The 65,774-nt window shown below is 41.2% G+C and overlaps 6 protein-coding genes across 7 annotated transcripts; 3 read left to right on the forward strand and 3 right to left on the reverse strand.

The window, feature by feature from the left end:
* The first annotated feature begins 628 nt into the window (after window positions 1–628).
* Window positions 629–10,628, forward strand: LOC115820516 (deleted in malignant brain tumors 1 protein-like). Its single transcript, XM_030784134.1, has 10 exons — window positions 629–740; window positions 1,108–1,416; window positions 6,251–6,563; window positions 6,685–6,989; window positions 7,131–7,433; window positions 7,551–7,859; window positions 7,962–8,264; window positions 8,348–8,656; window positions 8,907–8,936; window positions 10,597–10,628. Exons 1-10 carry the CDS (start codon window positions 683–685, stop codon window positions 10,605–10,607), a joined length of 2,250 nt encoding a protein of 749 aa, XP_030639994.1. The 5' UTR covers window positions 629–682; the 3' UTR covers window positions 10,608–10,628.
* A 7,824-nt stretch (window positions 10,629–18,452) lies between these two features.
* On the reverse strand, window positions 18,453–23,092 carry apex1 (APEX nuclease (multifunctional DNA repair enzyme) 1). The gene is made up of 5 exons (XM_030784565.1): window positions 23,024–23,092; window positions 22,132–22,263; window positions 21,265–21,431; window positions 20,750–20,942; window positions 18,453–19,646 (listed from the first exon to the last, which is right to left on the reverse strand). The coding sequence occupies exons 2-5, from the start codon at window positions 22,190–22,192 to the stop codon at window positions 19,132–19,134; spliced, it is 936 nt and encodes a 311-aa protein (XP_030640425.1). The 5' UTR covers window positions 22,193–22,263; window positions 23,024–23,092; the 3' UTR covers window positions 18,453–19,131.
* A 621-nt stretch (window positions 23,093–23,713) lies between these two features.
* Window positions 23,714–31,838, forward strand: osgep (O-sialoglycoprotein endopeptidase). Of its 2 annotated transcripts, XM_030784553.1 has the most exons (12): window positions 23,714–23,775; window positions 23,873–23,992; window positions 24,213–24,332; window positions 24,785–24,960; window positions 25,466–25,561; window positions 25,663–25,712; window positions 25,868–25,946; window positions 26,563–26,628; window positions 30,504–30,594; window positions 31,020–31,095; window positions 31,178–31,276; window positions 31,556–31,838. In XM_030784553.1, exons 2-12 carry the CDS (start codon window positions 23,878–23,880, stop codon window positions 31,593–31,595), a joined length of 1,008 nt encoding a protein of 335 aa, XP_030640413.1. In that variant the 5' UTR covers window positions 23,714–23,775; window positions 23,873–23,877; the 3' UTR covers window positions 31,596–31,838. The 2 variants fall into 2 exon arrangements, with proteins under 2 accessions (XP_030640413.1, XP_030640405.1); XM_030784545.1 differs by lacking the exon at window positions 23,714–23,775 and having other exon boundaries at window positions 23,829–23,992.
* Window positions 31,839–33,708: 1,870 nt separating this feature from the next.
* Window positions 33,709–36,651, reverse strand: LOC115820888 (uncharacterized). Its single transcript, XM_030784597.1, has 4 exons — window positions 36,565–36,651; window positions 34,569–35,360; window positions 34,392–34,424; window positions 33,709–34,041 (listed from the first exon to the last, which is right to left on the reverse strand). The coding sequence occupies exons 1-4, from the start codon at window positions 36,578–36,580 to the stop codon at window positions 33,992–33,994; spliced, it is 891 nt and encodes a 296-aa protein (XP_030640457.1). The 5' UTR covers window positions 36,581–36,651; the 3' UTR covers window positions 33,709–33,991.
* A 7,241-nt stretch (window positions 36,652–43,892) lies between these two features.
* Window positions 43,893–49,612, forward strand: LOC115830082 (GTPase IMAP family member 8). The gene is made up of 5 exons (XM_030794124.1): window positions 43,893–43,959; window positions 45,337–46,036; window positions 46,820–47,526; window positions 47,756–48,457; window positions 48,720–49,612. Exons 1-5 carry the CDS (start codon window positions 43,893–43,895, stop codon window positions 49,610–49,612), a joined length of 3,069 nt encoding a protein of 1,022 aa, XP_030649984.1.
* A 1,500-nt stretch (window positions 49,613–51,112) lies between these two features.
* Window positions 51,113–56,938, reverse strand: LOC115830092 (zinc finger protein 2 homolog). The gene is made up of 5 exons (XM_030794136.1): window positions 56,801–56,938; window positions 53,515–53,610; window positions 53,064–53,174; window positions 52,815–52,938; window positions 51,113–52,704 (listed from the first exon to the last, which is right to left on the reverse strand). Exons 1-5 carry the CDS (start codon window positions 56,936–56,938, stop codon window positions 51,224–51,226), a joined length of 1,950 nt encoding a protein of 649 aa, XP_030649996.1. The 3' UTR covers window positions 51,113–51,223.
* Between the last annotated feature and the right edge of the window lie 8,836 nt (window positions 56,939–65,774).

Here is a 65,774-nt window from a genome sequence, read left to right on the forward strand (position 1 = left end):
CAAACTCAAGCATACTTGTCTTGGACTTATATGAACGCAATAAACACACACTTTCATTGAATTCGTTTTCCCTTAATTTAAATGTATTTTCCCTTTGTGTTTACATCTCTCGTTTCTATTGTTAACAAAAACAAAAATATTTGTAATATTAAACAGTAACTCATTGTCTACTCAATTTCTTACACCATGTAAACTTGTTCTGTTTCTATCTGTACCATTAACTTACATACTGAGTCTTTGATGTTGACAGTAGCTGGGCAGTGCCTCTCTTTCCTCTGCAGGTGGCACAGTTGACATCTATCCAGTTGGTTACTTCCTCTCTGAAATTAACCTGCTTTTAGTTTTGTGACTGTCTCACTATTCTGATGTGTCTTGTCTCTCTTCAGAGAGACGTGTCTACAGACGGGGGGAAGAATCCTGTTCAACAGAGTTGGTGATATTTGGATATATCTGGATAAAAACCAACAGGGTTCTCTGATTTGTCGGTGTAATGGTTTGACGATTTCTGTTAATGTCTCTAACAGGGCAACAGTGAATGTGATTGGTGGGTTTTGGGGCCAGTCTCTCTCTCTAGGGGGGTTATATAGTTGCATAGTTACTTCAGTCAGTCTGAGAGAGCAGAGGAGAAGGTTGTGCTCTGTGTCAGGTTGTTCAAACAGAGTGTGGACTGAGACAGATAGAGATGGAGAGCTGCCTGTTGGTGATTTTTCTGTCCTCCATGGTTCAGGTCATCACAGCTGGTAAGTGCAAAAGGTTTTTTGTTTTTTTTCAAGGGTCAAAGTAAGAAAATTTGTTTAAATGACACTGGCGAAATGCATAATGTGAGAGAGTAGATTATATTATTGCATTGACAGTTCCCTTATAACAAAATTTTGTGCTTGTATTTGTTGATTTTTATTTATTTCTATTTATTTATTTTTGTTCTCAGAGAACAATGTGGATGATATGTCCAGAGGCATTCATCATTAATCATTATTAATGATAATGATTATTTGTAGAGATTTGGTTTCAACAGCTTAAGTAAAACCTCTCTCTCTCTCTCTCTCTCTCTCTCTCTCTCTCTCTCTCTCTCTCTCTCTCTCTCTCTCTCTCTGGCTCTCGGTACAGACAGTGTGAGGCTGGTGGATGGTGGTCGTCACTGTGCTGGGAGAGTGGAGGTTCTTCATGAAGGACAGTGGGGGACAGTGTGTAGTTATGGCTGGGGTATGACTGATGCTGCAGTGGTGTGTAGAGAACTGGGCTGTGGAGAGGCTGTAGAGGCACCAACACTGGCTCATTTTGGACCAGGATCAGGACCAATCTGGATGGAGGAAGTGAAGTGTCATGGGAGTGAGTCTACACTGAAGAACTGTAGATCAGAGAAAGGGAGTGGAGATTACTGTATCCATGACTTTGATGCTGGAGTCATCTGCTCAGGTACACTGGATTAAATCTCAGTTTGACATTACAGAAATGCTCATTCATTTACTAAGAACTATTTCACTTGTAAATTATTTGTTGTAACTGTGCTGTAAAACCTTTGTATGACAAGTTTTCAAAGTTGTATTTTCAAAGTTTAACTGATCAGTTTGTCAAGATATACCTCAGTAAATGTTTTCACAGGAACATTTTCTCATTTCATGATTACACTTTGCCGGTATTTCTGTAAGGAAATGCCAAAATTCGTTGTTCAGATGTGAGCTACCAGAAGACTAGGGTACAAGCTGACTCAGGAACGAGCTGACTTGAAGTCCCACAGACATGTGCAGCACCTCCACTGAAATTAAAAACCATTGAAGTTAGCAGGACAGAAGAAACAAAAGAAGCAGACGCAGAAGTGCTGACAGCTGTGAAATGGTTATTGCCATGCTGGCGGCATCTGTAATGGGGACTGCCAACTGAGGAGGAATGTCCTAGAAACACTGGAGAAGAAACACTTGGATGGTGCCCCATGAAACTATTCTTGATGTGTGTCAGGTCAGGGGGAGACAGGAGCAAACTTAGTAGCAAAAGATATCAGGAGTGGTATGGAGGGTGAGGTAAACTGCTGCGTCTCACGTTTTATCTCCTCTATAGCCTCATTTAGATACCTCAGATACCTCAGCTCTTGGTGATGCTCCTCAGTGAGACACTGCTGTTAAGCTAGGTCCATTTTGAGGCATGAAGCAACAGTGCTGTCTTAAGCTGTTAAGGCCGGATACAACGTTTGCCTGATCCCTTTAAGACCAGGTGCAGCATTTGCATCCTTCTCCCTTTAGAGCCGGATGTGATGTGAGCGCGTTCTAGATGATGTCATTGTTTCCAAGGCCTGTGACCAATGAAATGCTTTGTGATTTGCTGAAATACACATGGGGAAGGCAAAATGCTTTGTTTGAGTGAGGGCAGTGCATCAGTGTCGCTCCCCCTGCTCACGTCGTCAGCCATTGTCACTGTCTGAAGCACAACTTTCGAAATGTTTATGCAGTCCACATGAAGGTTCAGAGGTTAAGATGGGCAAAGAGCACTGAAAAAACAAACAAACAAAGCATTTAGCCTTCCCCACATGTATTTCAGTGATGCATTTCATTGGGCCTGGGTCTCGATAAAAACAACATCATCTAAAACGCACATCCTGCTCTAAAGGGAGAAGCACACAAACATCGCAACCGGTCTTAAAGGGATCATGCAAATGTTGCATCCGGCCTTAATGGGTTAAAGGAGATTGTCCACCTCATCCATGCTTAGGTAAAATCCACTCTTACAGATACTTGTAGAAGCAGGATAAATGAACTGAGCAAACTTCATTACATAAATGCCGCCAAAATCCAAATCAGAAAACAGGCCTGGTCTGGCACATGATAATCATGCTACTGAAGGCTGGGCAATGAAAAAATAACAATTAACAGGCCAAGGTCAATAAGAACGAACAGGACGTCCCACCCGGCAGGTGACCGACCTTCAGCGTTGAAATGTGGTTGAAATAATGTCAGATGTTGTTTCAGGGTTGAAAAAACATTGAAAGAACGTTCAATGCTAATGGTTGTAGAAATGTTAACAAAATACTTATAAATCAACGTTGAAATCTCAACGTTGAAAGATCTGTACATTGAATCGACATAGTCTTCAACAACAAGCAAAAGAAAATTGTAACAGCTGCTTTTCCTCTTATATATTCAGGAAAGTGCCATAATCTCTTTTTCCAGGGAGTCTCATTTGATCACATTCAAGCTTTATTATTGACATATTCAGATTTGTTTATTTTTGTGTTTATAGTACAGGGATAGTAATATTGCAAATTATGCATAGCAAGTTGCATTATATATAACAATTGCATTGAAAACATGGGGCATGTGCAGTAAATCCCTGATTCAGACAGTATTGTCATGTTGATCCAATTGCAAACTAGGTTATAAAGTTGCAGCGTCGCAGAGTGGTCGTTGGCCCCGCCCCATTTGCTCTGTTGGGCAAGTTTCAATGTTTGTTTGTTGTTAGACAACGTGTTTGAAGTAGATGTGCGTTAGGTAGGGTTGCCACCCGTCCCCTATAATACGGGATCGTCCTGTATTTGAAAATAAAATGTTGCGTTCTGGATTGAATCAATACGCGACGCGGTTTGTCCCGTATTTTCGTCCACGTCGTTAATAAAAATAAATAAATAAATAACCCTATCGGTCTATCCTGTTTAAGCCATAAACATGATACACTTTTAAAAAAAAAAAAAAACATTATTCTAACTCAAAGTATCCTTTTGTATTTAACAGCCTAATCCATACACCTTTTTAAACCAGTCACTGACTCAACAGGAAACAGCTGCAGAGTTGACACATGTATATCACACTGTCATGCTGTTAAGCAAATCTGAGCTAGGATTTGGGGGGGAGGGCGTCCCTCATTTCTCAACATAAAACATGGCAACCCTAGTGTTAGGGGATGTTTACTGAGGTTGTTTGGGATATCTGTTGCTATGTTTTAAGTTTTTATGTTACAGATAGTAATTTGGGAAGTCACCATTTAGGTGAAGTGTAGCCAGAGGTATCAGGATGGTTGTTCTGACATATAAACGTCAAAGTTCTCCCCCAATTAACAATACATGTAATTTGACTCAAAGAGTCAGTGCGCATGAGTAATTAACGTCCTGACACAATGTGAAATAACGAAATACATAACTGTGTTTATAGAGTTCAGGATTTAAAAGAATCTGATTCTTTAGTTAAATTAAAGCTTAAAGACGTAGGATAAACATCGCGGTGTCAGCGTTGATTCTACTCTCAATGTCACTACTCAATTCAGCGTTGATGCGAAACCTCATATTAACCAGTATTAACCAGTGTATTAAACAACGTCACGATATCAACATTGGTTCGATTTTCAAAATCGAAACAAGATTCAGCGGTGATTCAACGCCTCAACCATGAATAAACGTTGAAATGCCGGCTGGGGTGTAGCAGGAGCAGGGAACAAGGAATCAACACTCACACCATAAGTGAACTAAGCGGCTGCTTACGGTCCCCAAGAGAGCTTGATTTTTTTTGTGTGTGTGATATATTAAATCAATGGTAATCATACAAAAACGCAATATTATGTCATCGGGATGGCTAGCTAATATTACTGGTTTAATCAATTCCCGCTGCCTCTGTCAGAGCGTGTGTCACATTCATGTGCATGCGCACTGTAATGGACGTTAACTGGGTTTTGATGCAAGCACAGCTAGGAAAACTACCATTAGGTTACAGTCCTCTACTCTAAGTCGATGGAAAATGCAGCAAAAAGTAATGACGCATGACGGACATATCCTTCAGTGTATCTAAGTTATTTGATTTTGTAGTTGATTGTTGTTCTTATGACGGAGTATTAGGGCCACACTGAAGGAAAAACATTCTGAGATTTTGAGAATAAGGTTGCAATATTACGAGAATAACTCGTAATTTTACAAGAAAACGTCATAATATTACGAGAGTAAAATTGTAATTTTAGAAGAAAAAGCAATAATATTACGAGAATAACGTCGTAATCTTAGTCAACGTGTTATTTTAGAGGGGAAATATCAGAAGAGCAGCCTGCCGTCTGAGTTGGAATGAGGAAGGAAACTGAAAACCTGTGTTTGCTCAACAAGCAAAACCGCATTTATCAAACGTTTAATGATAAGACGTTAGGCTACCTGTTGACTGGTGTGTGGCACGGCACGACGCCTGAGACAAACAGAAGTTGCCAGGAGCAGGCTAAGGCTGCCATTGACGATGCTCCGAGAGGATCGCCCGTTTTGTTCATTGCTGGTAATATATTTTCCCCAAAATTATGTTTTTTCTAGAAATTTTACGATTTTATTCTGGTAATACTATGATTTTTCCTCGTAAAATTATGACTTTATTCTCGTAATGTTACGAATTTTATACCCTTAAAATATTATGACTTTATTCTCATTAAATTACGACTTTATTTGCGTAATATTGCGACCTTATTTTCGAAATCTCAGAATTTTTTTTCCAATGTGCTCCTAATACTCCGTCATATGTTCTGTGCTTTTGCGCGCTGTAGTTTTATTTCTAAACCAAAAGCAGTTAAAGTGGTTGACTTGTTTACAGTAAATGCATTGTCTACTGGTTTATTTTGTTACTTTTCAGTACACCTCGCTCAGTATGCCACTTTAGTACTGTATCATTTTGAATATTAAAGTGCAAATTAACACCAGACCACTTTTGTGAGTTTGCTACCTTTTAAGATATAAAACCATAGAAGGGTAAAAACATGCCAGGCTGACACTGGTATGATATAAGCACCACAGCTACAACTAATAAAACTGATAATGGGTATGTAATTTTACAGTAGGTGTGCAAATGATCAATGATCATAGTTAGTAGTATTGGTGGCGCCAAGGCGGTAGAGGGGGCTCCCCAAATCAAATTCTGCTCAGGGCACCATAAAGGCTTGGGCCGGCCCTTTCAACACAGCTCAGCGCACTCAAGTTAATGAGAGACTTCGCAAAGGACACATGGAATGCAACAATTATATAAAATGACAAAATATAAAATGATGGTTCTCACATGAGTTCTAGGAGAGTAGAGATGTTTCACAGTAACTATCTGGTCAAAAAAGAAACACTTAAAAACCTCCAGTTCGGGGTATTTTATATGAATACGTTTGTGACATAAAACTTCACTGTTTAAAATTTAGACTGTGACCGGACTTCCAGATGGTTAAAGGATATATAATAAAAAATAAAGAGATCAGAACAAATTCAGCACACCTCTGATTCATAATGAGTAATCAATCTTGATATGTTTCTAATCTGCAGGTTCTGTAAAATTAGTGGATGGTTCTAACATGTGCTCTGGGAGAGTAGAGATACTTCGTGGGAAGACCTGGGGCACGGTGTGTGATGCTGACTTTGACCTGCAGGATGCAGAGGTTGTGTGTCAAGAGCTGGGCTGTGGGGTTCCTGTAGAGGTGCTGGGATCAGCTGCTTTTGGCAAAGGGGAGGGTCAGGTGTGGTCAGAGGAGATTCAATGTAGAGGCAATGAATCTCAGATTGCCCTGTGTCCAACATCATCTTCACAGAGACAGAACTGTTCCCATGAAAACAATGTAGGACTGGTATGTACAGGTATGTTTGAAAAAAAAAGAATTTTTAATACATTTCACTGCTCCAGTTTGTTGTTGGTTTTATCAGAGACAAAATGAATAAGTTATTCTAACTTTCTTTTTTCTCTCTCTCTCATGAACAGACAGTGTGAGGCTGGTGAATGGTGGAAGTCGCTGTGCTGGGAGAGTGGAGGTTCTTCATGAAGGACAGTGGGGGACAGTGTGTGGTGATTCCTGGGGTCTGCCTGATGCTGAAGTGGTGTGTAGAGAACTGGGCTGTGGAAGGCTTATAAGCACCATGAGTGGAGCTCATTTTGGACCAGGATCAGGACCAATCTGGAAGGATGATGTGGTCTGTACTGGGTCAGAGTCTACACTGAAGAACTGTGAATCGAAAGGATGGGGTCAACATAACTGTGGTCATCACCAAGATGCAGGAGTCATCTGCTCTGGTAGACTGGACAAAACCCTAATGTGACATTAGTTGACCCCTCTAACAGTACATTAATTAGCCAATACATATTACAGTAGTTTGCTCTTTTTCTCTCATTTTTTGTTCTCTGCCATTGCATTATTTTTTGGTTGTATTTTAGGAGTGAGGTTGGCAGGTAATTCTCCCTGCTCTGGAAGAGTAGAGATACTTCGTGGGAAAACCTGGGGCACGGTGTGTGATGCTGACTTTGACCTGCAGGACGCAGAGGTTGTGTGTCAAGAGCTGGGCTGTGGGGTTCCTGTAGAGGTGTTGGGAACAGCTGCTTTTGGCAAAGGGGAGGGTCAGGTGTGGTCAGGGGAGATTCAGTGTAGAGGCAATGAATCTCAGATTGCCTTGTGTCCTATATCATCTTCACAAAGACAGAAGTGTTCCCATGACAACGATGTAGGACTGGTATGTACAGGTATGAGTGAAATAATCCTTTGAATATATTTAATATAGTCTACTTTGTTGTCACTCTTATTGGAGACAAAATGAATAAGTTATTCTAACTTTCTCTTTCTCTCTCTCTCATGAACAGACAGTGTGAGACTGGTGAACGGTAATAGTCGCTGTGCTGGGAGAGTGGAGGTTCTTCATGAAGGACAGTGGGGGACAGTGTGTAGTGATAAGTGGGATATGACTGATGCTGCAGTGGTGTGTAGAGAACTGGGCTGTGGAAGGCTCATAGAAGCTCAGAGTGGAGCTCATTTTGGACCGGGGTCAGGACCAATCTGGATGGACAATGTTGCCTGTACTGGGTCAGAGTCTACACTGAAGCACTGTAGATCTAGAGGATGGGGTGAACACAAATGTGGTCATCACAAAGATGCAGGAGTCATCTGCTCAGGTAAACTGGACAAGACCCTAAAGTGAATTTAATTGATGTCTCTTACTGAGTATTAACTATACAATCATACAAAATGTGCGGTGCTCTTTGGTTATATTTCAGGAGTCAAGCTAGTGGGTAATTCTCCCTGCTCTGGGAGAGTAGAGATACTTCGTGGGAAGACCTGGGGCACGGTGTGTGATACTGACTTTGACCTGCAGGATGCAGAGGTTGTGTGTCAAGAGCTGGGCTGTGGGGTTCCTGTAGAGGTGCTGGGATCAGCTGCTTTTGGCAAAGGGGAGGGTCAGGTGTGGTCAGAGGAGATTCAGTGTAGAGGCAATGAATCTCAGATTGCCCTGTGTCCAACATCACCTTCACAGAGACAGAACTGTTCCCATGACAACGATGTAGGAGTGGTGTGTAGAGGTAGGAATGATACTATGAGGAATCAGTATTACTGGAGGTAAAATTAATAGGTTGCATTCAATTTGTCTCTCTTTCATATATAGACAGTGTGAGACTGGTGAACGGTGGTCGTCGCTGTGCTGGGAGAGTGGAGGTTCTTCATGAAGGACAGTGGGGGACAGTGTGTCAAAGGGGATGGGACATGACTGATGCTGCAGTGGTGTGTAGAGAACTGGGCTGTGGAGAGGCTGTAGAGGCACCGTTGTGGGCTCATTTTGGACCAGGATCAGGACCTATTTGGTTAAACCTTGTGGACTGCACTGGATTGGAGACCACATTGAAGACCTGTATGTCAAGAAGATGGGGTCAGCATAACTGTGAACATATTTTGGATGCTGGAGTCATCTGCTCAGGTAAGCTGGACCGAATCTCAGTATGACATTACTGAAATGCTCATTTATTTACCAAGAGCCATTTTATTAATAAGTGATTTGTTTTAATTGAACTGTAAAATATTATTGACAAGTTTTCTAGGTTGTGTTCAAAGTAGTTTAACTCGTTAAGATATGACAGAGTGTTTCTCATATCGTAAAACTCTTTTTTTTCTCCCTCATTCTCTCTGTGTTTGTGATCAAAATATGATTCTCTCTGACATTTTCACAGATCCATCTGCTCAGCCACAGATCTCCACAGGTACACCGTCCTTTTTCATCTTCAGAATCTGTTTAGTATCGGTTCGGCAGCAAAACTTACTTTCAGAGTGTTAATTATTAGTACCATCATAACACTGTGAATACACACAGTCCCTTACTGTTTATTTGTGTTTTGTGTATCTAGTGAAAACTACCACTCTTTTACAGTCTTTGTCAACAGCTGATCGCTGATCTACCCACTCCCTCTGCACTGCTCATGGGTCTTCGCCAACATTATTAGCCCTAGTATGACATAGTTAATAAATATAGTAAATTTCTGGGAACAGCCAAGCTGCAACACTAAAGCTGTGTGTGTGTGGGAGGGGGATGGGGCATCACACAGCTGAGGGCAAAGAGTTCTCAAGAGTTCTCATTGATGCATTAAACAGTTTATTAATTGAATTTAGTGAATTGTGGTGCCTTGAAACTATAATATAGTGACAAAAAAACACGAAAAAGGCTCTAGGAGTGTGGTATTTTGTTATATGTTACATGTTAATGCAGTCAGTGCAAACTTAGTTTGGTGTAAAAATTTGTTTACTTGTGTGCTGTTCGTATGTTGATGATAAGAATCTGTCTGGACTCCTGGGCTCCAAAACCCACCAGGGTCACAGGAGCAATGGTCCCGCACATGCACTGTCGAGTAGAGACAAGTGATATCCGCTTCTGCGGACAAACATGAAGAGCAAACAGTAAAAAAAGAACACAAACACAGCCAGATTCCATAATGTCACAGGACAGACACATGCAGTGATCTTAAACATATCAGTACTGAATGACTAACTTAAAACTTTGTGTTTTTGACGTTTTGCTGGGAGTGATATTTAGGCGATTCGTAAGGAAACATGCGCCTTCCTAAAACAGGCCGTGTCAGGCTGTTCAGTAAAATACAAGAGTAAACTTTCACTGGCTAATATTTCTCTCCAAATTTGTCACATGTAGTAATGAATAGTGCTTTTTGCTCTTATGCTAAAGTGTAGGCTATGTGTAAATGCATTTGTATGAGTAGCATTCGTTTCTGTTGCAGGTGTGAATGAGGAAGTGCCGTTAGTTCATTCTCACACTGCAAATCTGTCACATTAATCTGAAGTTATATGAGTATAGGAACTAAAAGCAAAATATTGTTACTACCTTGAGTCAGAGGCTGGGCCTGATCATAGTTCAATTAAGACTTTGAAGGAAAATTTTAATATTTTTGAACGTTGTTTAAAGTAGACTGAACTAAAGCAGACTCCCTGATACCTTTGAGTGTGTGTGTGTGTGTGTGTGTGTGTGTGTGTGCGCGCGTGTGTGTGCAGGTGTGTGTAATTGTGTTCTAGACAGAGAAGTAATGAAACTGGTATTAATGTAATTGTCTAATACTTTCTGTCGCTGTACACAGTATGTTGATTTGGGTGATTATTTCAGTACAGGTATGAATCCAGTGCGGTCTATTATAACATTACGAAGTTTTATGCTGTAAGACCCTCTGCTTGTACTTAAAGTGCACAAGAAGTTTACAGACTTTAAGATCTTCAATTCTCATATAATTCTAGACAATATGTAAAGTGATGTAAAAAAAATGAAAGAGTTTGACAGGATTGGATTGTAAACTCCATCTTTTCTATCTGTCTCCATGGTGGTAAACGTGTCATTTCACTCAACATTTTTTACCTCAACAGGACAGAGGTGACTGAGTGCCAGAAAGCAGTGTGACTGACATCATCAGTAAAATATGAATAAAGATGATAGAGTGGAGTATGACATGAGGATGGGCAGATGGACGACAAATTCCCACATATGAAATATAAAAGTTCAGTGTTAATACATGGCTTAAACATTCCAACCTTTTCTATTCTACTGTTCAGTAAACTACATAGATTTATTTCATTCAGAAAGTCCATAGTATAAACTTTTCTGGCAGATATATAGATTTTGATACATTTCTCTGTGCTTTAAATGTTTTTACCAAAGTTTTCACTTTTAATTGCTTTAATACCTTTTAATGTTTTTAGTTATGAAAAAACAATAACTCATGTTCATATAAGCACACTTTTTATTAACTGCTGGTACATTTAATTCAGATATTTCACCTCCAGCCATATATTTCCTTGTCTAGAAAAAGTTTATCATATTATTAATGTCACCTTTAAATTTCTGTGCTGTGGATTCACAACACAGATTTAAATATAAATGTGTAATGCTTTGAATGTACAGTATTCAATAAACATATTCATATGAGTTCAATTGCCTTTCCTTAGTATTCCCATATGACATCATACATAGTCTTCTTTCAGAGTGATTTATTCTGTTCAGTTCTGTTCACATACAGACGTGTAAGATCTGGGGTACGCACATACGCACACACACACCTGCACACACACAGACAGACTTTGGTCTTTTCTGTCCAGAATGTTGGCTGGTGGATTTGATGAGTTGAGGATCCTCTGGAGTCATTTATTGTCATTATGTTTTAATTATTTGTTCTTTACTGTCGTACGTTTTGTTCATTGTTTTTAATTTAAAAATTTATGCCACATCATATATTAATCTTTGACTAAAAACATTAATCTATTATTGGTTTTAACTGCAGTATATCTACATGAACTAACTGTTAATTATGACCATTAGAGTGAAAATAAAATTACTCAGAATAATAATGGAGAAGTTTTGCTGATATTCAATGATGTTTTGGCTGCATGATCATGTCACCAGTGGGTGAAATGTGTGGTGATCTGCTTTCATACTTAAATTAAACACACTTGATAGAACATTTCCTCTGGCAGTGCGATTAATGCTAGTTAATTCATTTTATTTTATTGTGATTAAATCTGGTTCAAAAATCGTTGAAGCCCAACATATAAGAGGTCAAACAGCATGTTATCTTGTTGCACAGACACTCAGTAAAATAATTCTGTCTCTGTGTCTCCCCCTAGTGGAAGAACAAATGTTAAACTGATCAAACAAGGCCTCTCCAACAAGGGGATACTTTGGTCTTGTGTGTTACCATTTGACCTTTGGAGCCATTATAACCCTTTCTTCAGCATTTCTCGCTATCTCAGATTTTCAACAGTAAAGTTGGACTTTCAGCATGTTATAATTTCTGCTCTTGCTCTCAGGTCTAAACGTTCACTTAAAAACACATGAATATCCACATACACACTCATGGCCCTTTAAGTTCATTCACTCACAGAGGCCAACACATTCACACACACACACACACACACACACACCTACTCATATATACTGGCCTGCATGTTTACTATACACACACACGTTCACTCCATGACACACATATCAGTCTACACACACATTCACTTACACACACATCGACTCACTCAGAAACCCACATATTCACTCATACACACACAAGTTCTCAGCTGTGTTACAGTCTAGCAGACCTTAATAAGTGTGTCAGCCCAGTTACATTCTGATGGCCTTTATAAATACGTCAGCCCTGTTACAGTCTATGTTTGCCTCTGGCAGAAGTCCCATGGAGCAGATGGGAGTCCAGGGTTGTGTTTGTGCCTGTGAACCAAAAAAGAACAATGAAAAAATGGTCCTTTGGATCTTACTTAAAATTAATTTACAAATCTTCCCAGGGAAACTGTGTAACTGTGGAACAAATGCCCACTCAACATTTTACTTATCCTAAAAAAAATATGTTGTTACTAGTTATAAACAAACAAATAAACAAACTAACAAATAGAGACATTTAATATTAGTGCTTGGAAAACTGTTACAGGAGTGACATATTTAAATATCTTTGTAAGTAGAAATGTAGGTACTGCAACTTTACCGTGGTACAAGGGTTTTTGTTTTTTTTTATGGACGAACTGTACATGTCCCGATGATAAGAATCTCTCCATCTTGTTGGACCACACTGTGAGATTGGTGGAGCCAAATGACAGTCCCGATGCTGAGCTTTCTACTCTGAACCAAAAACCACGAAGAGTTACAGGTGCAGCAGCCGTCTTCATGTGCACCCACGAGTGAGTGTGTGTGAGTGTGTGTGTGTGTGTGTGTATGTGAGAGAGAGAGAGAGAGAGAGAGAGGTGTAGGGGCAGATGGGTATGCATCCCATCAACGCTGATAGCTTTAATATGAAGAATGTACTTTAAACTTCATGCAGTTCATTTCATATTTGGCTGTGATATTTGTTTTTCTCTGGAAAATCTCACATTTTTGTGGTAAGATTTTCCCTATTATAAGAAGGCTGTGTGTGCGCGTGTGTGTGTGCGTGTGTCTGTGTGAGTGTCCTTTTAGTTTTGTGACTCTCTCACTGCTCTGATATGCCTTGTCTCTCCTCAAAGAGACATGTCTACAGATAGGAGGAGGAGTCCTGTTCAGCAGTGTTGGTGATATTTTGATATATTTGGATAAAAATCAACAGTGTTCTCTGATTTGTCAGTGTATCTGTTTGATGGTTTCCTTTAATGTCTCTAATAAGGCAATAGTGATTCTGACTGGCGGGTGTGGGGCGGGCTCTCTCTCTCACTAGGGGGGCTGAGGGAACATAGTTACTTCAGTCAGTCAGAGAGAGCAGAGGAGAAGGTTATGCTCTGTGTCAAGTTGTTCAAACAGAGTGTGGTTCAAGAAGAACTCCCCTCACCTCTCCCTCTCTCTCTCTCTGTACAGACTGGTGAATGGTGGCAGTAACTGTGCTGGGAGAGTGGAGGTTCTTCATGAAGAACAGTGGGGGACAGTGTGTAGTGATGACTGGGATATGACTGATGCTGTAGTGGTGTGTAGAGAACTGGGCTGCGGGGATGCTGTAGAGGTACTGAATGAGAGAGCTCATTTTGGACCAGGATCAGGACCAGTGTGGATGAATAGAGTGAGCAGTACTGGGTCAGAGTCTACACTGAAGAACTGTGGGTCAAGAGGATGGGGTAAACATGTGATCATGAATGGGATGTTGGAGCCCTCTGCTCAGGTAGGTTGAACCAAATCTCAGTATCAACTTATATAGACACACCGTAGTGGTCAACCTGTGACCAATCATTTTTTATTAGAAACATTTCTTGGATTTGGTAAAGATTTCATTTTATATTTAAATATGATGTTTTGAAATGATTTAGATACTGTGACATTTTCCCACCTCATCCGTGTTGCTTTTCCTATGTCTTAGTTATGATTTGTCAATGATGATTTATGATTTTTAAAAAGGTAACCCCCCCCCTCCCCCAAACTATATGAGATGTAATACAACGGTTCTCGTATTATAAAACTCATTTTTATCTCCCTCTTTGGTTTTATAAGAATATGGTCAGTTTTTGTGTAACAGGTTCTCACTGTCAGTTTTCTTGAGATAAAATTTATGATTAAATGAAATGCGTTATTGCTGAGAAGCATTCATTTATAAACATCCCTGACATTTACATTCTCTTCTCTACAATACATTCTTGTTTTCTTTTCAACAATGAAAAAATAAAACCCACTACTGACAGGACAACATGATGTGAGAAGATAAAACAAAAAATACAAAACAAAATCCTCTCCAATCTGTTATATTCACAAGTCATAAAAATGTCTTGTCAACAAAGAAACACTGTCTTTCCATTTTGATGCAATTTCATTTGTATATGTTTGTGAAATAACCTCAGTGTTTAAATTCACAGACTATGTGACTGGAACATCTGACAAAAAAATTAATTTTTTTGACCCTTAAAATTCAGAGATCACGTCAAATTCAGCCACACATCTCTGAGTTATGTTGGATAATCAATTCTGCTTGTTTTTGTTTTTAATCCACAGGTTCTGTCAAATTAGTTAATGGTTCTAAGGTGTGGTCAGAGGAGATTCAGTGTAGAGGTGATGAATCTCAGATTTTCTTCTGTCCTCACAGAGACTAAACTGGAGTCAAGCTGCATATTCTCATAGGCAGGATGCTGGAGTAATCTGCTCTGGTTAGTTTATATGAATCCTGTTCACTTTAATACTTCAACTCTGATAGCCAAAAGACATACAAAAATGGAAACATTTGTTAACAAAATAATACTCATACAGAGGACTGTTTTAGTAAAGATCAGCTCTTCTCTTCAGGTTCCTCTATCTCTGTTCATTATGGACAAGTGTGCTGACTGGAGAGAGGGAGTGTGAGGGAGAGGTGCAAGTTTACCTCCACAAGGTTTGGAGGAGAGTTCTTCTGGACTCCTGGAGTGTCACTGAAGCCTCTGTGGTCTGCAGACAGCTGGGCTGTGGCTCTGTGGTAAAGTTCTACGGTTCCTCTCCGTCCAGCCCAGGGGCCAGTGATGAGTGTCTGACTGGTTTCCAGTGCTCTGGGACTGAAGCTCATCTGGGGAACTGCAGCTTTCCACAAACTACAACCTGCAGCTCAAGTCAACAGCTGTCAATCATCTGCTCTGGTGAGTATTATATGAATGGAACTCTGACCTACCAGACGTTTCAATATTACAACCAGGAGATTAATGCTCATGATTATTCAAAAGAATTTATCTCAAATCTAGGATTTTTCAATATGTCCCACTTTCCCGAAATCTGAACCCAGGTCACAGGTCCCTCAGACTGGTCGGTTCTTGGAGTGACTGCGCAGGGCGTCCGGAGGTTTTCCACGAAGGCTCATGGGGAGCAGTGTGTGATGACTCCTGGGATATTAAGGACGCCCAGGTTGTGTGCAGACAGCTCCAGTGTGGAGAGGCTCTGAGTGGCCGTGTTCCAGCCTGGTTTGGTCCTAGAACTGGACCCATATGGCTAGATGAGGTGGATTGCATGGGGAACGAGACATCCCTGTGGAGCTGTCTGTCAGAGGGATGGGGACCACGTGACTGTGGACACAAGCAGGACATGGGAGTGCTGTGTTCAGGTATTCAGGAAACAGTCACTGATATAGATTTATGGTAATTTTTTAAGGAAACTCCAACCTGTCTTATGAACAATGGGCCACATTCACTGATATCTTCCTAAGTTTTTTCTTTAATTTGTGCTTGAGAAAGGTCCTAAAAAAGAGAGAGGGGGGGGGGAGGGAGGGAGAGAAGGAGGGAGAGAGAAAAGAGAGAGAGAGAGAGGGAGGGAGGGAGAGAAGGAAGGAGAGAGAAAGAGAGAGAGAGAGGGAGGGAGAGAGAGAGGTGCTGCAGGAAGAAGTACAAAAGATGCAGTGAGTCAAAGTGTGAGTGTACTTTCACCATGTAATCTTGTATGAAAATTTCTGAATTTAAAAGTTCAAATAGAGTCACAGGTGCAACAGCCATGGACATGCAGGACGCACATGAGAGTGAGTGTGTGAGTGAGAGAGGGGACCCTGTGTGTGAGTGAGCCCAAGTGATTTGATTGGTAAGTTTTGACTTGTCTGACTCTTGCTTCAGTCTGCCACTCTGACACCATACTGATCACGTGACCACACCCACAACATTAGTTTCTCATGGAAATTAAAAAGAAAAAGTTTACAGTCATGAGCATATTCATTGTATAATATTTTTTATCCAATCAGTTTTGTATTTACTATATGACATGTTTATTTTATATTATAAATTGCATGTATTTATATTTTATGAAATAAATTAAGTTTTATACAATTTGATAATATCAATATAAAGTCAGCGGAGTAAAGTTACATTCTAACTCCACCATGTTATTCTTGTATTTAATGTAAATGTGATTATTAGTTAGGATGGTGTGGATTATTGTTTCAGAGACAGTTATAGAAGAACCACCAGAGGATTATGATGATGTCATCACTAGTCAAGGTCAGTTTGAGAAAAATGTTTGTGTAATCTCTTCTAATGTTTTACACATCTAGAGACACTGGTGCAAGAAACTGAGTGTTAGAATATCATTAATGTTTGAGATGTGTTTCAGTGGATGGAGTGGATGAACATGATGGAGCGGAGATTATGGATGGAAACCAAGACTGCCAGTTAGGTTAGTGAGCAAAAAGTAATCTTTTTTTTTCTTATAGTTTATAAATTGAGAGAAACATGCGCTTTCACATTCTTATATCACACCAAACAGACAATGAGTAACAAATTAAAAACCTTTCATTTCTCCCTGCTCCATTTGAGGTGGAAGAGGACAATGTGGTGAGAGAGACTCTCAAAAAATCAAGAGATTCTTGACTTCACTGGAAACATCTGCCTCTTCCTCTAGCTGTTTTCAGGTCCTGTTGTAGTTATTAAACATTCTGTGATGGAGTTCTCTGCTTATCTGTTTGTGTGTGCATTTAACAAACAGCGACATTCCGCAGTTTTACCACTAACAATACATTTTATTGACATTAATGATCTTCAGTAATATATCAAATAATGTCTTAAATATCCATGGTTAAATCATTTGCACAACATATCTTCTTTGCTTTGTGGCTCTTTGGTAGTACAATATTATTGTACTTACTTATACTTACCCATGAAGAGTCAATAGCAGACTAAATGTATTTTCTGCCACTTTCCCAAGTCTATGGGTCAGGTCGAAACAGGGCTACTGGGCTAACAGACAACATCAGCAAATGAAATTAAATGAATGAGGAAAAAAAGGAAGATGAAATACAGTGGGATATGAAATTTACATTTGGAACGTGAAAAGGTTTATTGGCCAAAAATAAACTCAGGTAATGCGTAGGTGTTTGGGATACAGCTTGTGTATAAAAGAATAATTTTGCCAGACCTTATTCAAGCCTGTTTTTTTATTATTATTATTATTATTATTATTATTATTATTATTATTTTGTCATACCTGTCATATGGTGCTTGAAAAAAATCTGAGTTCAGTCAGAGAAGTAAGCCATCAGTTCATAATGCACCTTTTGGTTAAAATAAATATGAATAAAAAAAGTTTGTGATTGTACATTCTATTATTTTTCCCATCAACCCAAACAGATTTTGTTGATATATAGTTAATGATTTTAAAGAATTTCATAAAGAACTACATACAAGATAAGGTTTGAAAATTAGTTTTGTTCTTTTTTTATATCTATACACTCATGGAACTAAATGAACCTGCTTTTAGTTTTGTGACTCTCTCACTGCTCTGATGTGTCTTGTCTCTCTTCAGAGAGACGTGTCTACAGAGAGCAGGAGTCGTCCTGTTCACCACTTTTGGTGGTGTTTGGATATATTTGGAGAAAAACCAGAGCGTTTTCTGATTTGTCCCTGGGGCTATTTCTTTTTTACTGTGTAATACTACAATAGCAATGCTTAAAACACCATGATACTGTAGACTGCAGTGTGATCCCAGACCTCCATTTGTTTCTGTTTTGGGAATGTACGAGATTGGTTATGAATATGAACAACTAGAATATCTCTATTCTCGCTCCTAAAGCTAGTAAATGGGTGAACATGTCTGTTCATGCGTAATTCATTCTCAATCATGTGGAAAAACAATGGTTCAGAGAGACCAGCATCAGACCTGGTTTATCATCCTTCCACAACAACCCTGGATTCAAAGACAGACATCTGCTCTAGATCAGATCATTCTGGTTTGCTCCATCCCACAAGTACAAGCTAATGAAACCTGACTCATTAAAACAAAAACAACAACAAAAAAACATTTTTTATACAAAATGAACTTTATTCCACAACTGGGTTACAGATTTAGGTGACATTGAATTCAGCCTTTGACACTATGTGTGAAATAAAAAGAAAAGAGAAAGAGAAAAGAGAAAATGAACTTTTAATAACATGGTGGGGAAAAGCTTTCTGGTTTGGTCTTCATTTATAACATGGCCACAGGAGGAGACCACAAACAGAGAACCTCAATGACATATGTGTCTAGTGTGGAAGCATACGTAAGAAAGAAACGCCAAAAAGGAAAAAACACGTTTGTCACACTCATGATGCTTCACGCCTAAGCTTTGGGTATTGATTACGACCTCTGAGCAACAGTTAAGCTTTAAACTAGATGGAAAAATACAATCTTAGTTTGCTTTAGAAGGACTATCTTCCCAGTTTTTTTTCTTTTTCTCCAAAAGGTTAAACAACGAGGGAAATGTTTATAAAGGGGCAGCAAGGAAGGAAAATTCTGTCATTCCAATACTTCCGCATATTGCCCTTACACTGTTATGCACAGGTCTTAGTATCGTATTTTTCACATCTACACAAAACTACTGATTTCCATCCAGTGGTCTACACGTCGAATTGCTCACTCTCTAAAACTGCTGATATACATATGTGTCTATATTTATATGTATATAAAAAAAACAAACAAGTAGCATCTCACGCCCATCGTCGCTAGTCTGAACACCTCTAGCCGTGCTGAGAAAACACTTAAACAGCCAGGTGCAGAGTTATGGGACAGTGGTCACTGCCCATGGCCGTGTTGCGGATCTTAGTGTCGCATAAACCGGGCAGCAGGGCAGAAGACAGAAGGAAATAGTCCAGACGCCAGCCGACGTTCTTGGCACGTGCATTCATCATGTAGGTCCAGAAGGTGTAGGCGTTGGCTTGTTCAGGATACAGCTCACGGAAGCTGTCAACGAAACCCGCGGTGAGGAGCTGGGTGAAGCCGTCTCGCTCCTCGAGTGTGAAGCCAGCATTCTTACGATTGCCTTTTGGATTCTTCAGGTCGATCTCCTGGTGGGCCACGTTGAGATCTCCACACAACACGAGGGGTTTCTGTTTGTCCAGACTGCTCAGGTAGGCCCTGAAGTCCACGTCCCAGGTTTTACGGTAATCCAGACGTACCAGGCCACGCCCAGCATTTGGCACATAGGCTGTGACCAGGAAAAAGTTGGGGAATTCGGCAGTGATCACACGGCCCTCCTTGTCATGCTCCTCCTTACCTATGAGAGGTCAGATCAAGAGGAACTGGTTTTAACAGTGGTGGGAGGGGGGCAGCAGATTTGAGTTGGGGAGGAAATAATTAAATAAATAAAAGTTTTACAATAATATATGCATGCCAGTAATAGCCAGGGATAACACCACATGTTGAGTGAAGTCTAAACTCACTGTTACTCACAGAACAGCAGCAAAACTACTCCTATGGGTTTTTTTGGGGGGGGGGGGGGGTGTTCTGTTTTTTTGGAAACAAATGGATGCCTCCATACACACACACCCTTGGTTTTGTCCTCTTTAATGTCAAAATAACGACAACCACACTTTGTTCAAAACTGAAGCAAATGAGTAAAGCAGCACATTGGACTGTCTCTTTGAAGACTACAGGGATGAGCAGTGAAAGTAATCACTGACATGGTGTTAATCTGTCTGTCAGTTTGTTACTGCATCCAAGGGCCTACTGAGCATGCATCTTATATGCAAACGTAATACTTAGTGAATTTTTAGGGTAGGAAACCATGGGGAGCATGGTTCAGCCTTGCATGCTATGCCATAACCCACAAATAAAAAAGGACAGATTTTGAACTCTACTTAATACTTCTCATGTGAATCTTACGTAATTTTGTGTATTCACATCTCTGGGGAACAAAGGTCTGCTTGAACTTAATTTAGTCTGGAATGTTAGCAGCTTGCCAGCATGCTTACCAGTTAATCAGTGTAAAGTGTAAACTAGTAAAGCTAGCTAAAACAGGCCCAAGAAAAACATCAAAGAGAAGAAGTACCAATATATACCCTTCAAGCGGCCCTTTTAATGTCTCTCGATGAAGTTGCAAATTTGTCTCATTGGAGTTATAGACAGTAACAGAATGCTGAAAAAAATCTGCATGTGTGAGAGAGAGGAATGTACAGTCCATGTACACTGGCTTCAATTCCTCCAATGTGCCAATAGATGGCGGTGTTTTCACAACAAAGCTCAATGCCTGTATTAACCCAAGTGGCCAAACATGTCTTTCTACTGATTTAATAATTTCTACTAACTTTAAACATCTATTCAGCTGTACTCGACACAACTTCCATTTGGCAAGAAATGAAGAGACGGTGAGAACCTCACCTATGCCAAAGGTGACCTTGAGGGGCTCTGTCTTGCAGAGCATGGCCACGCCACTGTAGCCCTCCTTGCCTTCAGAGCCGGCCCAGTACTTGTGAGGGTACTCGGGCATGGAGGTGATATCCGACGGCAGGTCCTTCTCCGCACACTTGGTCTCCTGAAGGCACAGCACGTCTGGAGCCTCCTCACGTACCCACTGTTGCGGAGGGAGTGAGGGAGTCCGAGGAAAAAGAAAGACGGACACTTACAGACGCTCGACATAACCAGACACTGAGAGACACAACTGGTGGTGCGAAAACAACACCTCAAACAAAAGCTGTGACCAAGGATTATGTAAGAGATGAGAGAAAGGTTGTTACATACAGTGACAAAATGACAAAGGAAATACAAATCAAGCTTGGACTCTCCAATGTTTCCTGTACCAGTAAATTACACATATATATACTAGAAAAGTACACTACTGGACCAAAGGCCATCTCTCAGCAGTGTTTCTTTTACAAAGAAAGTGAATGACTCACGTCCAAACCTTTCTTTTTGACCCAAGCTCGGAGTCCGTCAACATTCCATGAGGTGATCTTCAGGTTGGCCTGGCGACCATCCTTACTCATCATCTTGTCGGGGGGATCCTCGTACATGACCGGGGCCTCTGGCTCTTTCCCCTTCTTTGCTTTCTTAGCTGCAGATCCTAAAGCAGAGTGAGGGAGAGAGAGGGAAATGCTTTGGTGAGAACAGCACACAGAGGGCAAACACTTGAGTGAAAAGTTTTGCGTGGCTGTTAAGAGCCATTTTGAGAGCCTGATGGTGTTCAGTATAGGTTGCTCTTTCTTTGAATCTGTTCAACCTTAATATAAATGTTTGGCATGATATTTACTTGTATTTCTGTTGTAGTTAACGTACCCCCTCCCCCCATCAGTAGTTTTGTTGCATAGAATACCCCCCTGTCTGATACTGTAATGAAACAATCCATTTACTGTTCTTGGATGCGAGTATTGAATTAACAGAAATAAGATGGTCAGGTTAGGAGTAACAGCTTTCTGACCGAAATTCTGATGAACCAACTGTAACTTGTAAATATCAATACTGAATTAGTAAAGGTTTTCCTTCTCTGAGAGGTTTTTTTGTGTCACGTTTGTTACAAGCAACCTGCTCTGGAAAGCGGTTAAGGGAAATTAAAGAAGAGCCGCTACACACGGTTTTATTTCCTAACACTCTAGCTGCTCAGATCTCAGATTTTCATATCCTGTCATAACTATAATCTTTTAAATTATATTTCAGAGTACTGTGTGACATATACTTCAAATTTAAAATATTCTCAGAAAATTCACTATTAAGTCCTCTCTCTCTCTTTCTCTCTCTCTCCAAAGACTGTTAAAATGAAAATGTACCTGTTCCGTTGTCAGTGGCGCCATCTGCAGTCTCTTCAGTTTTCTTTCCTCTCTTAGACATGTTTTCCGTCCGTCTGAGATCACACACACGTCTCAAACACACAGCACGCACACACAAGTACAAACGCGTCGCTACAGAGGGAGAAGGAGAGGGAGAGAGGGGGAGGAAGGGGATAGATAAGAAAGAGGTGGATGGAGAGTGAGAGACAATTCACAATACTGGTGTTAAGTATATAGAATGTCTTAACAACTTCAATCAAACTATAATGCATACCACGTCATGCGAAAGAACACCTCTGATGGAATACCAAACAGTATCGAGTTTTTAATTTTTTTCAGAAGCAAAACTATTTTGAGTAATAAAGCAGTAGTTATCTCGTTGTAGTAAAGTAAATCGAATCAGCCGAGCAGTGTTTTCTCCGAAACAGATGGACAAGCCGGGAAAGCCCCTTCCGTCGAGAAGAAAAACCGTGTGCACCGATAAACTGCCAACTGCTGAGTTACACAATGGCGTAATATCTGAAAATTTGCAGCTAATGCGTTCTAGCATCAAGTTGTTTACTAGATCGCTAACAACAAACAGGATGAACTCCCTCCATGAGACCGTGAGATATGCAAAACAGCGCCCAATGAGAATGCAGTCAATGCATACCAAATGCAAATGTTACACAAACTTGTATATATTCCTACAAGTCGACGATGCAACATTAGCCAACTAGCTTACGGCGTCTCAACTGGCCTAAATGAATGAAGAACGGGCAATATATGGCTACTGTGTAAAGGACAAAAGCTTGTAAATTTTATCGCTGTAAGCGCGAGAAGTTACAAAAATTTAAGGTGGGATATCTCATTTTGGCTGAAAAAGAACGACAGTTATTCCTACGTTTCTTACCCTGCACCTTTACGGGTATCTTGCTGTAGTCGTACAGTTACACTTCGTTTAAAGCCACACAGACTTGCAACAAAGCCACAACGGAGTGAAGAAGCACAGTGCACATGTTCCTCGGTGCCTAGCTGGCCAATTATATGCCTGATTATTTAAAAAAAATTCAATATATTCAAAAGGAATCGGATCATGTTTATGTAGGTCGGTGGTACATTTCCCGGTATCGTAAAAAATTGTTCCGATTTTTAACAGTTTAGTGCTTTTTATGAACTTAAGTTTCATATTGTTCTCGATTTATTTGGGAAATATTACAGACACTCCAAATAATTGTTATGGTCCTGAAGGCGGCGTATCAATTGGCGGTGGTGGTAAAGCGAATTTGTAGTCGTTCTGTAAGACTAAATAGTTGTGCTAGCATAAAATAGACAAAGTTATCGCATGCAAAAGCAACAAGAATGCCTATATGAGGAAGTTTTTTGAGCGGTTATGCGACTAGTTAATAGTTATCGTTGTCTTGAAAACTTTCAGGTGTCTTGGCAGACGGTAATTCCCTGCTCTGTATGGTCTTCTCATATCACAATCGTTGTTGTCGTTTTGTTATGGCTAGATAAAGTCTAACTGCTTGCCATGTAACTGTCTCAGGTACGCTTATTGCAGAGGAACAAATTCGTTATTTTATGTCCTGAACCAACTGTCAGCGTCCCATTGAAGCTGTCACTTTTTACAAATCCGCGCATATTCAGTGGTTCTAAATTGATGTGAGTTTCATAAATGATGTAGTGTTGTGTTCTGCTCACAGACTCCAGGTGTCCTGACTCGAAAGTGATTTTCATCTCTGTTGCATTGTCCGCACAGCGAACATGACGATTGTCATTGGGTTTGAGGGCAGTGCTAATAAGATCGGAGTGGGAATTGTCAGAGATGGGGAGGTCCTCTCGAACCCCAGGCGCACCTACATCACTCCACCCGGGCAAGGTAAAGCCACCCAGCCATGAAACCCTAGTAGTGAAGTCACTCCCCAGCTGCAAAATTTTACCCAATAGCACATATCCTCTGGCCTTGTGTATATCCATGATTTCTGTGAAAGCAAGAGTGACTGACAGCTGGTGTCCTCGCCACCATTAGTGATTGACAGCTGGTGTATCCACTCATCATTCATCACAGTCATAATTGACAGTAAAATTGTCCTACCTAGGGTTCTTGCCCAGTGAAACAGCGAAGCACCACCGTGGGGTTATTCTTACAGTCCTTCGGGAGGCTCTAGAGGAGGCAGAACTAACACCTGCTGATATCGACTGTGTGGCCTACACTAAAGGTATGGATCTGTAACAGTGTGTCAGTAAGGCTTGATCTGGGGTTTGATGAGACATAAGCCAAACTTAGCCTTTTCCATACCACAGATATTGTTTTGGAGTGAAAAGTGACAGTCAAAGAAACAGGCATCCATATAAATGGAGAATAAAATAGGACAGTATAACAATCTCATAACAGAAGCTTTGGAAGTTTACTTGGGAGCCAAAAGTACATCTGCATGGAGATTAACAGAGGCCCTCTCCTTTTAGTTGTCACTCCCTAAGCTTGTATGGCCTGTCATTGGTCCATTGACAAATGCTTTATTTAATGATTGACTGTTGAAGTGCTGTTGTACACTCTAAAGGATGTTGTTGTAGTAGGTGTTCTGATAAACATAGAGAAATCAATGCCTGTTACCATGTTTTGTTCTAAGAGGGTTTTCTCTCTCTCTCTCTCTCCCTCCCTGCTGCCCAGGGCCTGGGATGGGGGCCCCTCTGGTGACCGTGGCTCTGGTGGCTCGGACGGTGGCCCAGCTGTGGGGAAAGCCTCTGCTGGGTGTTAACCATTGCATTGGCCACATTGAGATGGGTCGACTCATTACCAAGGCCAATAACCCAACGGTTCTGTACGTCAGTGGGGGAAACACACAGGTGAGTGTCTTAAAAAGACCTTCCTACCAGCCCAGAGATCTTACAGCAGATCCTCTCACTGCTGTGGTCCTTTTTATGATCAGTCAGATTCATCAGAGATAATCAGATAATCTATTCAGATATTTAGAGATTGTGATGATGATGATGATAATTATTATTATTATTATTATTTTTATTATCATTATTTTATGTCCTGTCCCGGTTTTATGACCCTCTGTGGCTCACAAATTGAAGTTTTGGATGCTTTATTCTATTAACACAGTTCCAGAGGGATCATACTCTGCATTTTATTGGTTTTCGTTGATTGCAGTGACACCTGAATCTCTATGGAAATGTGTTTTTTTGTTTGTTTGTCTTTGTGTTTGTTTTTTGAGGAGTATGTGTTTGAATTTGATCCTCAGACTGATGGTTTGAGCTCTTTCTCTCTCTCTCTCCCTCTCTCTCTCTCTCTCTCTCTCTCTCTCTCTCTCTCTCTCTCTCTCTCTCTCTCTCTCTCTCTCTCCAGGTGATAGCGTATTCTGAGCGGCGTTATCGGATATTCGGCGAAACCATTGACATCGCAGTGGGAAACTGCCTGGACCGATTCGCTAGAGTTATCAAAGTTAGTAGGGTTTTTTTATTGGTTAAAAAACATAGCCAGATTGTATTCTTTGTTTGTTTTAACTCGTACAGTTTGTCACCCTTCTCTGTCTCCTCTCTTAGATATCTAATGACCCTAGTCCAGGTTACAACATTGAGCAAATGGCTAAGAAGTATGTATGTCAAACATATTTTTATTTTGCATGACATTATTTTGTGCATTACATTAGTTTTCGTGTGTTGTGTGCTGTGATAGGCCTGTGTGTGCTCTGGTAAAGGAGATTGTTGAATGCGTGTATGATTGTAAGGTCTCATCTGTTGTTTAAAGGGGCACCCAGTACATCGAACTACCATACACTGTGAAAGGAATGGATGTGTCCTTCTCTGGAATACTGTCCTACATTGAGGTAATATGAAAACCAACCAGGAACACAGAGTCCAAGTTACATAAAGTATTGTTAGTGTACTGTTATGACTTGTCTGCTAATAAATAGAGCTTTAATTAGTTAAATGAGGAGTGTTAGCCCAGGGTTACAGTGTCCAGTGTGGCTTTATAGCTGGATTTACAAAACAGTGGTTCAGAGGGGAGAGGACAGAACACATCTCTCTGGTGAGGTCACTCGACTGAGGAGCTTAGTGTATTTGTAACGGAGACACAATTTTCTATTCTATGTGCTTGTGGTTTCCTGGGTAATATTCTAAAGAATTCTCAGCTTCCTGAGAAAAATTAATAAAGAATCACAGCCCTACAGTATAAATATGACATTAGTCAACAGTATAATCTCTTGGACTGCTTCAGTCCTTATGAGAGACGCAGAGGGAGAGAGAGAAGAGAGACGCAGAGAGAGAGAGAAAGAAAGAAAGAGACAAAGAAAAACTGTGCACACAAGTATTAACATGTTGAAAGCGATAGGAGAACATAATTGTTGAAGTCAGTGTAAGACACAGTCTCTGCTCTGATTGGTGGAGAAAATATATTTGATTAACTTTAGATGAAATGATTGGTTGTGTCTGTGTTTGTAGGAGGCGGCTCAGAAGATGCTGAGTTCTGATCAGTGCACAGCAGAGGACCTGTGTTTTTCTCTACAGGTTAGTGATTAAAATCACCAAAAACAATCAAATAGAACATTTTCCTGTGGGGAAATAGAAATGACTGCTGTTATTATTATTATTGTTATTATTATTATTATTATTATTATTATTATTATTATTATTATCACCCCTGTTGCTTTTTTTGTGTCCAGTAAGTCTGATATCCTAAATCTGGTAAGTTACAGACTTTGCTGATTGTCTGGCCAAATTGATCTATATTTTCTGTTCATTCCTTTTTGTGCTGTTCATTTTTGAACTTGCACATATAAAATGAGGAGAGGGCTTGTTTCTGAATTCTGGAAACTTTCATGATCAATTGCAAAAAAATTAATCTGTTTTACATACATCTGAGAAAAAGAGAGAGAGAGAGAGAGGGGGACTGATGCAGGAGTTACGTGAATAGGGACAGCCGTGGATTAACTGTGGGTTATAACATTTCCTAATGGGAACTGAGCATTTTGTTTACAGTTCACATAGATGTAGCCAAATTTAGCATGAGCTAATGCTGTAAGATCTGAATTCAGACATTCCTAACTTTACTACATTCAAACATTACTACATTTAAAACTTACTAACACTTGTCTCCACCTACTCTCAAGTGATAATGTTCATTTATAAACAGTAGATGACTTGAGGGGCTTGATGACCTTGAATTGAGCTCTCACATTAAAAATATCAGATCAAAAAGAGGACTCAAACTTCTTTCGTGTGAGTTAGCGACATGCTGATCTGGCATCAGATTTCAGCTTGAGGATGAAGCATGTTTAAAGTACTGTAGAAGCGCTCTCATGGTTATGTCTCAGAGTGACTGGTCCAGCTTAGAACATTTATTCTCTGACTGAATGGGCAGTAGCCTACGTTCTGACAGAGCTTTGTTAGTATCTACCACAGCCTCTGTGCTGCCAGACCCAAGTTTTCAAAAGCCTCTCACGTTTAATATGATTTTATTCATTCACTCATTAATAATGTACAGATTACAATTATAAAACATGAAACTGTGTAAGGCACACGGTCCATTAGAGTTCCCATATTCTGAATGTCACTGGAACTTCCAGAATACAAACAACTTAAAAGCTAATAATAATGTTTGCCTGCTGCCCAAAATAAATAAATAATAACTAGGCTGATAAAGTACTCATTAGTTCAAAATAAATAAAAAAAGTTGTAGCTTCTTAAGCCTAGAACCAAAACTGGTGCCAATCCAGCCTAAACGTGTAACATTAATACATTAATGGCCTGCTTAGACTTCTTCTTTGCACTGTGCAAAAATAAAATAGCATCCACTGTGCTAGGATTCAGGCGATTCTGCTTGGCCTCTATAATGCGCCCAGCTGCGCTGAATGTGCGTTCGCTCGCAGCACATGTTGCAGGAATGCACAAGATTCTCCTTGCAAGGTGCTGCAGCCGTGGGAATGAGTGGTCTTGTTTCTCCCAGAACGAAAGCAGATTTTCCTCTGATGACTCCTCAAACTGAAAGTTTGTGGAGCGGTACTCCTCCACTTCATCCATCAATTTGGGTGTTTGATCTTCCCATTCTGTGAAGTCCTTCTGCCTTTTTTACTCGTCTGCTGTCATGTCCACCTACAACAAGAGATTAGGCTCATTAACGCACACCTAGTATACACAGTAGTACTAAATTATTAGTGGTATAACTGCTCAATGCAGGATAAAAAATAAAACTAATTGTTAGGCTAAATGTACCTTGTCCTGCTGCTGCTGATGTACGGAGGTGCCTTCTCCTGCATTCTGGCTGATGTTGGGCTCTTCATTTATATGTGCCCGCACTTGCCTCATCACGTCCTGTCTGTCCTCTGAAGTCAACATTTTCAGTGATTTAAATCTGGGACAGATTCATGTGGCGACCTTGTGAGTAAGGAGCATCTTCTCCTAAGGCAGGCTGGATGCACAAGCACGGAGGAGGACTATGTATGATGGATCTCCAAACTTGGGCTTGCAGTGTTTCTTAAGTTTGGAAAACCACAGCAACACTGTGTGAATTGTTAGGTAGGCTATCTCTCTTCTTCCAGCTCATTAATGGCTAATTTGAAGAGAGTGAAGAATTTCATCAAGTTCATCAGCTGGTCTTGAAAGATACCCTCCATCCAATGCAGCTGATCTCTGTTTTCCAGGAGCTGTCTGATGTTGCTGTACTGTTTTAGTATAGATTCCAGCATTTGGACTTTGCTGTTCCAGCAAACCTCACATTCTTGAATCACAGTGTGCCCTAAACTCGCAACAGCCCCAGTTCTCTTCAGAAATATTACGAGGCTTTTGTGGTTATCCAGCATTTCTTCCACATCTTTGATGCATTCTGGTGCATTCTTCTCACTGAATGTGTCTCTGAACATGGTGTTCAGTATATGTGCAGAGCGCAGGACCCAGTGGTAGGTCCGGAAAGCAGCCTTTATGTTAGGGCCCTGATCCCCGATGAAAACTACTTTGTCCGCTGGTATTCCATAATTCATCAATACATTCGTTATTTGGTCATGGATATTTTTGCTGGTCTTTTTGAGATGACTGTCAAATTCCACTGTTGCCAGAATGCGACTCTCCAAGTGCCACCTCTCACTGATGTAGTGACATGCAAGGACTGTATATGCCATCTTGTTGAATTCAGCTGTCCACATATCCATGGTAACAGCAATTCCACCGTCTTCCATCATTTTCTGAATGATTTCAGATAGTTTCTCCTTATCTGCAGCAGCCTGTTCCGTTGCCCTGTCACACACAGTTTGCCAATGGGGTATGATGGCATCAGCATCAACAGCACCGTATTTAGTTCCAATGTTAATTAGTGTCTGGGCCACCTGGACGAATTCTTTACCGGTGACAATATCGAATGGATGCATATGCAGGCAACACAGGCCAACGCAGTCATCCACAAACTTGGATTTAACTTCCCGTGGTACTCTTTTGCCGTCTCAGCAGATGTAGGGGGTTAAAGTGTTTGTCTGACGTGGCTGGCTTCTGGCTTTAGCACACACATGATGTACCATGTTTGAAGTACCAGTTTTGTGGCTATCATATCCATACAACGCTACGCAGCTTTTGCATATGACATACCCAGCTCTTGATCCTTCAAGCTTAAATATTTCGCTAAATCGCTCCCAGGCGGAACTTTTCTGCCCTTCCTTTTTTTTGTTTTTAATTCTCCCTTTTTAATTTTCTCTAGGGTCTTTTTTGCCTCCGTTGCTGCTTAAGGCAAATGGATGCTGCAGTTGGTACATTGAGAGTCTAGTCTTCTAATTCATGCCTGACAAAAAAGTGAAGCTTAAAATATGTTCACATTTTAGAGAATCTAATGAATATTTCCCTCATTAATGATATATTATTTCACCCATCCACTATTAATCAGAATGTTAATTGTTATGAGTCGGCCTGCCCAATCCGCGGATTAACCACGGTGCCTGCTGATATAACTGTGATCCGCAGATTGATAAATTGTCCGCTTTACAGTTGGCAAAATGCGCAAAGCTCTTTTTGTGTTTTCCACGCCCAGAAATGAGAAAAAGAGACAAACACAGACAGTTTGTTTTGCTGCCAAACCATGGGGACAGGCAGTGTGTAAGCAAGGATACAAAACTGTTTCCAAAGTGACACTGCGAGGATGAAAATGAATTGGTGCACGCTCATGGAACATGGAACAGTTGTGTTGTAACTGCTCTGTAACTGAACCAACAAAATCAGTACACACCTCTGTGGACCTCACATTCAGCCTGTAGCAGTACTCCAAATCTCTCTCCCTGTCAGCACCCAGCTAATTTAACTAATGAGTCAGTTATGCAAATATGTGTAACTACTTCAACCAGATGTGGTATTAAAGGTTTTATAAAGTTCTCCTCTAATCCCTCATTCCTCTCTCCTCATCCAAGGAAACGCTCTTCTCCATGCTGGTGGAGATCACGGAAAGAGCCATGGCTCACTGCGGATCGCAGGAAGTGCTGATTGTCGGAGGTGTTGGATGTGAGTGGTTTTGACTGTTGTGTGCTGTTGTTTTACAAAAGCAACACTATTACATCAACTAATAGACAGACCCAATCAATTGTTATCAAAAAGTTTTGAGTGTAATTCTTCTGGAGTCACTCAGATACTAATCAATGAGAAACACCTCTTCACCTTTTCCTTCATTTACTGAGGCGTAGCATTTTTCTCAAACAACATTCAGTAATGTTACTCGTCTGTGGTTTGTAATGAAATGCTAGGGATTTGAGGTACTACTAATACTACTAAAAGGTAATATTCCATGCCTCACATAATTTAAATTGGTTGTGGGTCTTATTTTTGTCAAACAGACTTTGCTGAATCATAGTTGATGTTATGAGTTCCCATCCATGTTCCAAGATCATCTAACACATTACCTTGTGTTGTGAACTGTTACTCCTCTGCAGGTAACCTGCGTCTCCAGGAGATGATGGGAGTCATGTGTAAGGAGAGAGGAGCTCGCCTCTTTGCCACTGATGAGAGGTGGGACAGGAGTCATTTTCATTTTTGATTATATGTTTATTTGTTTGTTTGTTTTTTGACGTGTTCACGGTTAATGTTGCAGGTTTTGTATTGACAATGGGGCGATGATCGCCCAGGCGGGCTGGGAAATGTTCCGTTCAGGTCACGTGACAGAACTGACAGACTCTTGGATCACCCAGAGGTATTAGCTGGATTGGTTGTCTTACAAACACACAGGCTACTGATTTGCAGATAACAAGACTAAAACCCATGAACTTGTTTGTCTGATCCAGTCTAGTTGCCTCTCTCCTTCTTCCTCTTCCATTTCCTTTAACGTGTAGCATGTGACCAAAACAGATTTTTTTTCCTATATACCTGGCTAAATTTGATCTAGCTGGTCATGAAGAGTATGTCCCTCTCACAGATTTTCCCGGAGATCCTTTGTGTTATGCTGGTAACAATGTAAGCTTGTCTTTGGCAGATACAGGACAGATGAAGTTGAAGTCACCTGGCGAGGCTGACGTGCCATTGCGGTAATCCTTGAAATATGATGGACAGTGGAAATTAACTAGGCAGCAGTGATAAATTGTATGCTACTGTAACACATTTCTACTGTAACACATTTCAGAAGATTTTTTCCACTTTTTAGCATGTTCTCAAAGACATCACATTTTCTGTTTGTGTTCATGGCCAAATGTTTCTGGATTACATTTGAGCTCAAGTCATAATTCAATACAAGAAAGAGCAAAGATTGTTTGTAATGTTTAAAAGTGAAAACACCATATTAAATTGTTTTCTGATTAATTTGTTGGTGAATTTTTGAAAATGAGCAGTTATTAGATTTGGCAGTCCGTTTCTAAGTTCTCACTGAAAAAGGCTTGACAGACAAAGGCAGCAAATATTCTTTTAGATACTAGTAGGCTCTTACTTTTTCTGTTTTACCAGCTGTGAGGAGACAAAACGTTGAAGGGCTACATTTCTTGAAAATGCACTATACAAAAATCACGCAACACTGGATGTCTGAGGAAGAACACAGTTTATGACTTTGAAGTAGCGCCAGACCGTTTAATCGGCGTGCCGATATTAACAGCCGATACGAGCTAATTGCAAATAAATCTGTATCGGTGTTTATAACGGCCAATAAATGACAATTAAAAAAGAGACGGAAGATGGATCCTTCAATCATGTTATGACATTCATGTAAGCCATGCCTGGTTTTGCTGCAGTAACGAAAGCCGGTACTGTCAGTCAAACATCAAAATTACCTTTAACGTTACGGTAGTTGAGTGGTGTAGGCTAAGCTGTTGTCAAAGTTGATTGTAGGTTTATTTATGAAACAGTGTGGCAGTTCTAGCGAGTAAACAAACAACGGTCCTGTCATTTCTCCCTCGTCACTTCTAAAAATTCTCTTGACATCTCTTACAGCAACTTATATAGGTTACCCACAAAGCCAGCTAATGCCATGTTTATCAGAAGACCGCTAACGTTAATCAGCAGTTAAACTATAGCGTTTAACTTGTTCTGCCTAAATGAAGCAATGGTAAACATATCTGCGACTCGCATGTCTGTAGTTACAGTCGGTGCATTGGAAATAATTAAACCAGAGAGGACATGTAAACGAACGTGAGCTGAACAAGCATCTAGCATGCCTTGGTAGCCGAACAAAGTTATGTCTTCTCTTTCAAACGTGTAGTGTGAAATCGGAAATTCCTCGTTGCAGACAATCATGTAGTATAAGATGCATTCAACAGCAGCGTTTATTCTAGGTCACTCTGTCAGTTTACTGCATTATTTATCAAAACTTTAATATATTTTGTTATACTTTTGTTCAAAGTATTATTTATGACAATAAAACAAGTTTATTTTTAAACTGCATTATGTCATGTTATCATGGTGAGGACTCTTAAATAACTGCTCATAAGTTAGGGGGAAAATCATGTGCAGACATGTGCAGTTTACACTGCTATACAAAAACACAGCATCTGAAAGACTTATTCACCTTTATTTTTAACAATACTGTTCATTTAAACTTCTAAACCTCTTCCAGTGTAGTTCATTTTCCTCCTTTTCAAAAAAAACCTAAACATCATTTAGAGCAACAGGCCAAATATTAAAAAAAAAAAGAAAGAAAAATAGCATTAAGAACAAACATTAGAGCAGGCTTTGTCCTGTGACAGTGATGTCTCTGTAAACACTATAGAAAACCATGCTCGGGACCCGTGGGGGGTGAGGGCAGGAGAGGGAGAGGAGTACAGGGTAAAGGAGGTTATACAGACATTCAGTTTGTGTTCTATAAAACATAGTTAGATCACTGCAAAGCCCCCTCTGTTGAGACAAGGGTGGCTACGTCTGATCTCTGTGGAGATGAGGGTGGCTGCATCTGATCTGAGTTAGAAAGTGCCTTGATTGTTCCCACTGACATGTTAGTGGTCAACCAAAAAAAAAAAAAAAGACTTGAGTAAAACTGTAGTTCTGTACAATAAAATAACAACCTTTTTACTGAAGATCACTTCCATCTCTCTCTCTCTCTCTCTCTATATATATATATATATAAAAAAAAAAAGCACAAATATACTACCATAAGCCCCAGACAATATTTTAATACGGAGGGGAGGTGTGGGGGGTGATGGTGGTGGTGGAGACAGTATCACAGGGAGCAGAGAAAGTTCCAGATTGGGTCGGCTGAGGCAGGATTTGTTGTAAGGCAACCAAGAGGTCCAAGACATCATACTCGTCCAGGGATAAAGTCCAAATCATTTCAGTGTGAGCTGTGTCAACATAACCTGAGCGCTGTCTGTGTGCGCACGCATGTGTGTGTGTGTGTGTGTGTAGGCATTGGTGAGTGTGTTTTAAATGTGTGTGTTAGTATCTGTGAGTGTTCGAGCATTGGAGGGGGTGCAGTGTGGGTTAAGCTGTGCTAGGCCGGCTGGTCCGTGGAGCTGCTGTACCACACAACCTTTACCGGATCTGAAAACATATGAGACAATGGTCATGAGTGACATCACTTATCTAAACAACCAGGTTTCTCTGTGAAGCATTCACACATTTAAAGCACACATTTCAATAGTTTGCACTACATAATATCTGACCATCTCCATGAAAATGACCTGGGTACCTCGATGTTGCAGAAATGCTGTATAACATAAAAATTAAAATTAATTTCACAACTGTAAAAAGTATTTGTGATTTAATACCATCTCCAGCCTCTTGGACACAAACATATATTCTTCAGTAGTTAATCTTTGAATGATATGCCAGTTTGAATGGCATGTTTGCATTTTTTATGAATAATCTGTAAAGACTGTCACATTTCTCACCTTCTTTATGCCGGTGGTATGTCACATCCCATTCTGTAAACAAACAGAGAGCATAAGAGAAGAACATCATGCCAAAATCAACAGTAATATACCTGTACTTTTTTAAAACTTTATTTTATTAGTAGGAAAAAAAAACCTATTTATCAGTCAAGCACTAGCACTCTGGTCTGATCTTACCTTGCATGTGATACTGCACAGCCTCCACCAGGTGGCGACAGCTGAGCAGCAGGTCCCCTGAGCTCCCTGCATCCTTACGCCAGTGATCAGACTGAAGTAGAGATGTGACCGAGGTGGACGTTTCGCCGGCCAGGTCTCCTGTGATGGGGTGAGGGAGAGAGCCCGGTTGGTTGGGAAGCACCGTGAAGGCTTCGGCAGGCCCGTCGCTGATGAAACTCAGCCCCCATTGGTTCTGCAGCAGCACGCCGATACCAGGGGGCTCCTCGGCAGCGCCTCCGACAACCCCGCCCGCCTTCACTTTGGAGGCGTAACTGACGGCGGGCTGTAACTTAGCAGGGCTGTCTTTGACCGGGAAGGCAGGAGGAGGTTTGAGCAAAGTCAGGCTGTCTTCCACCCACCTCTCCTTCTGATTCTGGGTCTGATTCTGAGGCTGGCTCTGGTTCTGGTTCTGTCTGTGGGACCTGTCTGTGGCGCGTGTTCGCAGCCTGGAGCTGTCTCGGCGGGGCCCCCTGCCTTTGTTCTGGACCCGCCGCTCCCGGTCTCTGGTGGAGGTGTATGCTTGCAACGTGTGGCTCGTCCCATTCAACGTACCCTCTGGGATTGGAGGCGAAGCCTGACGGAGAGGTTTATCTGGTACCCCGGTTACACAGCCCCCTCCGCCTCCTCCACAGCTGCCTGAGCCGGGAGACAGGCGGCGATTACGGATGTGTGGTTCTGGTTTGGGGGGTGAAACTAGGACAGCCGGGTCACACAGGTCCGACTCACACACTGCATTACTGCTTTCCCAAGTACCTGTTTTTATAATACCAACAAAAGACAAAAACTGTGTTCAATCAGATCACAGAATACACCAGTTATGTCACAAGAACACATTCTAATTCATTGTATTTGTGTACACTAACCCCTTACAAGCAAATGAATGTGCAGTTCAGTTATTTTAAATGACAATTTGCTGACTTAAAAGACAAAAGCATGAACATGACTTGGTCTGTCGGTGTTATTCAACAGGCTCGCAAGGCACAACGAAACCGGAGCCACCTCGGTCTTTAGGACCCGAGCTTTAAGATTGCCAAGTGCGAATTTCCAACTGAAGATGGTCGCCATCTTTGAACACAAACTTATCTAAATAATAAAAATAGTTTGTGGCAGTAATGGCTGTAAGATTATTTTGCAAACTCGAGTCGTGGTCATTATCATGGGTTCCGACGCTCATTAATTTGCGAACTACATTTTCAAGATACCACACCAGCGATACAAGCCGAATTTCCGACAGTGGCCTGTATTTGGCTTTAACAACAACTTTAATAGCTACCACAACGTTATTCTAGTTTGACGGTTTCATAGTTGCAATACGAGAATACCCACTAACGGGATCTTGGCATAATAACTTCCAGAAACGTCTAGAAATTGCCACGGCTTACCACATCAGCTAAACCTGGGCGACGCTGTTCAGCGAGCCACGCTTGCTAGTTAGCCGTCTCTCCAAACAAGTTAGCATGCTAAGGCGGGTTATGTGAAACGAAGTTACCATACATTCTGAATCTTTAAGACAACTGGCGAAGTACTTTGAACGATTGCAGTTAAGTGCATACGGCACTTAACTATGCATAAACTGTACACAGTTCACTGCGCAAACGAAATTCAGTAATGCCAGCCACTATTGGCTAGCTGACTTGCTAGCTACCGATTTTGAGTATGAAATACGCTACAGGACTGCAAGTTAAGGTACTACACAGGACAGATACTGCACAGACCACACGATGAACAGAACGAAATGACTGAATCGTGCAAAATGACATGGTTGTGTTGTTATGCTAGCAACATTAAACTGAGGAAACGGCAAAAGGAACCACACGCTTTCGTAAGAAAGTTTCATAAGACTTGGCTCGTTTCGGGCGTGTTTTTATATTGCGTTTGAACGATCACAACAACCATTTAAAACATCAAACAGCACGAAGAATAACATCATATACAACACCGGCGTTAAAATCCTCACCTGTTTTAATATGCATATCTTTGCGTGAAATTCACCGGTTGTATGAGATGTTTTCAGTAGCGGGACGGCGTGTTGATGAGTTCGCTCACACGGAAGCTACAGAATAACCGGGTGGAAGTGAATGTTTTTACAACATCCGGATAGTTTAAGCGCCAAGAGGGGAGGGAACGTTCAGTTTACTTTAAGATGTAAGGAACCACCAAAATGCGGGAAACTGGGGTGTAGATTAAACGTCTTAATTGGGCGCTGTGGCGTCAGAGTAGCCTCCGTGCGCACGGGCATACATTCTACAGATGTCTGGAAGTTAAAAAGATGCGTCACCATTCTCTCACGAAAATTCTATCAATTTGTGGTTATTGGAGAGTGGTAGACGGAACCTCAGAGACCGCTCCAGAATCTCCAGTTAGTGTTCCGCTAACGGAGTCGGTCGTGGCTTTTATAGTATTCATGCTCGTCAAATCCATGTAGTATGTGTTGTCACACAAGATTTACTGACTTTTCTTTCTTTCTTTTTTTTATTAACTTAAGGTGCTTGCGTGGACCAAAACCATTCCAGGATAATTCAACTCAAACAGAACAGCCAAAACCGTTCACTAAGCACTCCGATTTGTAGGTTTCTCTTTATACGCACTTTCCATGCCCTCCACTAACTGTTTATAGGAGAATGACTCATGTGAACTCAGAGCTTTGTTCTGTTTAGTGCTCAAACGAATATTTTGTAATAACAGGTTTATGCATTGCAGCCTGACTACACAGATTGTCACTCCTTGCTGGGAGAAAGACATTCTCTCCTCCTCGATTTTAAGTTGCTTCTCTGTTATGCTTTACATCTCAAAGTCATCTGTGGTCTAAGAATACAACCGCAGTTGACGCTCGTTCATAATGTCTTTCTCCCCCAGACTTCCATGCCAAAATAGCAAAAGTGTAACAGTCCTTACTACTGAAGGTCTTGACAAACAAGATCCAAACAATTTCCCCTCTTTCATAAAAACAAAGATCTTTTCTTCTACCAATGGTAGCCATGGCAGTTGGGCCTTCCCAGTGTTTTCACATATGACCCTGGGCATGATGGGGTGTTAACTGATTTATTAATTCCGAAAACATGGCACTGCAGAATTAACTGCTATAAACATAGTTTGTTTCCATCATTTACTGAAGTGTTTTCTTTATTTTGACAATTGCTGCTTTTAATCGGAGTTCAGCTCTTCTTTGGGGTTAAAATAATAAATAAAATAGTTCGGTTGTCAAATGTCAACCTACATTATGTAATGGGACATCGAGTTTGTAAGTATCTTCAAAAGTCAACATCATGAATGCTAATGAGGAATTGCAGCACTTTATAGGTTAGGTAGTTATATACATTTTTTTTAAAATGGCAACCTGAATGAGTTAGACTACAGTTCTGAAGGAACTTCTTCCAAAGTAGCAGTTAAAATGTAAGGGCCTGGAAATCGGAGAATAATAACTGGTTATGATAATCTCATATCTGTTTGGGTGATTTTGTGTCAATTCACAGCTAGCCATACAAGTCCACATCATTAGACACAATTTACTGGAAGGAACAGAGATGTTATTTGCGACCATAGGCATTACATTTTGAAAAGACATCAAGACAAAGACTTATAGTTAGAGCACCTGCATCTCACCTGCATCCTCACTATTGTCATGCTCATAATATTTATCAGGCTGGCATTCCACTTGGCACCTCCAGTCACTTCTCTTCTCATTTGTATATGGGCTTTGCCAATCCCTCGCGAACTCCTCATTATCCCGCAGGTTGTTTCTCTGCCTTTCTCTACTACTTTTCTTCTTGCCTTCCACTCCTCCTTCCATCTCCACATCCAGTTCCATCCCCCAGACTTTCCTCACAGTGCCCATGTTTCTCCTCTTCTGTTTTCTTTTCCTTCTGTAGCCTCTACAAAGTATTTCCTCAGGACTGGCTCTGTTTGCCATGCTTTGGATCCTACACCCTGTAGTTGGTTCCTCCCTCTGCAGGTTCTTCTCCATATGGAGGTTATTGTCTGTGTGGAGGTTCTTGTCCTTATAGAAGTTTTTGTTTGTATGGGGGTTCTTGTCCTGTCCCTCCAGTCTGCTGTCAGGTGACATGTGCTGTTGTTTTCCCTTCCTTGTGAACACCTCCACATCATTTTGGATGGTTTGTGATATCTCGTTTCTCTCAGTTTCCTCTTGTGATATCCTCGGTTGCTCCTTTATGGCCTGAGATTGATGATTTTTGGCTTGTTTCAAGAATTCTTTCTCCACAGAAGGTTTTCTTTTTTCACACAGCTTTACCTCCTCTTTCCCCAAGAATCTCTGTTTCTCTCTTCCTTTCCTTGTTTGCTCTTCTTTGCTGAGTCTAGTCTCTGAAGCTTAAAAGAAAACTACAATTTACTAGTGCTGGCAAACAGTTACTTTATGATGATAACAAGATTTTATTTATTCAACTAATACTAATCTCTATCAAAAGCTTTTTATCACTGCGTGTCCCTACCTGAATGCTCCAAAGATTCCTGACCTCCTCCACCTAATTCATCTATGGCTTTCTCTGTCTTCTCCTCATTACCGCTTTTAGTTTTTTTCCTGTTTTCTCGCTCATCTCCTACATTTCTTTTTTTCTTTGTCTTCATCTTTAGGTTGACTATCCCTAATTCTTTTTCTCTGTGCTCCTGAGCCATCACTGTTTTAAAGCTTTTTAAAGAGCTTTTGGTCTCAGCTCCATCCTGGCTTTCACTTTGGGTCCCTGCACTTAACTTGTCAGATTCTCCCTCTTGTTGAGCCTGCTGTGCATGATTTCTTTTCCTCTCAGACTCTTCTCTCCTCTTCTGCTTGTTTTTGTGACCTGATCGGACGTTGGTCTTTCTTTGCCTAGTCTTGTTGCCCTCCTCAAGATCAGACTGACACATACTCACCAGTTTTTCGGCTTCTCCTCCTCCTTGTTCATTGGTTACGCTGCTCTGGTTACACGGCATTGGCACAAATTTTTCCTCCTGGTCAGCCCCTTCCATGATCCCCTCCATTCTTCTTTGTTTGCTTTCCCTACATCTGCGTCGGAAGACATTCCTGGTCCTCTCCAGGTACCTCTCCCTGTGCTCTAGGGTGCTCTGACTGGTGCGTATGAAACCTCTCCAGGGGCTGAGGACCAGCTTTGCTGGATGTGTGTGATGCTGCCTTTGCACATTAGGATGTGAGTCGTCAGTGGTCAGCGGGGGGCTTAGACTCAACAGCAGCTGGTGTATCCTTTCATTAAGTCTCTGGTACTTCTTTTCTGTCTTCCTTAGCTTCTTTTGCAACTTCAGTACATTTTGGCTTGGAGGGATCACAAGACGTCTTCTCCTCTCTGTGTTATCCAACTGACTCTGCTCCTTTACTACTTCCAGCTTTCCTAACTCCATCTGGTGCTTAAGTTGTCTCTCTTCCTCATCCAAAACTTCTGAGAAGACAATTGAGATTTAGCAGCCTTGATCCTAATTCTCTCAGTGTACCACATCCTTCATCCACACTATTGTTTTGTTATAACACACTAATTCTCTTATCCTCTCTTACAGTTATCTCTGTTCTGACATACACTGTGTCCTCTTCATTACATTCTAATATATGTTAATATTGTTGTAAAGCACACAGTGATATTTGGTGGGAGTCACATGTACAGAATTACAGAGGCGTATAACAGGCTAATTTCATAAGATAAGGATGAGAGAGGATTTAGATCCTCAGATCCTCTCAGAGAACTCATTTTAAAAAGTGTAGATCTTTCTTTTTGAGCATTTGATTCTGATTCTTTTGCTTTTTGACATATACTGTGTACTTAAAACAACTGTAATTAAAAGATATTTTACAACAACAACAAAAAAATTCTCTTGGCAGAAACAAGCCTATGATGATGTATGCTGATTTTTCTATGCATAAATAAATAGCAGGCTTACCTTCTAGATGTTCCAAATGAATGCACATCCTGATCACATCTACCTCCTCAGGTTCAGCTGCATTACAGCAGGCTGAAGCGTGTGGTGGCATTACATAGGATTCTGGGAATTTGTGTGTCCGGTTCCTCATACGTACCAACGCTTTGCTCAAGAAATAGTGGCAGCATAGGCACTCTTCAGGTTCCAACAGCGCTCTCCAGAAGAGATCTTGGCTTGGAACCTCAGCCTCTGCTAATGATGACATTGATTGATCAATACAGGAGTGGACAGGCTTCTTTAGATCTATACAGTCAGGATACATATGGCCATCGTTGCAGTCTAACAGAGCATCAAAGGAAGTCTGAAAGCTAGCTTCACCCTCTGTTTTCTCTCCACCAGCTAAAGGACATCTACAGAGCTCTGATCTGACTGAGCGAAAAACGTCTCCAATCAGACTTTCAAAGCCCTCTATCTCTGTTGGGTGTTTGATAAACTCATCATGAAATGCATTATAAGTGGTTGTCTGAACACTCCAGTCACAGAGAGTTTCAGGGTTCAGTGAACAGCCAGTAGGTTCTAGTGCAGACTGATCTGGATTTTTTTCCAAAATGAAGGAAGCTTCATCATTTTTCAGAACCGTGTGATTGTCTTCCTTGTCAGCTGCCTTAGTATGGACTGATGGTTTTTCAGTGACAGACTGACATCTGTTCTCAGACGTTGCTGTAGATTTGGACTGGTTTTCTGACACAGGTTCCCCACTGGGCTCTGAAACAAGCAGGTAGATTATCTGCTCAAATGCTGTCAGGTTGTCAGGGTGAAAATGCTCTGAGCAGAATGCATAACCTGACGGGTTGGACTGTTCATCACTGTTAAGAGACATTTTTATGAACTCACATCCGCCGTTCTCCAAAACAGTTTCTCCACAATTCATCTCAGAGTCCTGGGATCGTGTTGAGGGTTCGACAGGGGATAGACTGGTGTTCTCTGATGTCAAGCTTTGGACAGAGGCATTTCCTACAGTATTATCTGACCTTACATACATCTGAATGGAGTGATGGTCATCAGAGGCTGAAAGGGACCGATAAGAATGTGTAGGGCCCAATCTATTTGCGGAGGGCTCAACCAAAGTGGGGTCCTGACATGCAGCAGTGTCCTGATGGATCACATTGTCTGCAGTGCTTACAGAACAAACTGATGTCCCTGCTGTATTAAGGGAACCACTGTTAAGATGACTGCTTGCTGATACTCTCATGATGTCTGGCATAGACTGGTCGGCATAACCTTCATTGCACATGTTCTCTCCACTCATCACACCTGGTTGTCCACAACAACCCTCACAGACTGTAACTAGGTTTGGATCTTTGACCAGGGCTGTAGCACATATTAGTGTATCATCTTCAGAATCTCCTTTGTCTTTTTCTATCATATTTTGCCCCTTTGTGAACTTTGAGCCACCCCCTCTCTTTTCCTGGAGGGCAACTTGCACCTCTCCTCCTGCCACTTCATTTGACTTCTCTGCTGCACCTTCTAAGCTGCCCAACCCAGCTCCTTCTTGCTCTTGTCCGTCTTTTCTACAAAATTTATGTAACTCTGCTGCCAAGGAACTGCTGAGATCATCTGGTTGATCAACGTTCTGAGAAATCTATCATAGGACAATGAGATTTCATGACAAATGTAACCTGTACACTCAAACATTTGCTAAATATCCCATTCTTAAGTGTAAAATGATATACAAAAAGAATTAGGTGGTAAAAACTACACCGTTCATATTTGCAAAGAAGATTTGGAGCATTTAAATTTGTATCGACAATGTTCCTGTTTGTTCTTCCCTGTTCAACACTTACAGTGGTTTGAAAATACCGCATACTTTCCTTTCATACTGAACAGTGTTTACCAGTATTCAGATTTCAAGATTTTCCGCAGTGTTTTTGTACATTCTTCTGGACACCATTTTAGATGTTAAGCAATAAATTTAAAGTGATCTGTTAGACAGTGCAACTAAGAATGTATTGAAGATATGATAGGAATATAATGGTCCTAAACCATGTGACTGCCTACATCAAATAAGACTGCATGATTATATAACAATTAGGGAAAACATAAAAAAGGTATAATATGTGTTATCAGTATGTCAGCATATCCTATTACCCGTTGTATCTAAAACCATTTACCAGAATTTTATGCGTAACCAAGTGCAGGTGCGCCTCCCAGAGGCAACGAAAGTTCATGTCTTGTCCCGCCCGCACTTCTCCTATGGTGTAAGTTAACTATGTGGTAGGTGAACGTTTTATTGAGATGATCATCTATTTATTTGAAAGCTATCTAGCCTCTTAATTTGCTGGCTAAGTGAATACCAAACATACATTTTTGTGAACTTTTTTGGTTAATTTTTTGCTTACTATTGTGAAAAGTAATAGATTATGCGCTAATAAGGTTAGGCTACTGATGCGTCGTATCTGTGATTAAAAAAAACCTTACCTCCTGTACAAAGCAGCATTTTTCCATTGTAAATGAACTGTACAATTTAAACAAAAGTGTATTCGCTGTCTTCGTAAATTAGACGTTTTCCCAAGTAGATTGTAGTGGTTGAATATGACTATGTCGCAACTGTTTGTCAGGGCGACAAACTTTCTGACACAGAACTGACTAATAGAAACAGTAATGTAATGAATCGTTTATATATCTTTTAGATGGATCAGGGCTATCATAACGTGTACTTTTTGTCGGTAAATCAATGTTTGCATGTAAAATCTGTAAACGATTTAGAATCCTCACGTGACAATACCATCTGTCCAAATATAAACAATAGCGATATGCCGTATCCAGGGACGCGCCCGTCAATAATCGCACTGGAATTTCATGTAACGTAATAAAATATCAATATTAATAACAGCAATCATAATAAAATATCAGTATTAACAAAAAGTTTAGAGTGAAGCACTGATATAGGGATGTTTCAGTGGTACCTCAAAGTATTTATTTTGCATAATTCCTCTTCATATGCTTCGCTGGGCGTTTCAGGCAAATTTAAATCTCTCCATCAATCAGTGCCTTTCCACAAATTTGTCCCACGATTCTCTCTAAAATCTCCTGGCTTTCCGCATAGTCTTGCTTCAAATTCAAACAAACCCTCTTTCTTGCTGATGGTCAATGTTCTAAAATAATTAAGATCAGCATGTTCTTTCTGAGCATGTACTTTCCTTACAAATGAATTTCAAGTGCAAAATATAATTTCCATTAGAAATGATTCTGGTTACAAGTCCAGTGCTGCCAAACACTGCCTGCAGAACTGACTGAATAAAATAATCTTATCCAGATATTAACTGATCATGTCTGTGGGTAAAGCTTTGTTGTATATATTCACAATAAATGATACTGTTTACAACTGTATTTCACATGGCCCGAGAAAGCAACATCAATAGACAAATGTACAAATACCAGATGAAGGAAGTGTTGAATGAGAAATGCACTAAGAAGGTACTGGAATATGATAGTATGTTTCTTCTGGGTGTTCCCCATTGCCACGAAAGACTCATAATCTTGTGTAAAACCTTTGGACTCATAAAAGTGGAAAATCTTTAAAAACACACCCTCAATCCACCCTCAGGGCCATTTGGCTGGGTCACACGGACTCAAGGAGAATGTCTGAACAGAAATTAGACAGTTGCTGAATTCAAAATGGGACAAACTTTGGACTGAATTCGTTGAAACTTTTTTTGGAAAAGGGGGGTTTTGGATTTGGAATGGATTCAAAGGCTGTTTCACGTGCCAGTGAGTGTCTGTTCCAACTGGTCAACATAAAACAAAGTTATTGTTGTCATGCACTGCATTGTTTACTGTGATAAAATTATGAATGTGAGTAGGTTGTGTTTGAATAAAGGCCAGACAGATTGTCTTGCAGTATTAGTGCATAGTTGTGTCTGGTAAGGGAAAATGCTTCACATTTATATTTATTATATTATAACTGGTTTACATTATTGTTTCTTTCTTTCTTGCTGAGAATTTTGAGTGTTTACACTCATGTATGCATGCTATTTGTTCAGTCTCCTTGTTTGTGACACACACCACACATACACACAAGCGCACACAGACACATACAGACGCACACTATCAGGAAGTTTTGAGTTTCCCTCTGTGAAATATTTAAAGTGCTTATCATTCAGTATTAGGTTGTTGTTCCTATATGTGTTAAATGAATTTGAACCAATAACAGCATACAAACCGGCATGTACAATATCAACCTTATTAAAATATGAAACTCTTAGGTCCTACTGACATTACTTTCTGTATGCAGGATACTTATTACATAATAAGGTGTGCTTACTACCTGCTTATCAGTTATAAGCACCTCTAGCTTCACATGTGACTACTGGGGGTTACTATATAACGTGGCTATGTGAATCATTTTTCTTGTTTCTTTGTATGTGACCCATCTTCATGTGGTATTCATGGTAAGTGACAATAACAGATGAAAAGGGATTAAGTGGAAAATGACTGTTGATTACACAGAATTAATTTAATCTAATGTTTTCCTTCTCCATGTTAAGTTCTTCGTGATGTTGAAAAACATAGTGACATATTTTTAAAAAAAGGGATCAAACGATTGTTTTACCAATTGCTTACCGCTGATTTTATTTCAAACATTAACCTCATAGAAATTCAGTTTTAGAAAATGGTGGAGCAAATAAAATTGGAGCTTTTTCAAACACAAAAGTTTGAAAATGAAACAGTAACAGAATCAACTTCTCTTATCATTTTTTTTAGCAAAACATTAAACCAAATACCTTTTGCTGAAATGTTCCTTTTGTGTGGACTACACCAAATATGTAGTGAAATAAATTTTTTTTTTTTTATTAATTTATTTTTGAAGGTGAGGGACAATACTTGTCAGACCTGAGGATAGTTTTGCTTGGAGGCAGGAACGCTGGCAAAAGCTCGGTAGGAAATATCATCTTAGACAGCGAGGAGTTTGTCTCCAAGGAGCGCACCACGAGCCTGAGGAGAATCTCCGAGGCTCATGGAAGAAGACTCGTGGTAGTGGACACCCCTGGCTGGTGGTGTGACTTCCAGGAGCGGGACAGCGCCGAGTTGGTCAAAAGGGAGGTAATCTATTCTGTGTCCTTGAGTCTCCCAGGCCCACACACCTTCCTCCTTGTCATAAAGGCGGGATCGCCATTCACGGAAAAGAGGAGGAGGGCTGCTGCAGAACATCTGGAACTTCTTGGAGAGCATGTTTGGAGTCACACTATGGTGTTGTTCACCAAAGGAGAACACTTGGGGCGTAGAACCATAGAACAGCACATTGAGGAGGGAGGAAAAGCACTTCGTTGGCTTTTGGACAAGTGTGGAAACAGAAGTCACGTCCTCAACCTTCAGAATGGGCGGGATGTCAGCCAGATTACAGAACTTTTAGAGAAAATTGACAAATTGGTCAGAGGAAAGAGTGACTGCTATTTTGAAATGAAAGAAGAGATTTTATGGGAGGTGAGAGAGAGGAGAAGAGTCGTGATAGAGGGTGCTGAGTGGCGTCTGCTGAGACAGCAGAAGCAAAGAGCAGTCTTAAAGGGTGAGTTTATCAATATCTTCAACATGTGGCCGATAATGTGCTAAGGACAGACACAGGCAACTGCAGAAAAAAAGACTTGAGTAAAAAGAAGGATACAAAGTGTATTGAAAACAGTTACGTCCCAACAGGGGCTCTTCATGAAAATATCCATTTGGAGTAGGCAGTTTAATTAGGAACAAGCTGACAAAGGAATTCACAGAGAAGATTACTGGGGCTGGACTCGAGTCCACAAACCCATAAAAATTCATGTTTAAGAGCTTGGGTAATGTAGTGGTGAATTATGCTGCACTCCATCGCTGAGTTTGAATCTCAGCATTTCCACTGGTGGGCTTGTATGTCGCTAAGAGCGCAATTAACTGTTTTGAGATGATCAACCCATGAGTGTCATTGCACTTAAGCAACTCATAGTGTCAGCTGCAGACATATTCAGGGATGCAGTTTGTTCCCATGGAGACACTTGTAAACTGGCAGGAGAAAAGAAGTGGTAGCTGGTTTTCCAAGTATCAGAGGACACATGTGTAAGTTCCCACTTCTCGGATTGTTGCAGCGGTTGTGTAATTGAGGGACTTACTGTAGTAAATTGAATTGGACATCCAAAATTGAGAGGAAAAAAATGGTTAAAAATCTTAGAAAATATGTATAAAAAATTGTGTTTGTAAGTAAAAAGGCGCAAACATCCTGGTGTACTGCACAATAGGAAAAGAATTGTCAAGTAAGTCATCCTTCTAAACAAGGAAACGAGTGGTAAGTATTATGACATCTTTTTTTTCTCTCTAGAGGTATCAAGATTTCTCCCAGACATACGTATTGTGCTGCTTGGAGCAAGGAGTTCTGGAAAAAGCTCAAGTGGGAGTACCATTCTGGCCATAGGAGGGGAAAAAGAGTTCAGAGCTTGGGGACGGACCGCTCGGTGTGTGGTGGGGGCATGCAAGGTCAGTGGGAGACAGGTCACCGTGGTGGATACGCCTGGTTGGTGGATGAACTATTTTACACATGACACATCGGCATATGACAAGAGGGAAATTCTCCGTGGCATGTTCCTGTGTCCGCCTGGTCCTCATGTTTTCCTCCTGGTTGTCCGCATGGACAGAATGTTCACAGAGACTTACAGGAGAGCTGTACAGGAGCATGTAGAGCTTCTTGGTGAGAGTATCTGGACTCACACTATAGTGCTGTTTACTTTTGGTGACTGGCTTGGAGACACAACCATCGAACATTACATTGAAGGTGAAGGGAAACCTCTCCACTGGCTGGTGGAACAGTGTGGGAGAAGGTACCACGTTCTCAATAACAAGAACCAAGTCAATGGGTCTCAGGTCACTGAACTTTTGGATAAGATTGAGGAGATGGTGGCAGGAAACAGCAGCCAGCTTTACAACACAGATATAAAGATTTTTGCAGAAATTGAAGAGAAACTGAAGGCAGAGGAGGAAAGAGCAAATGAGATGCATCTTAGGGCCCAAAAACAAAGAGAAAGTCTTAAAACATTTATGGGTACGTTTCTATATGCTGAGATGGCCAATTATGAAATTTCAATACGACTTTCATTATTTAATTAATCATTTAATTGTTCTTTTTCATAACTCTTCCCAATGAACACAGTACAGTGTAGTGTGTAAGTGTAAAAGTGTTTCTTATTTTAGACAATAAATTGAGTTATTGAGGGCCTATAATAATGAGCATTTGGGTTCCTTTTAATTTGATGATACTATGTTCTTTGCAGGGCAAATACCAATCCCAACTGAACTGGGAATGATCCTGTTGGGTCGTAGGCACTCAGGTAAGAGCTCCACCGCAGACACCATTGTGGGAGGTGAGGAATGCGAGACTGGGGGCCAAGTCACGTGTCCAGTGGTCCGGAAGGTAAAAATTAATGGAAAGATGGTGACCGTAGTGGATATGCCTGGCTGGGAATCTGCACACCCCATGTCTTCAAAGTCCAAAAGGCAGTCTCTCACTGACTGTGCATCTTTCTGTGCCAGTGGAAATGGGGTACTTCTGTTGGTTGTGAACATCAGTTCGGCATTCTCCGATGTGGACTTGGAAGCTGCCACGGCTCACATGAGGAACTTCTCAGATGAGGTGTGGCAAAGCACCATGGTCCTGTTCACCAATGGAGACTGGCTTGGAGACACCACAATCGAGCAACGCATTGAAAGTGAAGGACATGCACTCCAGACGCTTGTGGAGAAGTGCAGGAACAGATACCATGTTCTTGACAATAAGAATAGAGACAATGGCGCTCAGGTCAGGGAGCTGCTGGAGAAGGTAGAGTGGATAATGATGGAGGAGTGGCTGCAGAACAAAATAAAAGGAGAGAGGATAGAAAGGATTTCCACAAAACACAATCTCGAGCCAGGTGGAGCATCACAGATGAAGGGAGCTAGAAGAATAGGTCAGAACGATGGCCAAACATCTCCTAATGGTAAGTTTGTCTAGGTTTTGAGCCTTTTCACTATTTCAGTATACCATGTCATCTTTTCAAATCACTGCCTCACGACAAAATGAGTGCATTAAAACAGACTTACATGGAGATTTCTTTCCTTGCATTTCTTCTGCACCCGTATTGCTGACAGCTTTACATCTTCAAGCAAGAGTCATTTGGCATGTAATGGATTTAAAAACAAAGCTTGTGCACATTCAGTGTCAGTTTCTGATGTTTCAATAATCTTTGTGTTGTGTTGCAGTGTGTGAATTTGACAGGTCAGGGGAGTGTCACACACTACAACTCAAAGGGACTCCAGAAGATCCTGACCAAATAGTTTTTCCTTTAGAGAGTACAGAGAATATGGGGTTATTTGTCAGAAAAACTTTCTTGGAAGGAGAGTCAGCGGGAGCAGGCCCCAGGACCTCAGTAATAATGCAGCTAAGAAATGGGGAAATATGGAGAAGGCCAAATGGTGGAAGACCAGTAGTGATCATCAACACATCTGAATGGAATCAACACATCTGCCCTGGAATCCCTGAGAACTTCATGGGTCTAAATGAAATGGATGGGCCTTTCTTGGGGCCACATGCTTTGTTCATAGTGATACCAGCAGAGGAGTCTGTGAGTAAGTCACGGATGTTAGCTGAATCACAGGGGGACACATTACAAGACCAGTCCCTCAACCAGCTCCCAAGCATTCCATCCCCAACAAACAAAATCAGAGAAAAGGTCTTAAAAGAGTTTGTCCAATCAGGCAACCTCCAGGACCTTATAGACCAATGGGGAAGCAGTAACATTGAGGAGCTGGAGGCGTTTATAGATTCGTACTTTGAGATGGTCTGGCAGGACACCATGGAATCAGCAAGGGCAGAACAAAATAGCATGGTCCCCACAGGTACCATCCAGGACAACAGGATGGTCGACATAGACCCTGATGTCCTGACATCTATTGACCAGAAGCTCTCAAAACTGGAAGTTCTGGATGAAATGAAGAGAGACCTGCATGAACTGAGAAAGAGTGTGGAGTACAGCAGCCAGATCACACAGCAACTTAAGGCCAGTTACAGAGAAGACAATTGTCCTAAAATGCCCTCTGAATCCCTGGTGGCTGGTGAACAACAAAAGGACAGCACATGTAATGTCTCAAAATAGAATCTGTTCATTTACATTCTAAATCCTGACATGAACCAATAGTATGATTAATTTGTGTTTACATTACCTTTTTGCTGTTGATTTTCTTAAATACTGTTTGGCAGTTGTAATCCTATTTTTCAAATTTAATCTAAACACAATTAATTGCACTGGTAGTTCCATGTTACTAAAAGAGGAATCTGTCTGTCTCAGAAAGTTTAGAAATTTCAGACACACTGGGAGAGTTACAGATAGTACATTTTTTAGACATTGATAAGCCTTAATTAGCTGGTCATATTAATTCCTGTGGATTTCTGTACCCTCAAAGAATGATTCACACTCCCGATAGTTAAGTGACTATTTTTAAACCATTTAAACACTGATGTGTCTGATAGATAAAACGAGCGTGCCTTGCCCCCAGGCAGAGTGAAGCTGGCAGTTTGTGGTTAGAGTTGTACGCGGCTGCTCAGAAGCACAGAACAAAGAACCTGAAGGATTCTGAAGGACTCATCCTCTCCATGTGGGCCTGTGGGTCATTCCATACCAACTCACCCAGGCTCTACAGTTCATGTCATGGATTTTCTTGAAAAATAATCATGTGAAAACTTCTATTGAATTCATGGGACTTTGCAAAATCCCATAGTCCTACTCCAAATACTTTTTTAGTTATGAATTTTTGAAGTTTGGCTACCGGAGCCAGTTTTCACATGAATTTTTTCAAGAAAATCCATGCCATGAGATATATAAAACCATATAGACTAATGTATACATTTTGGGAAACATATTAATAATTCGACAAAGTTGCTGTTTTCATTGCTTCAGTGAATTCTCAGGTGTTTAAGAGTATATTACAAGGCTTAGCAGATGTATGACATACTTTGTCCTGTGCAAAATGTTTTTTTGTTATTAAATTATTTGCTATATCTGCATCAATCTAACCAATTTATTTTTTCTATAATAACAAGATATTCAATGTATTTCTATACAGCTTTAATAAATGGATTGCTGTGCTATCCAGTGACTCCTGTATACACAATAAGTGCTGCATTGCAACCTCCTGCCACATGTTACTGAATGCATTTTTGGGATTGCAGTGGATTCAATCATGCTACAAAGTGTCACTAAACTAGGAATGCAAACAAGTATGAATAGCATTTCTAAGACTATTTGCATACTTTAAAGAATCTGGACCCCCCAAAAATGATGTTCAATGTGTTTAAATGAGTTTAATTACCATCTGCACTCTGCTCACCCAGACATTTTTTACAAGACTGTCTCAGTGCATAACTGACCTTGGATCAGTGAAAGGGAGAAAAGGGACAGGAGTGTAATGTGTGTTAACCAATTTATTCATACATGCATGTTATCAGATAAACAGCAGGATAAAGAAAGCAAACCATTTCCCAAAACACATATTAACAGTGTAGCATGTTAGTGTTGTTCACCTTAGAACTGTTCAGTTTCACAGCTGTAGTGATACAGTTTTATGCATAACGTTTATCAAATGCTTCCTTACATTCCCTTATTCCTACTGAAAACACACTGTGAAACACATCTTTAAGAAAACTCCTGACAGAACACTTGTGTGACCTCAGCATTCAAAACCACATTTCTATCCATCTTGACCAAATGTCACAGAGTAACAGTGACCTGCATCCGCCGTCTCCGATGTGTCAGCATGTGCCTTTTGAGTCTCGTCGTTGTCGAGAATGTCTTCTTGCACTCGTTGCAGGCAAAAGGTCGTTCCCCCGTGTGAGTCCTCAAATGCATTGTCAGGTCAGACGAACACCTGAACCTCCTCTCACACTGCGGACACGGGTAAGGTCGTTCACCTGTGTGTATCCGCGTGTGTAACAAGAGCTCTCCGGAGGTGAGGAATGACTTCCCACACTGGGTGCATTCGTGTGGCCTCTGGCCAGTGTGTATCAGGTTGTGCCTCACCAGCGATGTGGACTTGGAGAATGTCTTCCCGCACGTGTTGCAGGAGTAAGGTCTCTCTCCGGTGTGGGTATTCATGTGTTCCCTTTGTGCCCGCTTGGTCTTGAAGCTTTTAGGGCACTCGGTGCAAGGGAATGGCCTCTCGTCTGTGTGGCTCCTGGAATGCCGTGCCAGCTCGCCATGGGTGAGGAAAGTCTTTTCGCACACAGTGCAATTGTATGGTCTCTCCCCAGTGTGGATGCGCTGGTGCCTGGTCAGTCCAGCCAGCTGTGTGAAGCTCTTTTCGCACAGGGAGCAAGGGAATGGCCGGTGTCCACTGTGAGTCATCTGGTGCCTTTGCAAGATCTGCAGCTGCGAGAAACTCTTGCCACACTCCTCACAAGGGAACGGACGTTCATTCCTGTGGGTGTACTGGTGTTTCTGAAGAATCCACCAGTGCGTGAACCTTTTGCCACACTCCTCGCAAGGGAAGGGCTTCTCCCCAGAGTGTTTCATCTGGTGTCTTTTCAGGTCGGACTGCCGACTGTATGACTTGTCACACTGAGAGCACTTGTACTGATGTTTCACAATGTGGGTTTGCCTGTGCTGCAACCGCTCCAGGATAGAATTAAAGCTCTTTCCGCATTTCTGGCACTTGTACGTTCCCTTCATATTGTACTTGGCATTGTCGGCCTGCAACACCAAAGGGTTGCCCTCAGACTGTTTGCACTGTGAACGTTCATAGTGCAGCTTCAGTAAGCCCAGCTGTGTGAAGCCCTTCCCACACTGCGGGCAGCAGAAGGGCCTCTCACCTGTGTGGATGCGTTCGTGCCTCGTGAGATCCCAGGAGTTTTTAAAACCCTTGTTACACTCCTTACAGACATAAGGACGCTCCCCGGTGTGGATACGCTGGTGTCTGGTCACGTCCGAGGAGCGGGTGAAAGTTTTTCCGCACTGGGGACACAGGTGACCACCAGGCTGTGGCACTTCCACCTCTGAGATGGGGAAAGGCATTGGAAACTTCACAGGCTTAAACTTCCTCCTGCGTGACGATGGGTCCTCGGTAGCATTCTGGAGCTTGTCTTGCTCCTCTGGATGATTCTTCTCTATGTGCTGACGGAGGTAAGACTCCTGCATGTGAAAAAACGGGCAGTGGGAACAAGCGAAGACCTGCGAAGACATTTCCACCGTACGACCTACAGAAGTGAAACAGAGAAAAATCAGAAGACAACCCTTGGGTAATTTCCGCTAAAACACATTTCACTCAACTGTGTGAGAATGTTGTAAACACACTAGAGTGGTTCACCTTGTGTCCCTAAGTTCTCAAGACTTGTGTGGTGCTGGAGCAGTGTTTTAAGGCCTTCCTGATCTGATATTGACTGCAAACACTCATCCAAAACAGAGGGGGCAGCACTGAGCCATGACACTGTCTGTGGGAAAGACATAAAAACAGTTGTAACCTGTTAAACTGGTGTCAGAACAAAATGTTGAGAATGAATCCACTTCATCCTGCTTTTCTTTCAATATGACAGGACAATCACTTGGCTAAATTTACCTGTCCAAGATCAGGTACTGGCAGTAGTTTCTCTAGCCTGGACAGGAACTCCCACACCAGCAGCTGTAGGTCTGAGTCATAATTTGGGCCATACTCATATGGGAAAACCTCCTGTAAATGGAGAGGAATGGGAGATTCTTCATTACTAGGGGCTCTGAAATGTTGCCAAAAAACAAACAAATAATGGTATTAAACTATTTAAACATTCAGCAATCAACACTCTTAACGCACATGCTCCAGATTTAACACAGAACAAAACTCCACTTACTGAAAACCACAGAGCAGACATGTAATCCTCCAAACAAATAAAAACAAAACATTTTAACACATTCTAGAGGGCCAACATTAATATGCGATGAATGTAAAGGGACATAACTATCCTCTGCATTCAACCAGTCTGTAAATAACTCACACCAGTAAGAACAAGAGATGGTTCTTGAATCAATCTCACCTGAAAAAAATGCTCCCTCTCGGCTGTGTCGTTCAGCAGCGTTTGGACCAGCTCCAGGAAGATGGCCTCCTCAGCATCAGCCTCCGCATCCCCACTCTGAAAAAGTTACAGTCACACAGTTAAAACAGACTCTCTCTCTCTATCATCCACAACACCTCAGAGACTGCTTTCAATGACTGACGATACAACGATCAAAACAAACGTTGTTTAGTATTTAATGCAAGACAAGGCTTGATTGATAATGTGGCGGATAAGTGTTTCTTTATGAATGCTTAAACAATGATTGCTTTCTCCTGGACATGACAAAAATGAAAAGCCACAAGATGAAGCTGGCTGCCCTAACCTTGCAGCTGAACAACAAAGAGGCCCTCAAAATTCAGATGCTCCCAGTGGTAAGAACTGAATGTGAAATTCAGATGACTATTTGAAGGGTCAGTGTAACAGCATGTGTGTGCATTAATGCAGTCTCACAGTAAGTATGAGTGTTTCACCACTCATAGAGAATAAGCGTAACTCACTCCAGTGTGTCCTGGGGGCCTGATACGATCCAAGAGATGCTGAACAGTGTCGAGGTCAGAAATATCTTCATTTCGACACAGCTCCAGTATTAACTGTGAGCACAAAGCATTACGGTCACTGTCTGTCCAAACTCAACATTTTCCTCTGCATTTTTCAATCCACCTAATACATTAGCCATTTTCTATGAGGGGTGGAAGTAACAAAAATTAACTGATAAAAATGGAGGTGATGAAAATGTATGTGAACTGAAAAATAGAGTGATAAATAGTCAATTGATCTGATAAACTCGACTGACATTTATCATTTACAACAAGCAATTTTTGTTACTTCAGTTTTTCGTTTACAGCAAGCAATTTGTTACTTCTGCCCAAAATGTCGATCGCAAACCATGCCCACTGACAAACTGATCGAGCTTTTGGCTCTCAACTTGAAGGGAGCTGCTCAGGAGCTGATATTAAAGTGGCAAGTTCAGTGGCCGTGGTTTGTGACTGACATTCTGGGCGGCAGTATCAAAAATTACTTGCTGTAAACGATAAACCAAACAAAAAGAATTTACTTGCTGTAAATGATAAACCGAAGTAACACAAATGGCTTGCTGTGAACAATAAATGTCAGTCGAGTTCATCAAATCAATTGACACTTTATCACTATTTTTCAGTTCACATACATTTTTACCCATCTATTTTTCAGTTCACGTGCATTTTCCATCTTGTTTTCTTTCCCCTTGCTCTTCCTTTTTTGACTTTATTTGTGGTTGATCTTGTTGTTGTTATTGTTTTTTTTTGTTTTTTTTTGAAAACAGGATAACAAAAATACAAAGTACAACAATACTTCACAAGACAAAACAAACAAACTACAAACTAACAGACAATAAACAACCCCCCCCCCCCCAAAAAAACAAAAAAAAACAATAACAACAACAAGATCAACCACAAATAAAGTCAAAAAAAGGAAGAGCAAGGGGAAAGAAAACAAGATGGAAGAAAAAAAAAGAGGGGGAAGGAAAAAAAGGGAAAAAAAATTAACAACCAAATAAATAAGATAAATACATCATTCTTTGTATATATGTATTTATGTATGAAGGTTGAACAACAAAACATAACAAGACTGACAAGACATGATGGGGCAAGACAGACAAGACTAGACAATCCGGGCTGGTGGGACAAACTGCACACTGTGTTAGGAGGAGAAAATAAAAGTTGAAAAGTGTAGTAATGTTATGGGTCACTTGTAGGGAGAGGAATCAGCGTTTAAGGTATTGTAGAAAGGGGGACCAGGTGTCTTCATAGGATTTAATGCTGTTTTTCTGAGATGCGGTAAGTATTTCTAGATTTGAATGGTCTGTTAGTAGGTTGAGCCAGTGAGCTATGGATATCTTGGTTCTGTCTTTCCAGTTCAGTAATATGGTCTTTTTGGCGATGGTTAGCGATATTAATATGAATGATTTAAAATGTTTAGATGTGTGTAGCATAGAGACATCGCCAAGTAAGGCTATGATGGGGCATAAGGGGATGCTGAGGCTAAGGATCTCAGATAGCTTGCTCATAACCTCCGACCAAAAGTTTTGGACGTGTGGGCAGAGCCACATGGCATGAAAGTAATCATCTGTTGAGGTTGGACAATGTGAACATGTATTACTTTGGCTAAAGCCCATGCGGCAAAGTTTGTGAGTGGTAATGTGGGTTCTGTGAAGGACTTTATACTGTATAAGTTGGATTTTAGAATTACATGTCATAGAGAATGTGTTATTGCATATGCTTTGCCAGTTAATATCTGTTGGTAGGTTATTTATGTCTGTGGTCCATTTGTCTATAGGGATTGATGTTGTGCTGTCTTCAGATGCTAGAAGTTTGTATATTTGGGATAACTTTTTTTGAGGTTTGAGTGATTGTAACTTTGAATAGAGGGGAGGGATATGATTGTTAAAGTTCCTAGTGTTGATGGTTTTTTTAATGACTCCTTTTAACTGGATATACTGGAAGTAGCGGTGGTCCGGTATGATGTATTGTTTTTGGATGTGGTCGAAGGTCATGAGCAAGCCATCATTGAGTAACTGTCCCAGGCTGGTTACTCCTCTCTCATTCCAGGTTGAGAAGAAAAAGGGTTTGTTATTGATTAAAAACATGGGATTATGCCACAATGGAGTATGGATAGATGGTGAGAGACTGTAATGAAGAACTTCATTTGACTTCCACCAAGCGGTTAAAGTGGTGCTAATAGTGTTGTTTTTGTAACAGTTGTGGGTTTTTATGGATTTATCTATAAATGGGAGATTTTTGACGCTCAGTTCTTCAGTTAAAGTATTTTCGATGTCTAGCCAAGGTGGATTGGTGTTATTTGTCCAGTGGTGAATGTACAGTAATTGGTGTGAGAGGAAATAGTAAAGGAAATTTGGGGCCCCTGTTCACGTGCATTTTCATCACCTCCATTTTTATCAGTTAATTTTTGCTAGTTCCACCCTTGAGGCTACTTCCCTTAAATGATAATTTGCAATTTTGTGTTGAAGGATGAACGATTGTGATGAACGATTAATGAAAATGATGATATATGGCTTTGTTTTCATCATATCACGACTGTTTTAATCAAGTCGGCTTTAAATTAATCAAATGACTTGATAAATTATCACTGTGTTTTTCATTTCACATCCATTTTTACCACAATTTTTCAATTCACCTGCATTTTTATCACCTGCATTTTTATCAGTCAATTTTTGTTACTTCCAGCTCTCATAGTTTTCTACTTTGCAAGGCTACGTAAGATGTCTCACCCTTGCTCGTAAACGTAGAAGCAGCTGAGCCCTCTGCTTACAAGTAAGCAACTCAGGGACTGTCTCTGTCACCAAAGACACAAATTCCTCCAGTTTTCCATAGTCCATCACATCCTTTCGCTGTGCCACCTGCCACATGGCAGCAGAGATGAGCCGCAGCGGTGGGACAAGCAGTCGCAAAGACGACAACGGGAGAAAAATATCTAGAGAGAGAGAGAGAAGGAGAGCGTGAGAGAGAGAGAGGGAGAGAGAGAGAGATTTAAGCTGTGCTAGAATATCTGAAAATTCATGAGCATTTATAGGGGACTCAATGTATTAGGCTGATCTCTTAAGTGACAATGTGCATATGCCTGTGTGAGTGTTGTGTTCATGTTATATGGATCGCTTTAAAGAGCGCACATTTTGCGTGTCATGAGTGAGGCCTCCTTCATCGCTTGAGCGTTATGAATTAAATGTCAGGTGTAGTCACTTTCTTCAGTTTATTTGTTTGAAGACAATTTGACCATACTGAGTTCCAAACTTTGGGCGTTTTACTATCATCTCTCAGGCGTTCAAACAAGCAAACTAATTCTGCACTCAGTTTGATACAGTACAAGCTAACTCAGCTACAAACTAATTTACTATCCACCGCTCCAAGGAAGCTAGTAAGCTAACGTATCTGTAAAAAGAATTCTAAATGTCTTATGTTGCAAAAATGGCGTGTGTCAATCCACATTAAAATTTAACAGGGTGAAAAAAGAGGGTGAGAGAGAGAGACGTTAATATAACCTTTTAACTTCAGGGATCTTAGCCAATTAGCATAGTTCATCCGTTTTTGCTGACAACCACACAGCGAAAACTGAAATTAAGCTGATTTATCAAGCAAGCAAAGACGGGCATACCTGCGTTTTCCTCGGTTTCTATGCATGTTTCCATCACAATGGTTAACTGATCTGTCATTTTCAGGCAACGGGCTTGTTGTGCAAGTCAAATACTAACTTGTATGGCTTGAGTAAGTACATCAAACTTGACAGGATTTCGCTTGCGCTTTCTGACTACGGTGGCCGCATTGGTGAAGCGGGAACAGGTAGTTCGTATGTAAGAAGCATTATAGACTTTCTACTGAGGAAAGCTAGAATTGCAGCATTGGAAATATTGCTGACAACTGCGCGATCAGTATGTTAAACCTTGACTGATAGTGACGATTTAGGCACTGAACATTTGTTGGCACGGCAATCTTTTGTTAACTTGCTCTGTGTAGGATGAGTTTTGTATTTTAGATTATTTAGAATGGTCGGAAATATGGGCAGGATTGAATTACTTAATGCAGTTTGCAACTAGATGGAAATTACCCCCGAAACCGCTTTACTTTATTTGGATAAACAATAAAAAAATATTTTCATTAAAATGCCTTTTATTCTCTCTCTTAATTTTTCCTTAAAATGATTGAGATCCTCTCTCTCATTGCCGGGAGACACTATCAAATTCTCGGGTAAAAGACACGTGTGAGGTCCACTTCCACTTTTAAGAGATTTTGGGGATTTAAAACACACAGTTATATTGGAAGTTAAATGTAAGTTGCATGTAGATGGGTTTTTATTGCAGACTACGCTGCCTTTTGTCATTGTCTGTAAGAGGCTTTTACTTTGAAAACAATCATACAGGAAGTGATTGAGATGGTGAAGTCACCAATGATAACAACGTTAGCCTGCTAACTGGAAAACATCTTAAAGTAGTTTTGGTCCTACACAATGGATAAGCCATACCCATATGAGAAGGATGATCAAGGTGTTTATTTAAGAAGTTTCATTGCTTTTAAATAATACGGTACTCTGTTATAGCTAGCAGTAGCATGTGCTGCATGATAGCTGGCTAATGCAAAGCTACATCGTTCAGGAATGGGAAAGATTTTATGGTAGCTGGCTAACAAGCTACATGTAACATTTGTTTAGGCCCAATGCCTAGGAGCTAAAATAGTTATGCTTTTAAGTTATGTGTGTAATTGTAGCAGAGCCGCTAACATCGTTCAGAAACTGTTCCTTAACTCAAAATGCAACCATTTAGTCAATATATTTGTGACCTCCGTACTTTGAAGGGGATCAATGTTGCGCACAATGTTGCACATATTAATTTTTGATTCAGTTTTGTGCAGATGATAGCCTTTTGCGTTTTTAAAAATTGTTTCTAGGGCATATGTGCAGCGATAAAGAGATGCTGCAACTGGATATGGCAAACGTGTTTATTTACTATGAGTCTTTGCAGTCCTCTGCGGAGTATATGCTGTTATGGACAATCTTATAATAGGCAAATTGAATTCATTGAAACGTGGCTGTGGTTGTAATAGAAGCCATGCAGCTCTTCGTGGCATTTCCAAATAACCGTCTTCTAAATCTATAATATTATGTTAAAGTATGAACAGCGCAGTCTAACAGGGTTTTTTTCTCTTTGCCTTGAAGCTCCACTGCCTCTCTCTTCTCTGCGGCTCCTCGTGCCGCCTTTGCGGCTGATGTCTGCGTTCATGTGGCAGGTTGTACAGCAGAAAAGTGTGATGCACTATGGGAAGCTAGAAGAATTTGTATCCATGGTAACAGAGATGATTCCACAGCTGCTGAGTCAAAGACAAAGGGCTCAACTGATTCTGGGTTTGAGAGCAAGGGTGAGAACTTCACAGTGAAGTCTGCACATCATTCTGCTTTTCAGTCTTTCTTTCACATTCTCTCTGATAATAAACTGGGAGATGACCTTAATGTTCACAGTATCTTCAGTTTAAACATTTTACTTAAGAGCAAATATGACATATCCATATTGTCTCCTCTCCTAACTCCTCCTCCTTGAAGATGGTTTTAGAGTTGTGTCGCAGTGGAGCAGATGCCCAGACTGTTCAGCCCCAGTTGGACCGAATCCATATCCCATCAGCTCCTTCTGGACACGCCACAGTGAGTGAAGGAATCTCTGTGCAGTTACATCATCTAGAATTACAGTTCTTGTGTTTTTTTTTAACCCCTTTCTTTAGTCTGAGCCAGAGTATGTTAGTGAGGAAGTGTGATGTTTAACAACATACACATTGTGAACTTTTGCAGAGTGTAGATGCTGATGTGGAAGCAGCTACACGCAATTTTAAAGCTCTGGTCCAAGCTCTGCTCAGAGATCCTGTGGAGAGAGCATACTTCTTCCAGGTCAGACATGGGCGCACAAACATAAAGACTGGTTTTCAGACTGTGCTGCGCTTCATTCTCAGTAACACTTCTGTGACCAGGGCTACACACAGAGTCATGACTGTTTTTTCTTTTTCTCCCCCAAACACTCTTTCTTTTCAAAGGAAGTTTTCCCATCACAGTACGGCCCCAAATATGACACGGCGGTGAGGGAACTGATGTGGAGATTACTCTCTAGACTGGAACAGCTGCTCCCAGTGCCAGACATCAAACAAGTAAAACAGATACTGTCTTCTTTTGTTTGTCAGTTTGGGAACTTTATATTTTTCCATTTTGCCATTTTCAAAAGACCCTAGCACATGTACTTTTCTTGTCTGTACACTGTGTAAATGTGTGATTAAAACCAAATTGATCACGTAACAACTTTGTTTTCTTCCCAACTTTTTTACAGTGGTTTGTATCTGCAACAACTTTGACAAAAATCACAGTCTTGAGCCCTCTGTATCTTCTCTTTTAGACAGCATCCTGGATAACTCCTGCCCCCTCAGGTCTGGAGGAGTGTGTACAGTCTGTACCAAACGACCTGAAAGTGTTACTGCAGCAGCATAAGAGACTGGGGAGCTTGGACACACCTGGTTAGTTTTTTATTTAAAAAAAAAGTCACAGAATTCTGCTTCTTTGTGTTGCTTTAGGCTGTATTTAAGTCCCTGTGACATCCTGCATACAGTACAATGCTTAACTGTAAATGAGATGAATAAAACTGCAGTGTACCCTGGTGACTTACTTCACAGCACCTTTTATCCCCAATGCACCTGACTCAGCTCGTTAGCTAATCACAAAGCCTTTGACTCGATAAAGTGAATGAGTTGCTGAGCTGATAACCCATAGGAAAGTGATTCTTTTTTTTTATTAGGGCTTCCTCTTTCTTATTCTCTTTTTTCCCCCTGTTCATGTGCCCATCAGCTGATCCTTCTTCCATGGGAGACTGTATCCTGTCTTCTCTGTCCATCCCACCATCTGTGCATGTCATGGTGAGCACAGAGTCCATGGTGTATCACATCCAGTCATCTGACGTAGCTCTCGTCAGCTCCGCCGTACTCAGTGAGCTGGGAGCGGAGGCCATCATAGTGACGGAGTACACAGAGGTGGAGTTGAGCACCAGTGAGGAGGTGGTTGCGGAAAGCGGTCCCGCAGAGAGTGTTAAAGTGGCGACGGAGGCTGCGGAGGTGAGGGTGGAGCATGCATACGTGGAAACGAAACCTGGTGCAGCAGAGCTGGATCGTTTGACACTAAACATTGAGACTGTGACTCAGCACGCTGACGTGGTAGAAGGGGAGGCAGTGGGTAACGCCGGGCGTGCGATAACTTTGACTGATATTCCCAGACCACGTGATGCTGTTGAAACGGATGGAGAAAATCACGGTGGAGGAGTGGAATTACCTCACAGTGAACTTGGAGCAGTGGTTGGGAGTTCAGAGGATACGTTGGGCGTAGAGAATCCAGATGTAGGCGTGGACTCTGTTGCGGACAGAAAGGATAAAACTGATGGACAGGCTGAGGTCAGTGAGAACAGTGATACAGCACGACCTAACAATGTTACCACAGACGACAAACCAACCAGTTCCACACAAAATGAATCAAAGGCAGAGTCAGGCGAAGTTACGCGGGATGCTCCCACTCCACCTCCCCGGCGCCGTGGGCGACCGAGGAAGAACATGGAGTCAACGGTAACGCATGCACAGAATCAGAAAAGCTTGAGATCTGCCAAGGAAAATGAGGTGAATCCTTCTAAACTGCTGCCCAAGGCAGCAGATACAGAGTAAGTGAACAAGCACAGAGATGCATGATATTTTTCTGCCAGTTTTTATAATATAATCACATTATACATGTAATCATCTTTGTTTTGTAAGAGCATGTTACTTTGTTGGAAAGCAAATTTAACTTCATATTTCATGACCAGTAATTTCAGTGAGCACAGAATGAATACAGATAACGTTTGTATTATATTCAAAAGGTGTATATGTTTAAAAGAATGAATACTGAAACATTTCATGCATGCAAGACTCTTCGTTTAGCACATATATATTTGTTTTGAAACTGTCATGCACATTATAATATCATATTTTTTAGGAAGGGCAAAGAAGCTGTCAGCACACCAGGTAAACTGCCATTTTTCATGCCAAAACAATCATCTCACCAACACTGCTCCTCTCAAATTTTGTACTTTTTACACTAAAAGGCTTTTCGCACTTTATACTGTCTGTCTTGGCCTTAGAGTCAAGTCAGGTTCAGTGCCTCTAGAACACTGATTACACACAGCACTGGACTAGAAACTTTAACTTAAACTTAGTGAAATCCTTTTTCACTGACCAACCAACCAAATTCAGATATGTAAATAAGGTTTTAGTCTTAACTCTGGCCTGTGAAGTTCCAAAGTGAAAAGCGCTTTTACTGTGAGCGCAAATTTTAGTATTTGTCTGTTGGGACTTGGAACCTGTAAATTAGATGTTCTAACTCTAGATTGTAACAAATTCTAAGCTCTTGACATTAAGGCTGGTAACTGAAATATATGTTTATTTTTACCATGCGTTTATTTAATGTTCCTCTGTCACTCAGATGGGAAAGCGTTTGCTTGTAAACACTGTCCGTTTAGTGATAAGGAGGAGAAGGCTCTTCAGCAGCATGTTGAGAGAGAGCATCCCCAGGATCACAGGAGGAGTACTGAGGCTGGAAAGAACACAGTCGCCAAACTGCCCTCCACTCGCTATCAGACACGCACATCCACCCAGCTCTCTCCTGTGCCCGCACCCGTGTCCACGCCCCCAACAAAAAGCGCCCGCTCCTCCCACGTCTGCGACATCTGTGGGAAAACCTTCACGCGCTCCTCTGACGTAAGGAGACACCAGCTGACACACACTGGCGAGCGTCCCTTCCACTGCTCCCAGTGCGAAAAGACTTTCCAGCACGCCTGGGACCTGACCAAACACCGCAGGAAGTTTCACGGTGAGGGCTGTTTCCGATGCCAGCTGTGCGGGAGCAGCTTCATCAACCTCCGCGTGCTGACGTCCCATCATAAACAGAGCCATGAGGGAGCCCTCCCCCATTACTGCTCCATTTGTGGGGAGACGTGCCCATCGCCTTCTGCCCTGGTGGAGCACAGGAAGACGCACAGTGCCACTCTGCAGTACAAGTGTCTCCAGTGTGGCGAGGGCTTCGACTCCTTACTGGAGCGGTCCAAACACCGGCAGACCCATGCCAGGCGCCAGTTCAAGTGCCCACAGTGCGAGAAGACATACACCCGCCGCTCGGACGTGAAGAGGCACCAGTTAACCCATACTGGTGAGCGCCCGCACCAGTGCACCCAGTGTGGGAAGAGCTTCAGCCTTCTTGCAGGTCTGAAGAAGCACCAGATAACTCACACTGGTGAACGTCCTTTCCAGTGCCCTCACTGTCCGAAGAGGTTCACCCTGATATCAATTCTTGCCAGGCATGAACGCATGCACACTGGCGAACGGCCATTCCTCTGCTCCCAGTGCGGGAAACGATTCCTCTCTTTGGGCGAACTCTCCAAGCACCACAGGTCTCACACGGACGAGAGGCCACATGCTTGCACCCAGTGCGAAAAACGGTTTAAGTCCAAAAGAGCTCTCCGCGAACACGAACTGTCCCACAGTGGCGCGCGTCCCTACCCATGCTCTTACTGCGGGAAAATGTTCACCAAGCCTTTCGCCTTGACCAGACACAACCTCATGCACACCGGCGAAAGACCGTTCTCCTGCGCTCACTGCGAGAAAAAGTTTCTCACCTCGACGGAACTGGCGCTCCACGAGCGCGTCCACACCGGAGAGAGGCCTTACTGCTGCAGGGAGTGTCCCAGGAAATTCCGGAGTTCCTCAGAATTGGCCAGACACAGGCGGAGCCATAGTGGAGAACGTCCATACTCTTGTAACTACTGTCCCAAAACCTACTGCAGCTCTTCCAAACTGAAAAACCACACCAGAATTCACACAGGCGAGAAGCCAACCAAGCGCCCAGTCAACTGCAACTCCCCAGTGAGTGTTCAGGAAATGCCACAGGACTTAAGCAGAGAGGAGGAAGTTGTAGTGGTCCAGACTTAAAAAAAAAAAAAAAAAATTTGGACGCTTTTCTCTTGGCTGCTGGTGTAAGCTGTCTGTGTTGACTGTTGAGTGATGGAGATTTGTTGCAGTTATCGTTGAGATGGACATCAAAATAATTTTCTACATAAAGAGCCTTAAGATTAACTTGTGAATGTTTATAGATGGTATGTTGTAGATGGTGTATTTATAGATCTTCCTCCAGCTGTTATTATGTAGCAGACAATAGATAAATAGAAAGCAAGATTTGCTGGTATGTTTGTAATGAAAACATGTCTTCAGGAATAGCATGTTAAGGGTTAATCAGTTCTTTGTAAAACAGTTGGTCATGTATTATTTTTTTTTTTTGAAAAAATGCATAAGTCATGAATTTGAAGACGAAAAATAAGTCAAGCAATGAATCTTGCATAACTTTTCTACTTTGTCAGCTTTGTTATTTCTCATTTCTAAGATAAAACCCAAAGTGTGGTCTGTGATGCAGTCTCTGTTCCACAGGCGTATATATGTGTATATGTACAATATTGGTAAACTGAGCCAAAACATCTTATCTCAAAGACCAATAGGAAAAGACACTGCTTTGTCCCGCCTCCTGTGAGAACAAGTCAGAACAACTGGATTACATGCAATATGTAACATCACTTTAGTGTTCACTGAAGTCTCTGTAAAAGCCATTTATTTATTTCATATGAGGTCATTGTGGAAACTGAGAGGTTTTGAGGAAAATAAATGCAACTAACTGAAAACTGAGTTTAGATACAAGAATTGGTTTTAGTCTGATATCTCCTGAAGGCTCGTTCTGGTTCATTCCTCTTGTCTGTATGTTTTTTTCCAGTTTGATTGTAGTGTCCATAGTGAAGCTGCTGGTGGGCCAGTGTACAGCTCTTGTGGTTAAGTTCAGTTTTATCTTCATTATTGCTGTGCCTGAGAGGGACACATTCTTCATACAAGTCATGCAGTAGGCAGAATAAACACTGGAAAACATCAAACTAAGATCTGTTCTGGTGTGTGTGTGTCAGGTGCAATGGTGGTGTGTGATTAAGATGATTACAGAAAACAGAGTTATCATTCATTTCAAATCCTGTCCGAAAGCGCCTCTGTCATAGAAAGAACGAGAAACAAAGAAAAAGAACGAGTTGAACACAATATTGGAATATCATTGAGCCACGTCGAACCACGAAGACACCGGTTCATGCAATGGCTCGCAGGCATTTTGTCGCCTAACATGACACACGAGACTGACAATCACACGGATGCCCACAATAGAACGGATGTGTGACAATCCCACATACAACTATAAGACAATACAAAACATACAGCCTCATTGATAAACTCGCACGTCAAAATAGGCGGGGCATTGCGTCACGTCCTGTTTCCCTCTACGCGCTAACCTCTGTTGAGATTGTCTTGTAAAAGTGGACTGGCTAACTGGTCACATAATTTGGAATAATCTGAGTATTTTGTCTGGCTCATTAAATGAATGTAGATTACATTTACTGAAATATATATTTCCCTGAATCAAAGGCTGCGATGGAAGTTCGGTTGTCGTCGCCGGAGAGTATAGGTATTTTAGGGTTATTAACGGTCAATACAAGTTACCAAGCTAGTTAGCCAAAGTTTTACGTAATAATCTTGTGAGTTTGCCTGTGTAAACAGTTTAGCTAATTCCGTCGCAAACTAGCTACCCGTTTTAATCACAGTTTTAACTTTCAGAAATGTGACTGCGAG

Source organism: Chanos chanos, chromosome 1 (assembly GCF_902362185.1).
Source record: "Chanos chanos chromosome 1, fChaCha1.1, whole genome shotgun sequence".
NCBI classification, from domain to species: Eukaryota; Metazoa; Chordata; class Actinopteri; order Gonorynchiformes; family Chanidae; genus Chanos; species Chanos chanos.

Coding starts and splice junctions, on each gene's coding strand:
- LOC115830082 (XM_030794124.1), top strand. CDS start 43,893: ATGTACAAATACCAGATGAAGGAAGTGTTGAATGAGAAATGCACTAAG. Junction 43,960..45,336: donor GAAGGTACTGGAATATGATA/GTATGTTTCTTC, acceptor TTATTTTTGAAG/GTGAGGGACAATACTTGTCA. Junction 47,527..47,755: donor AAGTCTTAAAACATTTATGG/GTACGTTTCTAT, acceptor TGTTCTTTGCAG/GGCAAATACCAATCCCAACT.
- LOC115820888 (XM_030784597.1), bottom strand. Junction 34,425..34,568: donor TGTGCAGTATCACATGCAAG/GTAAGATCAGAC, acceptor GTTTGTTTACAG/AATGGGATGTGACATACCAC. Junction 34,042..34,391: donor ATACCACCGGCATAAAGAAG/GTGAGAAATGTG, acceptor ATATGTTTTCAG/ATCCGGTAAAGGTTGTGTGG.
- osgep (XM_030784553.1), top strand. CDS start 23,878: ATGACGATTGTCATTGGGTTTGAGGGCAGTGCTAATAAGATCGGAGTG. Junction 25,713..25,867: donor ATTGAGCAAATGGCTAAGAA/GTATGTATGTCA, acceptor TGTTGTTTAAAG/GGGCACCCAGTACATCGAAC. Junction 26,629..30,503: donor ACCTGTGTTTTTCTCTACAG/GTTAGTGATTAA, acceptor TCCTCATCCAAG/GAAACGCTCTTCTCCATGCT.
- apex1 (XM_030784565.1), bottom strand. CDS start 22,192: ATGTCTAAGAGAGGAAAGAAAACTGAAGAGACTGCAGATGGCGCCACT. Junction 20,943..21,264: donor TCAAAAAGAAAGGTTTGGAC/GTGAGTCATTCA, acceptor CCTCCGCAACAG/TGGGTACGTGAGGAGGCTCC. Junction 19,647..20,749: donor CAAGGTCACCTTTGGCATAG/GTGAGGTTCTCA, acceptor GACCTCTCATAG/GTAAGGAGGAGCATGACAAG.
- LOC115830092 (XM_030794136.1), bottom strand. CDS start 56,938: ATGTGGCAGGTGGCACAGCGAAAGGATGTGATGGACTATGGAAAACTG. Junction 53,175..53,514: donor AGAGGGAGCATTTTTTTCAG/GTGAGATTGATT, acceptor CTCCATTTACAG/GAGGTTTTCCCATATGAGTA. Junction 52,705..52,814: donor TGAGAACTTAGGGACACAAG/GTGAACCACTCT, acceptor TCACTTCTGTAG/GTCGTACGGTGGAAATGTCT.
- LOC115820516 (XM_030784134.1), top strand. CDS start 683: ATGGAGAGCTGCCTGTTGGTGATTTTTCTGTCCTCCATGGTTCAGGTC. Junction 7,434..7,550: donor TGTAGGACTGGTATGTACAG/GTATGAGTGAAA, acceptor TCTCATGAACAG/ACAGTGTGAGACTGGTGAAC. Junction 7,860..7,961: donor TGCAGGAGTCATCTGCTCAG/GTAAACTGGACA, acceptor GTTATATTTCAG/GAGTCAAGCTAGTGGGTAAT.